The sequence below is a fragment of the Odocoileus virginianus genome, chromosome 23 (genome assembly GCF_023699985.2).
Source record: "Odocoileus virginianus isolate 20LAN1187 ecotype Illinois chromosome 23, Ovbor_1.2, whole genome shotgun sequence".
Lineage (NCBI taxonomy): Eukaryota > Metazoa > Chordata > Mammalia > Artiodactyla > Cervidae > Odocoileus > Odocoileus virginianus.
The window spans coordinates 6,549,684-6,609,395 of NC_069696.1; the positions used below are offsets into that span (position 1 = coordinate 6,549,684).

The 59,712-nt window shown below is 45.7% G+C and overlaps 2 protein-coding genes across 4 annotated transcripts; one reads left to right on the forward strand and one right to left on the reverse strand.

Moving 5' to 3' along the window:
• Window positions 1–623: 623 nt before the first annotated feature.
• On the reverse strand, window positions 624–10,690 carry ANKRD54 (ankyrin repeat domain 54). 2 transcript variants are annotated; one of them, XM_020896494.2, is made up of 8 exons: window positions 10,222–10,690; window positions 8,383–8,430; window positions 3,989–4,087; window positions 3,235–3,306; window positions 2,713–2,760; window positions 2,515–2,639; window positions 2,253–2,360; window positions 624–1,937 (listed from the first exon to the last, which is right to left on the reverse strand). In XM_020896494.2, exons 1-8 carry the CDS (start codon window positions 10,544–10,546, stop codon window positions 1,863–1,865), a joined length of 900 nt encoding a protein of 299 aa, XP_020752153.1. In that variant the 5' UTR covers window positions 10,547–10,690; the 3' UTR covers window positions 624–1,862. The 2 variants fall into 2 exon arrangements, with proteins under 2 accessions (XP_020752153.1, XP_070309409.1); XM_070453308.1 differs by having other exon boundaries at window positions 3,989–4,082; window positions 10,222–10,310.
• A 6,695-nt stretch (window positions 10,691–17,385) lies between these two features.
• On the forward strand, window positions 17,386–37,254 carry EIF3L (eukaryotic translation initiation factor 3 subunit L). Of its 2 annotated transcripts, XM_070453305.1 has the most exons (13): window positions 17,386–17,452; window positions 19,579–19,627; window positions 20,319–20,529; window positions 21,731–21,810; window positions 23,258–23,319; window positions 24,453–24,522; window positions 24,717–24,790; window positions 27,412–27,583; window positions 29,125–29,279; window positions 30,006–30,176; window positions 31,260–31,757; window positions 36,089–36,169; window positions 37,039–37,254. In XM_070453305.1, the coding sequence occupies exons 1-13, from the start codon at window positions 17,420–17,422 to the stop codon at window positions 37,075–37,077; spliced, it is 1,695 nt and encodes a 564-aa protein (XP_070309406.1). In that variant the 5' UTR covers window positions 17,386–17,419; the 3' UTR covers window positions 37,078–37,254. The 2 variants fall into 2 exon arrangements, with proteins under 2 accessions (XP_070309406.1, XP_070309407.1); XM_070453306.1 differs by lacking the exons at window positions 17,386–17,452; window positions 19,579–19,627; window positions 21,731–21,810 and having other exon boundaries at window positions 20,364–20,529.
• The last annotated feature ends 22,458 nt before the right edge of the window (window positions 37,255–59,712 follow it).

A 59,712-nucleotide genomic window follows, 5' to 3' on the forward strand; every position in this document is an offset into this window, starting at 1 on the left:
TTTAGTTCCTCTTCACTTTCTGCCATAAGGGTGGTGTCATCTGCATATCTGAGGTTATTGATATTTCTCCGGGCAATCTTGATTCCAGCTGTGCTTCTTTCAGCCCACTGTTTCTCATGATGTACTCTGCATATAAGTTAAATAAGCAGGGTGACAATATACAGCCTTGACGTACTCCTTTTCCTATGTGGAACCAGTCTTTTGTTCCTTTCTCCTTTAGAGTCTGGGGAAGAGCTAGGTCCCATGAGTTCCATTCAGATCTGATCAAGCTGGGATTTGGGAGACAAACTCCCCACTTCCTGAAAAGCAGCCAGGACTAGAGTCTGGAGAGAGGGAAAGTGGGGCAGAGCCAGAGCAGAACCGGCACTGACAGTTTGGGAAAAGTGTATCTTAACTCCGTAGTCAAAGGTTTTCTGGGAGACAGCTGGGTCTGGCAGGCTTTCCCTTCAGGCTTCCCCGCTGTGGCAAATCCCTGCCAGGAGGGGGCGCCACCTTCTGCATCTCTGAGCCCCAAGGGGAATGTCGGCTTCTGCCAGGGTAGAAGTTGCCGGGTTGTGAGTTTTTGAGCCTTTACTAGCATATTAGTTTCCCTTCACTACTGCGACAAATTACCACAAATCTAGTAGCTTAAAACAACACAAATTTATTCTCTTACAGTTCTGGCAGTCAGAATTTGAAACCTGTCTGAGCTAAAATCAAGATGTCAGCAGGTTGGTTCCTTCTGGAAGTTATGAAGGAAGAATCCATTTCCTTGCCTTATCTTTTTTATTTATTTTTTGGCTGCACTGGGTCTTCATTGCTGTGCTCGGGCTTCAGTGGTTTCGGCACGCAGGCTTAGTTGCCTGGAGGCATGTGGGATTTTCCCAGACTAGGGATCAAACCTGTGTCCCTTGCATTGGCAGGCTGATTCTTAACCACTGGCCCACCAGGGAAGCCCTCCTTGTCTTTTCCAGCTACTGGAGGCTGCCTGCATTCCTTGCCTTGTGACCCCCACCTCGAGGTTATTATGTCCCTTACTTCCTCTCTGAGCTGCTGCTTCCCTCTAATAAGGATCCATGTGATTACAACAGGCTTGCCTGGATAATCCAGGATAATCGCCCTGTCTAAAGACCTTAGCTTAATGACATCTGCAAAGTCCCTTTCATTATATAAGGTGATGTTCATTGGTTCCTGGGATTAGAACATGGCCATCTTGAGGGCCACTCCCTCGCCTACTACAACTAGGCTGCAGAAAGGCTACACCTTCCTGGTGTTTCAGTAACTGGGGAAAAAAGGGCCAGGGATTTTCTGCTTTGGGTCCAGCTAGGTCCTCCCTAACCTTGTATTTCTAAGGTCTAGGCTTCACCAACCCCCTGATCCCTTCCAAACCAAAGAAACTAGCTGCCATGTCTCTTGCAAGTCCAGTGACAAGCCTGACTTAAGTGCTGGTGAGGTGCAGGGCCAGCCAAGGAGCCCCCAGGCCAGAGGGTGCCTGCCCTAAGCCCACCCAGCTGGCTGCAACAAGCCCACGGCCGGGAGGGGACTCAGGGGAGGGTCTGGGGCCTGCCGAGGGCACAGGGAGGCTGTGGGACAAGCGAGGCCTGTGAGGAGAGCACGTGTCAAGTCAGCCAGGGCTGAGGCGTGGCTGCGGTGCTGCGGGAGCCACAGGAAGAAGCTGGGGGCTGTGGTGGCGGCCCACGGACACGACAGAGACCGCGGCTGGGAGCAGCACTGAGGTCAGTGAGAGAACGCCTCTGCCTCCCAGCAGCGGGAATGAGGCCTCAGCAGACCGGGTCCCAGGCACCAGGCCTTTTCTTTGTAACGAGAGGGCAGCGGGTGGGGCAGGGCGGGCAGCAGAGCGGGATGGCAGGGAGCCTCTCTCGCTACCTCTTCTCCATGTTCTGCATCTGCAAACTGAGGGAGGTGAAGCTGGCCAGCAGGTCGGTCACTTCGTCCACCTGCGGGAGGAAACCAAGGCTGTGAGGGGGTGCCCCGGGTCTCCCCCCACAGCACCACAGGCGTGGAGGCAGGCACTGTCTCTCCTCCCAGAGCCTGTGAGGGCTTCACCCCGGACTACGGGACAGCTGTCCAAGGGTGAATCCTTGCTGCCCCAGAGAGAAGGACCCAGGCCGCCTCCAGAGAGGTGGACAGAGGCTCTGAGGCCCACAGAGGACGGCAACCAGCAGCCACGCCTCTCTCTCCAGCCTCAGAGCAGGGACCGGCTGGCCCGGAGGCTCCTGCCAGGCCGGGGTCTGGACCGCAGCTGCGCTCACCTGCTCGCGGGTGCTCGTCATCTGGAGGCGGGTGCAGAGGTCGTCCAGCCGCTCCCGCTGCTCGTGCCGCCCCAGGCGCTCCAGGTACTCCCTCAGCATCTGGATGATCTGAAACCAGAGGGCAGGCTGAGGGTGTGCCGGCAGGCACAGAGCAGCCTGAGGCTGCTGCCCAGGGGCACACTGGACCAGGTGTCAGCTGGGGTCCACATGAACTATGAAGTCACCGCTCAGTGCTGCAGGCTCAGCTGAGCGGGGTGCTCACCTGCTTCACCTCCAACCGCACGGCCTCCAGGCACTGGGAATGGCCTTCCTGCAGGATGTTGAGCTTGGACTTAGCCAGGTGCAGAGGTGTGCGGCCCGCTCGGTCCAGGGCATCCACCCGGGCCCCTAGGGGAAACAGGCAGTGGTGAGCATGCGGAGCGGGGGGAGGAGGAGGGAGGAGGGAGAGGGGAGCACTCACCTCCTCGAAGCAGCGTGGTGATGACAGGGACATGGTTGGTGCAGGCCGCTGAGGAAGGAGAACAGGGACTGAGAGTTCAGGACCATGAGGGGCTTGGTTCTGGGTGCCCGCGGGAGGGAGCAGGACTGTCTCTGAGGGTTCAGGTGCCAGATCACTCCCCAAGACGCATCACCAAGGCAGCAATTGGGGGGATTCAGCGATCAAACCCAACTCCCTCCCTACACAGCTGGGGAAACTGAGGCTGGGAGGCGGGACCCGCCTCACAAGCCATGGTGAGAGTTGGCTGCAGGGCGGGAACCTCCCCTGGCAGAGCTGCTGCTGAGCCAGTTCAGGCTGTGAAATCAGCTCTGCTTGGGGCACAGCCAACCAATAGTGGACGGGGACAGCCATGGACACAGCCCAAGGGGAGTGCGGCCCTGGGGACTCGGACTCTCCCCAGGAGACAGGAGAGCCTGCTGGGGGTCTGCAGGACCCCAGGCTCTCCATCAAGGAGCCTGTCTTGGCAGCTCGCCAGGCACTTACCCAGGTGCAGTGGTGTGTTCCCCAGCCCATCTCGCTGGTTGGGGTCGGCTCCGTGGTCCAGAAGCAGCTGCACTGGAAACAGGAAAGTCCCAGAGGAGCCGCTGGGGGCTTCTACTGGCAGCATCCTAGCCCCCACCCCTCCACGGAACACTGAAAGCCAGTACACTGCCCTGCGCGGTTTCACTCCCTTGCTCCCTCGTGAGGCTTGTGTGCAGGACACTGAGCACCATGAACTAAGGCTTCTGGGAGGGTCCCTGAGCCTCTGCAGGTATTAAGGGACTGAAGTTTTAGGGTTAAAGAAAGTTCTCCCAACAGCTGTGGCTGCTAGTGAAGGCTCTTAAGGGGCATAAGACAGGATGCCAGGCGCTGAAAAGATCCTATATTTTGATCCAGGAGGTGGACACAGCAGTGTAAGGACACAGAGACTTCACTGTTTCCAAGTTATGCCACATCCTAAAAAGACTTCTGGGAAAAAAAAATTGGGTTTGGGGGTGGGCTGTCCCACTGCTGCCCTTAGCACTGAGTAAATGTTGCCTGAATGTCTGGAAGGTGCTGTCCGACCTTGGGGTCGATCTCATTCTTTCCCCAGGTGGGCCCCGCCTTAGTCAGGCAGCGCCAGTTCCACAGGCCAGAAGCGTGGGAGGGTCCGGCCTTCCTCACCTCCAGCAGGCCCCCACCCCCGTGTGCTATCCCCCAGCGCCCCTGAAGGGAGAATGCTCGCCCAGCCCCCCTCCCCCTCCTCCCCAGGACTCACCAATCTGGTCGTTGCCATTGCAGGAGGCAAAGTGCAGGGCAGTGCGGCCCTTGTCGTCAGCTGCACAGGGGTCCGCGCCATCCTCCAGGAGCTGCTGCACTGGCACCGCCAAGACAGAGGGAGCGAGCAGGCAGAGTGGCGGCGTCAGCCACACTGCAGCCCCAGGGGTGGGCAAGGGTGCTGAGGGCCCTTTCCAGCAAGGCATCCATAACATGTGGGAGAGCTAGTCCCTCCGGGATGCGGCCACCTCGAGGATTGCTGTCCCTCGCTCTCCTGAGGGTACAACTGAGCACCATGGGTGCTGGGTGCCCAAGTACGTGTCTTGGGACAGAACATCACAGAAGGATCTCAGCCCTCAGGGTCAGGAATTCTGGAGTCATGGAAATCCCCAGTATTGATTTTGGTCCTGCCCCTCTACCTGAGTCTGGCTACACATCCATCCAGCTGGGACACAGCTGTGGGCTGCTGCTCACTTAGCTCACTTAGCTCCCAGGAGGCAGCCCAGGACAGAGGCTGGGCTCTGCCATGCAGACCAAGTCCCAGACTGAGCTGAGCAAAAAGGAAAGGAGTTCATTGCTAACAGCATGCGGCAGTGGGAAGAGCTGGGCTGGGAGCAGGAAGGCTGAGATTTGGGCCCCCATTCACCAGCAAATGGGAGTAATTTCTGCCCAGCCAACCTCTAGAGCTGCTATGATGAGAATAATGGATATGAAAGTCCTTTTCTGAAAAGTCTGGAGCCACTATAAAATGTGAGGCATTATGTACTGCATGCCCATGTCCAAACTGAAATGCAAAAATTGCTGCCAAACATCATTTTAGAGCAAGCAGTGAAATGCCCTAGCAATCCCCCAGTGAACCTCTCAAGGACCCGAGTCCTTCCAGACGAAGCCCAGATAATCTCCTGCTCCATGAATCTCTCCTGTCTCCTTAAGGTGAATGAGTCCCTCTGACCCCCACATCTCTGTAGTGCCCTGTTAATCCTGCTACTCTCACATTAACAGGCTGAGCTCTTTCAGAGTAATTGCCTATACACCAAGCACCAGACAGGCATCAGCTGCCTGGCTGCCAACACCCTCAAACACTCGGTATGGTACCATGTCCATGCTACAGACTAGGAGACAGACTCCAGCCCAAGCCAACAGGAGGGCTGGGATAGGAACCCAGGTTTCTCCTGCTCAAGAACTTATACCTCTCCAACTAAACACATGACTTCCCTTTCTCTGGGTTTTTTCTTTTTAGAAATGGTGTCACTTTATACTCTTCTTCTCCAGCAATACTGTAGGTTTTTGGTTTGTTTCTTAATATCCTGGACCGAGATATGATTGTCCTGTTCCACAAATGTGGCCAACTGACTGCATAAATGAATGAATGGTTTGGGAATGAATGAATGGGAAAGGTTTATAAGACTGGAGAAGAAGGAAGAGCTTCAGGTCACCTCGGTGTTCATCAGTGCAGTCACCAAAAGAGAGCCAGCATCCCCGAGATAAAGTAAATGGTTCTATTTTTGTGATCTATACAGCTAAGTCTTTATGGAAAGCACTTTAGCGACACCTATCAGAAGCCATCAAGATACATGTATCCTTTGATGTAGAAACCCCATTCCTAGGAAATTATCTTAATAGTGAAAAACCAGTGTGCAAATACGCGACTAACTGAATAACTCTTGCTTTGTCCCTTTGAAGGCATCGTGTGCATCCATTACAAACTGTGGTCATAGCTGGGGAATAGAATTACAAGGTAATTTCTGTTCTTTACAAGCTTTACAAAAATTGCACAGCTATGTATTCATTCTATAAATAAGAAAAATGACACTTCTGTTTTGAAAAAAAAAATGGTTATGAAGACTATGGGAAATGTTTATGATACATAAAGCATTAGGCAGGCTGTAAAATTGTGTATACAGCAGTCTGCAAGCTCATCAAGAAAATTCCTCTGCACAGGAGAAAGGACAGGAAGGACAGTCACCAAAATATTAACAAAGATTAGTTCCTTTCCCGACATTAAAAATGTTTTTCTTGCATATTTTTCTAATTTTTAAAACATTTTAAATGCATATATTATTTTCACATTTAAAATCTTTTCAATGGGCCTTCCCTGGCAGTTCAGTGGCTAAGACTCTGAGCTCCCAACATGGGGTACCCAGGTTCACTCCCTGATCAGGGAACTAGATTTCACATGCTGCAACCAAAAGTTAACATGCCACAACTAAAAGATCCTGCAACTAAAGATCCCCCACGCTGCAACTAAGACCTGGTGCAGCCAAAAAAAAAATCTTTTAAATGATTATGAATTCACAGAAAGGTACTTATAATTTAACAATAGCAGGGTAGAAATTTTACATCCACTATAATTTCCAACCTACACCAAAAGACCCAACAAACGTGGAGCAAGAAAACAAAATGCTAACCATACAGTAAAATGGAGTGAAAAGGCTAAACTATAGCCAGTTTCTCTACCAGAGCCTGCAAGAGCCTGGTAAATCTAAGAGCCATGAGCCAATTAGATTTGAAGATGGGTGTGTCACAGATGTTGAATGGAAAATTACAGCATTTCCACCAAAATAATGAAACCAGCATGTGGATACCTGATTCAAGATAAGCTAGACACTGGCTAATGATTGTGAAAGCTGATAAACATCTTTTACTGTTGTGAAAAAGAAAGATAAGCTAGACATAAACTCACAAGCATAGAGAACAAACCAGTGGTTACCACTGGGAAGAGGGGGCAATATAGGGGCGGGGGAGTAACTATTAGGGGCAAACTATTAGGTATAAAACAAGCTACAAGGATATATTATACAACAGGGGGAATATAGCCAATATTTTGTAACAACTATAAATGAAGTATAACTTGTAAAGATTGTGAATCACTATACTGTACACTTGTAACTTACGTAATATTATACATCAACTATACTTGGATTTAGACAGAAAGTAAACCTATTAAAAAAGATAAACTAGACTTTCTGTGGAAGGGAAGTATAATTAAAATATTCTCTGGTCACACATTAGAGGTATTAAAAAGAGAATACATCATTTTTCCTTGAAAAGCCATATAGGTTACTACCCAAATATTCCACAATATTAAAGTTCATGGAAGAGATGAAATTGGAGAGTGCTGAAAAGCCCTCCAGCTTCTAGGCCTGTTCACTATGCTCTGCCAGCTGGGCCCACTCAAGGCCCAGCTCCCTGAGGGGAACAACCTCCTCTCCATGCCTGCTCTCCTATCCCACGGCCCTTTGTCCACACTTACATTTTATCTGACCACAGCATCCCACTCTCAAAATAGAATGATGGCCACTTGAGGTAGGCGGAATCACAACACCCAAAGGTGCCATTGACAAATAGCCAGAATTTATGGATAGGCCACCTTACTTGGCAAAGGGGACCTTGCAGACAGGATTAAGGTTAGCAACCTCTAGCTAGATTATCCTGGATTTTGCAAGCCCAATCTAACACATGAGTCTTAAACATCAGAGAACCTTTTCCCATTGGTAGAACCAGTGTGCAGACTCAGTCTACTATTGCTGACTCTGAAGATGAAGGGAGAGGACTATGAGCCAAGGAACGTGGGCAGCCTCAGGAGCTGGGAAAGGCAGGGAAACAGATTCCTCCTGGAGCCTCTGGCAAGAAATACAGCCCCGCTGACACTCTGATTTCAGCCTGATGAGACCTAAGCTGGACATCCAACCTTCATAGCTGTATGATGACAAACTGGTGCTGTTTTACACAACTGTATCTGTGGTAATTTGTTACAGCAGTTACAGAGAACCAATATACCACTTTTCCCTGATTCACAGAATGACTTAAGTCAGTGGATAAAATGAAATCTTTTTTTTTTTTCTATAACTTGTCTTGTACCTTTGATGCTGCTACTGCCCTGTCGGCTAGAAAAGGATGAAGAACAACAACAACAACAAACAGAGCGGTGTCCTGCGAGGAGCCCCACCCCTGCCTTTCAGATGTTCTGTCAACTTAAGTTCGAGACCCACGAACCCCACTACCACCAAGCCTCAGGGAGCAGTTGAAGGAAGGGCTCTACGCAGACGGTGCCTCTCCTGGTGGTTCAAGTTGACGATTCATTCCTTTCAGCCAGAAGTTCCCCAAAACTCCTGCTCTGTGGCTGGGTGCCAGGGATACAAAAGCTCCCTCTGTGAGGTGGCTCACAGGGTAATAAACACTCTGACATCAGGAAGGACAGGGTGGCAGGGAAGCATGGGAAGAGTAAGCATCTGAACCAGACTTGTCATCTATAAGATGACAGCAGTTATACAATAGATACAGTGGTCCCAGGGGTGAGCTGGCAGAATTCAGCACTGTCTTCCCAGGTACTGGTTATGTGGACTTTTCCTTCCATGACCAGACCATGGAGCCGGACTCACTCTGCACACTCACCTGTTTCCACATCGTTGGCATTGGCTGAGTCCCTCAGCCTCTTCAGAGCTGTGAAGAGAATAAGAGTGCCAGTTAAAAAAACAGACAGACAAAAAAACCCAGCAATGGCCATGAGAAAGCAGAAAGTGATGGCTTCCTGGAAACTTCCTGGCAGTCCAGTGGTTAAGGACCCATGCACTTCCACCACTGGGGGCACGAGTTTGACCCCTGGGGGAACTAAGATTCTGCGTGTTGCACAGCACTGCCAAATGGAGAAAAAAAACATCTAAAGGGAAAGAGAGGTCCCAGAATACAACCAGGAGAAACCTGAAATGTGACACAGCTAGTGCAAAAGCCACATTTTGTAGCAAATCCTCCAAGGCCTTTGCAGCCAGTTCTTGGCTCTGCCACTTGGTGACCTTGAACAAGTTCGTTAAGCCCCTGGGCTTCAGATCTATCAGGTACAAACAAGGTTGAGCTCTGTCCTGACAGTCCTGAGTTGTTGCAAAAGTCAAATGAGATGATTTACACAAAGCTCTTTGTGAGCTGGTTACATATATAATCTTATACTCTCCTTCAAAACAGGCCACTCCCAAATGGCATATTTAAATTTGATAATTCCCACACAGAAACTTTTTTCTCCACAATGACACTACTTCTATATTAGAGGCTAATAGAAAGCAATACTTTTATGATCAGAGAAATGGACAAAAATTACAATTCAGATATATAATGATTCCTTACATTTATACAGCACTTTCAAATTCTCAATTAATCCTGATAACACCACTAAGTTATGAGTAGGTCCTAGAGGGAATCTAAAAGTCCCCATTCTTAAATCTTTCAGGGTGTTGGTTTCCATGGCATCCATAAAATGTAAAAGACAATATGGAAGAAGTATCAGAGCAGGAGTTCTAATAACAGCACAAACAATTTCTACTGATGTGACTTAGAGCAAGACAATTTCTCAGAGGCTCAGTTTCATCTTCAGTAAACTGGGAACAGTATCTGGATCTTGATGAGTTATTATGAGGATCAAAAACTGTCACAGGGCTTCCCTGGTGGTCTAGTGGTTAAGAATCTGCCTGCCAATATAGAGGACACGGGTTTGATCCCTGGTCCAGGAAGATCCCACATGCCTCTGAGCAACTAAGCTCATGTTCCACAACTATTGAACCTGAGTCCTAGAGCCCAGAAGCTGCAGTTACTGAAGCCCGCGTGCCTAGAGCCCATGCTCTGCAATGAGAAGCCTGCACACCGCAATAAGGAGTAGCCCCCACTCACCAGAACTAGAGAAAGCCTGCGCTCAGAAAAGATGGCCCAGCAGAGCCCAAAATAAATAAATAAATCTTAAAAAGAAAAGAAAATGACCCCATTATCACCAACAGTGTCTGGCACACCTTGAAGGCCAAATGTTGACTATACATTCACCTCGTCAACATTCCCATTCTACAGATAAGAAAACTACAGCTGAAAGGGTCTGCAGTTTGCCTAAGGCCACCGTGAGCTAGAAAAGTCCAACCCAGGTCTGTGCATTTAAAGAAGCTGGTACGACTTTGCTCTGATACGAAACTATTCTCCACTACCCACGTATTATCTACACCTGGGGCTAGGAATCCGTTTCTACTCAGGAACTACCAAATGTGAAAAGCCTCCGGGACTGTTTCTGAGCAGGAAGACTACATTTTTTTTTTTTTTTTTTACACTCATGAATGTTAGCAGTCATACGACTACTATTCCTACTGGAAAGAGTACTCAGGGGTCACTCCAGGTCCGTAGCGCAGACGTCGGAGGACTCCATCCTGAGCGGGCTGGGGAGATCAGCCGAAAGCCAGCCCCGCCTCCCGCCGCGCTCCTCACCGTGCACCTCCTTGCCAGTGGGCCCAAGCCGGCGGTGGGGCCTGGCGGCGCGCCGCAGCCTGCCCGCGGGGATCTTACAGCGCAGCTCATCGCGGGGCTCCGCGTCCTGCTGCCACAGGACGTGCAGGTACCGCAGCGGGGACTGGGCCCCGCTGGACGCCCGGCCCGGGAGGCCCGCGCCGCCGCCCAGCGCAGACCCAAAGTCGGCGAAGGAGAAGAGGCCCTCGGGACCCGTCAGCGGCTCGGGCGCCACAGCGCACTCGCCGTCGGAGCTCGAGCGGCCCGAGCGCGACTCGTCGTCCGCGCCCCCGGCGGCGGCTGCCATGGCAACAGCTCCGCGCCGGCCTGGCCGCCGGAGGAGCCTCGTGCCCGACGGACCAACGGACCCGCTTCCCTCCGCCCTAAATGCTCGCTGTCAGCGGACGAGCTGGCAGGCCGGGCCTGCAACCACGGCAACCGGGTGGGGGGGCGGGTTCGGGGAGGGGCGGGCGCGCGAGCGGGGCCGTTCCGGACCAATGAAAACCCTTTCAGCCGCAATAGACTTGGTTTCCGGCAGCATGACTGATGGGTATAATAACCAATCACAAATTTGAGCTGTCCCCTACCGGAGCCAATAAAATAGCTGAGTTTAGGACACTTTTTTTTTTTCTTATTTCTCCCATCGGATGAAGGGAAAGATAACGGGCAGATGCCCTAGCCAATCACGTTAAGATGATTTGCAGCCAATCACAAAGGAAAGTGAAGAAGCCAGAGGAAAAGGAAAGGAAGAAAATGTTTAAATCAATGAACGTAAAAAGAAAAAAAGAACTTCCTACAAATATACAGTGTTAAGTAGGAAATGAGAATATGTTAAAATGTGGGGCTAGCAACACAAACCGTGTAGTAATAGCTTCTAAAGGCGATAGATTCCGTTCGTTCTCTCCGTTACCCTGGCGTTGATCACTAATTTACAAAGAAACGAATTCTGTAATTCAAGGACTTTCCTGTGGCTCAGACGTTAAAGAATATGCCTGCTATGTAGGAGACCCGGGTTCGATCCCTGGATCGGAAAGATCCCCCGGAGAAGGAAATGGCAACCCACTCCAATATTCTTGCCTGGAAAACCCTATGGACAGAGAAGTCTGGCGGGTTCCAGTCCATAGGGTCACGAAGAGTCGGACACGACTGAGCGATTAACACTGTAACTCAACATCATTACACGAGAGTGATCAACATTTGAGTCCGAGTGCCAGTCACTGAGCCAGCAAATTTTCTGTGCTAAGTCCTGGACACAGAATCAGACTGGGTACGCTCTGAGAGGCTCACGTCGGATGGGAGAAGTCAGAGCCGGAAACAAGGAAGTGTTCCGCAAACGGCTAACGGTGAGCTTAGCAACCCCTCCCAGTTACCCTGCTTTGTAAGACTTTTCACAACCCCGAATCCCGCATACACTTCTGTAAAGTGAGCAAAGAGGACCACCGCTACTTCATAGACGAGGGGCTGAAACCAGAGAGATAACGGACTTGTTCACGGATGCCCAGCTCTCTTGAGAGGAAGACTGTCCTGGCAAAAGTTGTTCCTTGTTATTCAGCACAGTGAAAATGTAATCTTTTTCAGACAGTTGAAAAGCACTTTCAGATTTTGCAGTGTTCTCAGAACACCACTATAAATTTTATCATTGTAACATATGGAGAAAAATGTTTATTATTATTCTTCTCCTCCTCTGCCCCATGCAGGAGAAGGGCATATGACAACTTCATTTGTATCTAGAAAGAAACATTGAATGGGTACCATTTACCGAGTGCTTAATATATATGATGCCATTTAGCTCTCCTTCACAAGAGCCTTAGCAGGTAGATATTATTATACTGACTTAGCAGAATAGGAAACTGTAGTCTTGGAATGTCATATGAATCAACCAGGGGTATGAGACTAGAAAGTTGGACAACTGGGATTTAAACATAGAAAATCCTCTTTCCGTCACACTGCTCTCTCCTATTGGAAACCTGCCTCCAGAGAATATAAGTGACTTCTGGATGTTTATACCTCACTCCTGCCGAGTGTACCCTGAAATAACTTTATTAATCATTCCTCAACTTTTTCCATGTAATAACCTCCAAAATAATCTTCATCCCTCCAGTCTCTCTTTGAAGAATCAAGGTGTACTTGTTGTCTAAAGCACAATTCTCTTCATCTCCTACTAGTGGGTTTGGTCTTCAAGCCATCTTGGTCTCCTAAGAAGTTTGCATGATCTGAAATCTTTTAATTTAAACAGGATCCCTAAACATCTAGAGGTTGCTGTTACTTCTAAATTTTAAGTCAGCTTTGTTGAAGTACATAGCCCAACCCTTTGTGTATTGCAAGAACCACTTGTTATTTGGATTGGAAGAATGGGATGTGGGTTGGATGTGGACCCAGTTAGCCTAACCAGCTGAGATTTGAATGGAACTTGGGACTATGAAATTGTATTCCCTCATAATGCCTGGCTCAGCAACTGGAGCAAGCATATTGTAACTATTTGACTAACTGGTTGAATGAATGAATGCATGAGTAAAGAGAACATGTCCCAATGGTTAAGACCGTCAACGATGGACCATAAATACGTAGTTTTATGGCTCTAAGCAAGTGACTTTCCTTCTCTTGTCATCAATTTCCTTGGCCACAAAATAAAAGTAAGAGTAGTCCCTATATCATGTATGTGCATGCTCAGTCACTCAGTCATGTCCAACTCTTTGGGACCCCATGTACTGTAGCCCACCAGGCTCCTCTGCCCATGAAATTTTCCAGGCAAGAGTACTGGAGTGGGTTGCCATTTCCTGTTTTGATAATCTTCCCAAACCAGTGATCAAAGCCAATGATAGAAGAACCTAGTACAGAGTGTGGTACAGTTATTGCTCAAAGTATGATAGTTGTTCTTATAAAGAAGCTTAGGATGCAGGCTAGGGCCTATGCAAGTCAGTTCAGTTCAGCTGCTCAGTTGTGTCTGACTCTTTGTGAGCCCATGGACTGTAGCACGCCAGACTTCCCTGTCCATCACCAACTCCTGGAGCCTGCTCAAACTCGTGTCCATCAAGTCGATGATGCCAGTGAAAATCCTATGCAATTGTGGGCATATCACACTGGTATGAACTTGATCTAAGGGGGCTGCAAGTGTTCATATGCAAGTCATTATGTTTGGTCTGTTAGCAAATAGAACATGAAGCACTTAATGGGAGACAAAGAAAGTATGTCTAATGTTGCCTTGTGGGAAAAGCTTCTGCTTGGGAATCCAGGGGCTTGTGTTCTAAGACCTACTCTGCCATGACTCACTTCATAATTTGGGGACGAGTGTTTCCTTTCTTTGGGCTTCAGTCTTCACATCAGAAATATTGTTCTAGGTCAGATAATGACACTGGCTCAGGCTGGCTTGGCTTTCCCTTCATTCATTCCTTCATCCTGTTGGCCTACACAGTATTTTAGAGCAATTTGAACTGGTTGCCAACATTAAAAAATTTAGATCTTTCCCACAAAACTTTTTATTTCCAGATTCTTTTAAAAATAAGACAGTATAGCAATACGTGACCAACTCTCCCACCTGGCAATGGTTGGCTAGAGCTGTACAGCAACTTTCCCCTTTAGGCGGGGCATGGTATTCTGGTTTGCCACAGTCCCCAACACTCTCTGTTACCTCCATTTGAGGCCTAAAGGCAGTTGCCATTTGTCCTCATACCTGTGATTTTTTTTTTTTTAATGGAGCTAACAGGAGATTAAAATATCACTTGTCTCCATCAAATGTGGAATAATGAAAATTAGTGTGGAGAAAAATTATTTAGTATGTAAAAGCATGATGTACAGTGATTGTGTGACTTCTTAATGCCATTCTAGAGAATTTCTAATCAACTTACATAAGGAACATCTGACTCTCTGGGGAAATTTAACTTTGACTAACAATTGACTAGGACTCAGTGATTTTTTATAACTCTGTAAAGTTAGAGCTTAGCTTGTAGGAAACTGATAAGGTACAGTGACTTTTGTACAGCCAGTAAAGAACATAACACCAGAGTTATGGTTTTGTTACTCTGGAGTGCAAGACACAGATTTGGATCTAATTTAGCAATCATATTTCTGTTTTTTGGCTGCACAGGATCTTCTTTGTGGCGTGCAAGTTTCTCTAGTTGCAGATGTGGGATCTTAGTTCCCTGACCAGGGATTAAACCCATGTCCTCTGCATTGGAAGGTAGATTGTTAACCACTGGACCACCAAGTAAGTCCCTAGCAATCATATTTCAGCATTTCTTTGCCCATTCTAGTGCATGTGTGCTCAGCTGTGTCTGACACTTTCTTTGCCCATTAACTATTCTCAAATTCTTTTCAGGCCATGTCTGTCATACTGTTGTTTCCTTCATTAACAAATAAATAAGCTCACTCTTTATTGGTATAATTATGTTTTTAACCTCTTAGTGGTATTAATCTTTTACCTACTGTGGAAGTTCCAAAGATTTTTCATTAGTCATTTGTTGTTAATTTTACTTATAATTTTTAAATGAAATTTACTGAGGTTTTAAGTATGTACAAGAAAATTCCCACGTTTTAACACAAGGCCGGTCATTTCTGATAAATGTATACACTCAGGTGACTATCACCTCAATCAAGATATGTAGCATGACAAAGAAATATATATATGAGCATGCAATTATATTTTTAACAATTTGAGAATTGCTATTTTAGATTGTAGAAAGAGGGCACGCCCTTTTCAGAAAAGTAGGTAAATATTTATTTGCAGGCAAGAACAATAGTCTTCAATAGTCTCCATCAAAGAAGGCTACAATTTAACATACATTTGGAAACAGCACGCTACTTTTTGTTTTTTTTTCTAGTGGACTCCTGTACCAGATGATCCCTAAAGATACTTCTACTTCTGATTTATGAAGACTCAGCTACTTGTCTCTCAAGGCCTACATACTACTGCCCCAAAGGGCAGTGAGCAGAGGCTTCTGAGATCATTTCAGGAGAATGAAACAAACAAGATAATACATCAACTACAAACAAACTCAAGATTCTTGGGAAGTGGGGCTTGACATGAACAGAGCTGAAGAGCCCAGGATGACTATTAAATATAACTAATGGCTTTCCTGCGTCAGAATTTCCTGCCTCAAATCCCAAGTGAAAGAAGATCAAGAAAACAGGCTACCTTTTCAACTGCTAAATTCTCTCAGTAACTCTCTCAGGTAAAATTATTCCAGGAGCTTTGGTCTGCTGCCCGTTTCTTTCCCTCTGAAGTACTGGTTTTCCATTAACAAGGGAGCCTTGCAAAATCAAACACTCTGTGATCAAACATTTCATAGTCTACAATGGGGGCCGGGTTACTCTTAGGTCAAAGTTGGATTTCTTTCTTTTCTAAAAAAATTGTCTTCTTGGGTCTTAATTGTGGCATGTGGGATCTTCATTTGGGTGCATGGATTCTAGTTTAGGGGGCATCTGGGCTCCATAAGTTGTGGCACATGGGATCTTAGTTCCCATCAGGGATGGAACCTATGTCCCCTGCATTACAAGGCAGATTCTTCACCTTACACAAAGAATAAAGAACAGAAAATAACAAACCAAAAACGAGAGAGGAAAGAGATTTATTTATTTAGAACGAAGGAGCACAATGAAAATTGTAGGAGAAATCTTGCAATTATAATTTGCAGTTTGTAATTTTAAAAAGCTAACAACACAATCATCATGAAATCCAGAAATGAAGCCATATTTTTCTTAAACACCTCTATTTTTTTCTTTTTAAAGGTTTAATTGACTTTGATCACTTTATATAACAATTTCGTATCATTTCCCACAATTTTAATGGAATGACAATTTAGTTTTTCCTTCAGCATGTCAAACCAAAAATTTTTCCTAATTTAGAAAAGTTCCTTCCGACTTTGCAATTCTTTTTTAGTAACGTCATGAACATTTTGAGAGTTGTCAAAGTTGAGGGCAACCTCTATCAAATTTTTGTCATATACTAACTGTAAGATTTTGGGAAATTTGAAGCTTTCTAGTTGCCCTGATTACCCTTAAATACTTACTTCATTGAGGACCCGCCGTGTAGGTGTACATTACACACGGAGGGTCAACAGTAACTATTCACACAAGAGTATCACATAAACCTATCCTACTAAGCTCAAACGTTTCCAACAGGATTTCCTCTAGCAGAATCCCAAACGCCACTAGACACAAGAGGAAATGTGATGGGAGGAGAAATCGGAATAGAAAGAAGTTCTAACGGACTGCAATAAAAACATTACTCTTTAAAAAAAATTTCAAAACCATATGACTATGTGAGCACGGTGCTGGGTCCCCTCCTTAAGCCAACGAAGGGTCCCGGGGACTCGACGGGCCCTTAAGCTTAAGCTTAGTTCCATGCTGGTATCACCTTTTGGTAACCGACGACGCAAAGCAAGAACGCGGCACAAGGAGTTGGGGCGAGGCACTGCTGTTGTAATGGCTAAACTAAGGCCCTTCACCCACACACCGGTTTGTGTTGGTTTGTTTTGGTTTGTTTTATAACCCTGTCCCTAACTCTAGGGTTTCATCAGGACTCAAACTCATTCAAACGCCCGGTGGTGAACACCCCTCACAGCGTGCAGTGCTGTAGGCGAGGGTGGGTCCTAGGACTGCCTCCTCCCTCCACAGCTGGCTTCATCTTTGCCTGCTCCAATATTAATGTCCAAAGTTGGCGGGGGTGGGGAGCGCCTTTTCTCAATACCTTCGCACTGCATTGGACTAAACTTCCATTTTTAAACTCGATAAGTTTAGACTTTCGAGAGCAGAACATTTGAAGACCGTTTTTTCGCCTCAGGCAAACCTCTAGCACCTAAATCCACATTCAGGCCCCCCATAGCCAAATGACCCATCTCGCGAGACGACGGCCGAGGAAGCTGTCAACCATCCTTTGAGGGGGTTACTTCTGGTTTCTTTTACCTTGCCCATTCTTTATTACCCTAAACTACTTAACATTATTAGTTATAAAATTTTGCAAGTACTGTAGAATCGCCTTCCTTGTAGAGCCTCTATTTGAAGAAGGAAGACTAATGGTGTTTACTTCCGCCCTTCCCAACATGGCTACCTCAGCTTGCCGGCGGCCCCAGAAAACCTTCCGGTTTCCCGGCAGCCTCTTGGGAGGTTGGATTTCCGGCGCCCAGACGGAGGCGAGGCCTCCTTTTTCCGCTCTTTCCAGGCTGGGTTCGCGGCCGCCGTAGCCATGTCGTATCCTGCTGATGATTACGAGTCTGAGGTAACTTGTCCTTGACGTGTGCCGGTCTCCGCCACAGGGGTAGGACTTTTGGGATACTGATCCCTAAGGGGAAGTGGTATCCGCGCCTCTCTGGGAGCCCGCGCCAGCCTCGCCGCGTGCCCGTACTTATGCTGCTGCCACGCACAGCTCCGGACTCCAGATCAGCCGGGTCTCGGCCCGCCCACCTCGTGTGTCCGGTCCCCTCGTCCTCTCCTTTTCAAGCCCGGGGGCCGAGGCTGGATTTAAAGGGTTCTCTGTTTCTGTAACTGAGCTCTGACTTTTTATGATTTGGGCTCAGTTCCGTCAAACCCCGCTGATTCCCACAGCCTCTTGTGCTTTGCTCTTATTGCAGCCGTAACGAGGTATTGTCATTGTCTATTTATTCTCCCTTTTCTCACAGGCGCGTGAGTCGCTCAAAAGCAGGGACTGTGTCTTTTTGTCTTTGTGTTTTTTCAGTTCAGGTCAGTCGCTCAGTCGTGCCCGACTCTGCGACCCCGTGGATTGCAGCACTCCAGGCCTCCCGGAGCTTGCTCAAACTCATGTCCGTCGAGTCCGTGATGCCATCCAACCGTCTCATCCTCCGTCGTCTCATTCTCCTGTCTTCAATCTTTCCCAGCATCCGGATCTTTTCCAATGAGTCAGTTTTTCACATCAGGTGGCCAAATTATTGGAGTTTCAGCTTCAGCGTCAGTCCTTCCTGTGAATTTTCAGGACTGATTGCCTTTAGGATGGACTGGTTTGATCTTGAAGTCCAAGGGACTCTCAAGAGGCTTCTCCAGCACCACAGTTTGAAAGCATCAGTTCTTCTGGGCTCAGCTTTCTTTATAGTCCAACACTCATATCCACACATGACTACTGGAAAAACCATAGCTTTAACTAGATAGACCTTTGTTGGCAAAGTAATGTCTCTGCTTTTTAATATGTTGTCTAGGTTGTCATAACTTTTCTTCCAAGAAGAAGGTTCTTAATTTCATGGCTGCAGTCACCATCTGCAATGATTTTGGAGCTCAAAAAAATAAAAGTCTCTCACAGGTTCCATTGTTTCACTATTTGCCATGAAGTGATAGGACTAGAGGCCATGATCTTTGTTTTCTGAATGTTGAGTTTGAAGCCAGCTTCTTCCATTCTCCTCTTTCCTCAAGAGGCTCTTTAGTTCTTCGCTTTCTGCCATAAGGGTGGTGTCATCTGCATATCTGAGGTTATTGATATTTCTCCCGGCAGTCTTGATTCCAGCTTGTGCCTCATCCAGCCTGGCATTTAACATGATGTACTCTGCATATAAGTTAAATAAGAAGGGTGACAATATACAGCCTTGACTACTCCTTTCCCAATTTGAAACCAGTCTGTTGTTCCATGTTCAGTTCTAACTGTTGCTTCTTGACCTGCATACAGATTTCTCAGGAGGTAGGTAAGGTGGTCTGGTATTCCCATCTCTTTCAGAATTTTCCACAGTTTGTTGTGATCCACAAAGTCAAAGGCTTTGGTGTAGACAATAAAGCAGTAGATGTTTTTCTGGAATTCTCTTGCTTTTTCGATGATCCAGTGGATGTTGGCAATTTGATCTCTGGTTCCTCTGCCTTTTCTAAATCCAGCTTGAACATCTGGAAGTTCATGATTCACGTACTGTTAAAGCCTGGCTTGGAGAATTTTGATCATTACTTTGCTAGCGTGTGAGATGACTGCAGTTCTGTGGTAGTTTGAGCATTCTTTGGCATTGCCTTTCTTTGGGATTGGAGTGAAGACTGACCTTTTCCAGTCCTGTGGCCACTGCTGAGTTTTCCAAATTTTCTGGCATATTGAGTGCAGCACTTTCACAGCATCATCTTTTAGGATCTGAAATAGTTCAACTGGAATTCCATCACCTCCACTAGCTCTGTTCATAGCGATGCTTCTTAAGGCCCACTTGACTTTGCATTCAGGATGTCTGGCTCTAGGTGGGTGATCACACCATCGTGGTTATCTGGGTCATGAAGATCTTTTTTGTATAGTTCTTCTGTGTATTGTTGCCACCTCTTCTTAATATTTTCTTCTTCTGTCTTACTCGTCTTTGTGTCTTTAGGAACCTAGATCGAGCATGTTGGATTCACAGACTGGTGACTGTTTCTCTGTGTCTCTTTTGTTAATAGGCGGCTTACGATCCCTATGCTTATCCCGGCGACTATGATATGCACACAGGTGAGTCTATGGGTTTGGCTAGCTGGGTACTTCTGAGGATTGGCACCTTTTTGAATGTCTCACAGCTGCCCTGAGGGTACCTGTTTAAAACTAGGTGTTGATGATCCAGGTTTGGAGTCAGTTACTAGCTCTCCGCCAAAGGGTGGTACAGAGCCTATTAAATCAGGCTTTTTTCATGGTCCACATCAAAGTCTCACAAAGGAAGGATGGTTGTCCTGGCTGTGGTTTTCCTTTTTTAAACTATTACCTGAAGAACAAAATCTTCTTGTGAAAAATTAAAAGTTTAGTTGCTTGCACCATGTCATATTGATAGAGAATGGCAGTTGGTTATTTATTTAAAAAATGCTAAGTGCCTACTACTTACTCTCTCTTAACCACAGTCTCCACTCCCTTCCCAATAACTGTCCCAAGTTCTGAGGGTAGACCTGGGTGCAAGACAGATAGGGTTCTTGCTGTCATAGACTTTAGATTCTTATGGAAGAGTCAATAAACAAATAAATTACTTTGATAAATAAAGCGAGTAGTGGAAAATGTGAAGAAAGAGGCCAGTGGGGATTGGGAGTGACGTGGAGAGTGTTTAAAAAGGAATTAGACCTAGTTTTATAGACATGAGTTTAGTTTTAAGAGTGGCCTTCCTTTTTTGTTATGTTATACATTCAGATTTGAAGTGTTTATCATATCCAATCTCTAGGAGATCCAAAGCAGGATCTGGCTTATGAACGTCAGTATGAACAGCAGACCTATCAAGTGATCCCTGAAGTGATCAAAAACTTCATCCAGTACTTCCACAAAACTGTCTCAGACTTAATTGACCAGAAGGTGTATGAGCTACAAGCCAGTCGTGTCTCCAGCGATGTCATTGACCAGAAAGTGTATGAGATTCAGGACATTTATGAGAACAGGTATGGGCCATTGGCTGAAATGATCTCCTATTGGGAGACTGGCTGAGTAATGCAGTCTGTAAAGGGGATGATATTTACTCATTACTCTGTAAGTTACTGAGAGTGCCCCAGAGTTTTCTGTGATTCTTTGGGGGCTATAGACATTACTTTGTTGGACTCTATACCAGAACTTGTAATAGGCCTAAAATAATACCATCAGTGTTAATAATTGTAATAGTGATTGCATATATGATCAATATAAATTAGTGTCATGAGTGCTTTTCTTGTATTTACTCATGTACTCTTTACAGTAACCTTGTGAAGTACGTACCATTGTTTTCCTCATGTTATAGGTGAGAAACAAAGCACAGAAGGAATAAGTCACATAGTGGATGTTCTGAGTTTTGAACCTGCACAGTCTGTCACCAGAGCCTAATTTCTAAATTGTGCTGTCCAACTTCTCAGTGCATAGTAGGGTGAACCGAGCTCTTGAGTGGTTGCTTCTGGGTTTTTTGGTCTTAGTTCCCACCCCCACCTTGTTCATGCCATGTGACTTATGGGATCTTAGTTCCCTGACCAGGGATCAAACCCAGGCCACAACAGTGAAAGTGATGAGTCATAACCACTGGACCACCAGGGATTTCTTGATTCTATCCTAGTTTTGAGGGGACTGCCCTTGTGTAATGGACTTTAGAAGTGAGACAGGTCAGTCAGAGCTGGATAGTCAGAAAAGACTTCAGGAGGAAATAGGGTCATGAAGCATCTTGGGCAGCAGTGTTTGGGTTGGATCCTCTAGGGCTGTTGTGGCATCAAACTGCAACAAATAGACAGTGTTGCTGCCATGTTTGGAGAAGAAGAGCACTCTTGGAAGTGGAAAGGGGGGAAACTAAGGGAGGTGTGTGTGGGTGTCTGAAAAGTTCTCAAGTCAGGAAACAGTAAGCAGTGAAATACAACTCCAGAGTTGATGATACAGGGGCAGGAGATGATCTTGAAGAGCTTGGTGGTTGCCTAATTGATGTAAAAGAAATGTTTCACTGTATTAAGAGAGGTTGGGGTGCAGAGTTGGGTTGAGGAAAGTCACAGAGTTGGAGGCTCGCCCTGGTTCTGGTTCTGTGACTTCTTCGCTTTACTGAGCTTGGGTACTTATCTATAAAATGTGACAGATCCCTAAAACAGATCCTTCCTGTTTTGGACTTACAGAGTATTTCTGTTTGGTTTTCAGCTGGACCAAGTTGACTGAAAGATTCTTCAAGAATACACCCTGGCCTGAGGCTGAAACCATCGCTCCGCAGGTTGGCAATGGTAGGTGTCCTGGGTGCTGGATGGGATCCTGTGACTGGAAGTCATTAGAAAGCTCAGAATGGTCTGTGTCTGTTTTGTTCCTCATTTTATTTCCCCAGGGTTTGGTGCATAGTAGATGTAACTTGTTGAATGAGAGCTGAATAAATGAAAAGGGGACAGATTTTTCATATGTGGTAAATGCTGAAAGTGAGATTTTTGTCTTGACTGATTTCCTTTTCCCTGTGTAATTTTTGGGGTTATTACAGTTGCTCCAGAGTGGGCTTTCTGACCTCCTCACAATTCACCTTCTGATGGAGTCTTTTACATATAGTGTAAAGTAGGAAGAGCCAACCTCATTCTTTTGCATGTGGATACCCAGTTTTTCCAGTACCAGTTATTGGAAAGACCTTTTTTTATTGAATTGTCTTGACACCCTTTTTGGAAATTGGTAATCATATAAATGTAGAGGTTTATTTCTGGACTCTCAACTTGACTCCGTTGATCTTTTATGCCTGTACCAGCCACACTGTCTTAATGATTGTAGCTTTGGACAGTTTTGAAATTGGGAAGTATAAGTCCTCCAACTTTGTTGCTTTTCAAAATTGCTTTGGGTCTTCTGTATCCCTTGACTTTCCATATTAATTTTAGGATCAGCTTGTCAATTTTAGGATCAGCTTGGATTTTGATAGAGATTGTGTTGTATTTGAGTATCAGTTTGAGAGAATCTCAGTTTGAGATTCTAACAGTCCTCTCTAGTAGAGTCACATGGATTGTACTTCATTCCTTGAGCAAGGAGTTGTGACATGATGTGTGACAAGTTGTCTACCGTAGCAGCTCATTACAGACTCAACATGTACCGAAATTCCAGACTCCCAAAAGTAAAGCAGGTATTCAGTGTAAAACATGTTGTTTGTACAGACAGTTTAAGGACATCAGACCATCCCCTATCGGGTTGGTGGGAACCCTTCTGAAACCTTCAGATGCCAGTCAAGGAGCAGCTTTACTAGCAGACCTAAGGTTAATAGTCTCAGACCTGTATGTGAACTCTGCACAGCATCAGTATCTGAAGAGCTTCCCCACATCTATCTTTTTCATGGTTGCATCATATCAATAGGATAAATTCCTTAAAATAGGATGTCTGAGTCAAAGATCCCCTTGCACATGCAATTTCAGTAGTTAAATGTCATGTTATCTTCCTTGGAACCGTTATTATGTCCTGGTTAAGCAACTGGATGACAGCAGTAACTAAACAGTGAAGGGATATGGGCCTTAGTGAGGTTAAGATGAATTTGAAAGAGGAAAATGGGAAATGAATTTTCTTGTTGCATGTATTCTTGGAGTGCGAGTGTTAGAAGTTTGATGTTGTTTAATCTCTGAAATCACATTTACCCTGTTACCTCCCACCAGGGGCTAAAACTGACTAGTTGTTCAGTGGATTCCTAAAGCACCCCTCTGCCATCTCTTTCAGATGCTGTCTTCCTGATTTTGTACAAAGAGTTATACTACAGGCACATATATGCCAAAGTCAGTGTGAGTATCTAAATGTTGCTGGCAGTTTTTTAACTCTGTGCCATTTTTGTCCCTGGAACACAATTGCTCGTTTAATTTCTCCACCTCTAATAGTTCTCCTTGACTGGGCTCGGGCAGGTAGTAGTTTCAGTGAAAGAGCGTTTACTGTGTTAGGCACTTTACCTTCATAATCTCATTTTCAGAGAGATTAAATACCTTGTCAGACCCCATGGTTAGTAAGCTGTGGGACTAAGACTCCAAGGTAGTGTTCTTTCTAGTCTATCAAAAGTACACCGTTCATCATGTTGTTCCCCAGCTCAGACATCTTTAGTGGTACTCATTTACCAGCAGATGAAGTCTAGTTCAGGGCTCAGCAGCCTTCTATGCACAGAGCCAGGTAGTAAGTGTTCCGGGCCTCTTTCAGAGTCTGTTCACCTGTGTAGCAGCCATGGACAGTGAGTACACGTGGCTCTGTTCCAGTTGAGCTTTCTATTTACTGAAATAGGTGATGGTGGATTTGCTGAACCCCTGGCTTAATTCTTGTTTGGCCCTAAAAGACCTCTGCATTTCTGGCCTATTGAAGCCCAATGTAGCATTGTCTGCCTTACTCCCCAGGCCTCAAGCACCATACACAGTTTTTATCTCTTTGCCTGTGTTAGTCTTGTTCTTCCTGAAACACCTTCCCTTTGCTCCTCTGCTTTGCCAGATGTGCATGCCTGCTCTCTAAAAGTCAGTTAAGATTTTTGGCATACAATTTGACCCTTAGGGTCAGAGGCTCAGGATTGCTTTGGACTGCTATAGCACTCACTGTCTTCCCTGTCACTGGAGTGCTCTTTTCGTGCTAAGAAGGGGAGAGCAGACATCAGTTCTCATGTATGTTTGACCCCTGAACAACACAAGTTGGAACTATGTGGGTCCACTTACATGCAGATATTTTCAGTAAATATACTACAGAGTTGAGCCTGCAGATACAGAAAAACCATGTGTATGGAGGGCTGACTGTGCGTTATACATAGATTTTTGACCGGGGGGTTGGCACCCCTGACCCGCATGTTTTCAAAGGTCAGCTGTATTTATTCTCCGCTGTCAATGGCAGGCCATGAGTAGAGTGCATTAGGTTAAATGTGTCTTCCTGTCTTCTGCTTTCTTTACAGGGGGGACCCTCCTTGGAGCAGAGGTTTGAATCGTATTACAACTATTGCAATCTCTTCAACTACATTCTTAGTGAGTCTGAGGTTATGATGAGACCTATTTGTCTTCATCTCTTTCTAACAGGATTTTAACATGCAGGTGGGAAGAGCGGAAGTCTTGAGATTCATAGTCCTTTTAAGAGAGAAATTAGAAATTGTGTTCTGCAGCCTTGCTGAATGGGTGTAGTCATTGACTTTAGTTTGACTTTTCTGTGGTCTTCTGCACAGATGCTGATGGTCCTGCTCCCCTTGAACTCCCCAACCAGTGGCTCTGGGACATCATCGATGAGTTCATCTACCAGGTAGCTGGTCAGCTTTGGCTTAATTTGAAATATTCAATAACTGGTCCAAACAAGGAATAGCTGTTAACCATTCATGTTATTAAAAAGATACAGGGCATTCTCCATCCCCCTTCTGATGTCTATGTCAGAAGGTTTTTTGGTCCTTTTACATTTTAATAAAACTCTGCTACACACACACACACAGAAAAAGGTACATAATATAAAACTGTCCCAGTATAGTGAGAAATAACCCTGTCACATTGAACTCCATGTCGTGGTTTTCTGAAGAATTCAGTGAAGTCTGAGAGCTCCATTCTGAACTTGGAAGTCAGGAGAGTTGAGTTCCAGACTTCCAAAACTTTCTTGCCTGACCCTTAGAGGTGGTCTGATGGGAAGAATACAGGTTTCTCAGGCTTTGGAGTCAGCTAGAAGTGGGGTCTTGCTGGAGCGTGGCCAGCTGATAGCTCTGTAGCAGTGACATGTTTTTTCAGCTTTCTGAGCCTCACTTGCATCACCTAAGGTCAGGAAGTTTTTATATATTGATTGTGGTGGTGGTGATATGAATATATTCTGGATCAGAGTAAAACAGGACATTTTTATCAAAGGGGAAATATTACCTAAGAGTGCTGTTACTAAAAAAAGGATGTTGAACTTGGGGAAAATTTTTTTTCTTGTATTTTACTGAGATAGCATAGCTCTTACTGGGTATTTCAGGAAAAATTGGCTTGTTACTAAAGCTCTTATTTGAACTCCATGGATCAAAGAGACTCTAAATACAAAGTGCTGACACGTGTGATCGGAGAGCTGAGGAGACCTTCCTCAGGCCCTTTGAGAAAGAGGCCTCTTGCTCAAGGTAGGCTTCAGTGCCTTTGGGCAGTGAAGGCCACAGAGCATACCGGCCTTATTTGCCTTCTCTGGCTCCTTGGCTTGTTTTGTTATTGTTGTTTGTAATTTATTTATTTGGCTTTACCTGCTGTTAGTTGCAATTCATGGGATCTTCACTGTGTCATGCAAGCTCTTAAGTTGAGGCATGTGGGATCTAGTTCTCTGACCAAGGATCAAATCCAGGCCCCCTGCTTTGGGAGCATGGAGTCTTAGCCACTGGACCACGAGGGAAGTCCGTCCGTGGCTTGTTACTTGGCATAATTTTAGAAGGTTGGCCATCCTGTTGACTCACAGCAAGTCAGAGTCTGTGCTAAGGTTCTTCATCCGACTAAAGATAATCCTAATTCCCTGGGCTTAACTGGTGCTCTGTTAACAGGTTTAAGTGCTCTCACTTCTAACAAAGACTCCCACTATGGACTAGGTGTGATTCCTCCAGCCAGTCTTTGTGAGACGTGAGAGCGCTAAAAGCCGCTTAAGAAATGCCAGCTATATACCTTATGGGGTGAGTAGCTCCTCCCCACCACTCTATTATTTAAAAAAAAATTTTTTATTGTTGTTGTTCCTTTTTTCTTTAAAAAAAAATTTAACAGGAAGTGTTTATTTTTCTCTTTATTCCCCACCACTTTAATTTATTTGTATTGATATAGTAATAACATGAATTTGTTATTACTGAGTTTTTTAACTACAGATAAAGTGAAAGTGTCTTCCTGCCTTGCCTTTGCAGGGATATCAATTAGTATCTGCAAAGATAATCAGCGTATAAAGACCTGCCTTGTTCTTTTGTACCATCCACATGATGTTACCACTCTTCTGGTCTATGTGTTATACACATAAGTCTGTTTCTGGAGATGACTGGAAGTAGAGTTATCGGCCGAAGGATATTTGATTCTTAAGTTGTTTTAAATCAGGTTTATAGAGTCATAAATTGCACGCAATAAAATATACCAATTTTAAGAGTATAGTTGAGATGTGACAAATATATACACAACCACAATCAAGATATAAAACATTTTTGTCACTTCAAATTTTAAAAAATAGTAATTACTGCTCTCTCAAAGGGCTGTGTCAAATTATACTGCTACTATCAGCATTCAAAAGCAAGTTTTCTGTATTGGATGTTATTGGTATAATTTTTGTCAATTTGATAGGAAAGAAATGGTAGTCATTTTAATTTACGTTTCTCTGAAAAGACTGAGCATTTTCTCTACTAATTGACCAGTCCAGTCCTGTTCAAAGTAATTATCAGTATTCTTTGCCTGTTTTTCTGTTGGATGATCTTCCTCTTTTTGGCTTAATGAGAATTCCTTCTACATTCTGGATATTATTCTTTGTTTATTGTAAATTTGGAAACATTTTCTCCTGCTTCTTAGAGGAAGATGATATTTTACAGTTGAAGAGTGATCTTAGGTCATCTAGAACTTAGCTTCTAGGTCACTGGAACCTGTGTTTGGAAACCAGGTTCTAGCGGCCAGCACTGTGCTGCCCAGAGACATTAAGTAACTTTAGGCTGTGTTTGACTCCAAATTGAATGTTTTCTTTTTTCCACAAACTACTTGTCATTTTAGAGATAGTTACTTCGCTGTGGAATAAGTATATAGTAATGAACAGAATTCACAGCTTAATCAAAGCTGGCTTTCAGAGAACCAGTAGTGAGCGCGCAGATTGCTGTGGCAGAAGCCACAGCAGTAGCATTGTGCGCTTGCGCTGTCCCTTTGGGTTTTATGCCCCTGCTGCATCTTTCCCTTCCTCCTCAACAGTTTCAGTCGTTTAGTCAGTACCGCTGTAAGACCGCCAAGAAGTCAGAGGAAGAGATCGACTTCCTTCGCTCCAATCCCAAAATCTGGAATGTTCACAGTGTCCTCAATGTCCTTCACTCCCTAGTGGACAAGTCCAACATCAACCGGCAGCTGGAGGTGTACACGAGCGGAGGTGAGTGCTGAGTGCTGCCCGCCATCTGCTTCTCAGGCATAGTGGCTGTGGGTAGTGCTAAGGAGCCACCGTCTCTCGGGTGATGGGGCTGCTGCTCTGGTGTCGGGGTGAGTAGGAGCTGAGTGCTGATTTGGAGGCTGCTGGGCTTGGCCGTCTGTTGGCTGACAGAATGAACCAGTACTTCGTAAGAGCTGTGTTTGTAAACATTTCGGCTGCCTCTCTGGGGCCTTTGTTGAGATAAGCACTTCTCAAACATTTTGGTGTGAGGACCACTTGACACTCTAAAAGATTAAGAATCCTAAAGTTTATAAGCATTTTGTTCCAGTGAGAAGAGCAGGGGTTTGGAAACCTCTTTAAGTGTGGCTCTGTGGAGGAGCGCTGGAGGAGTCTTCTGCCTCTTCCCTCAGTTTGTGGCAAGACGCTGCTCTGGGTGATGTATCTGAGGGAAATCTGGCCTCACACAGAGATTTAATTGGGACAGGGAAGAGAAACTTTAACAGCCTTTTCGCATAGCCCAGCTCTTCTCTGATTCTATAGCAGAACTTGACCATGGTAGTTTCTTTCTTTCTTTCTTTTTTTTTTTTTTGACTATGGTAGTTTCTATAGGTTAGTTGCAGTGTGGAATCTGAAACCTTATCAGTAAACTTGTACTTTGTTATGTTAAAGTTTACTAGTCTCTCCTGCAGCCTGAGTGAATTTTTTTATCCGTGCGTGATTTTGTAAAATGAGCTAGCAAGATTTTCTGAAAGTTGACACATTTTATTATACAGTTTTTTGAAACCACATCTGTTACTTTGACCATCAACCTCATCGGATAAGTCCTTATTTTGGGAAGCTGTTGTTTATAGTACCAGATAGAAGTTTTATGAAATTCTAATTTTTACTTAAAAGTTGATAAGTAATTGATACTTAAACAGACATTGGAATCTTAACAAGTTCGCTGCACTCATTTTTGAGAAAATGTCTGCTAAATACCCATGTCTGAATAGTCATAGTTTGTATATCAGTTATTCCTTTAAGTAACAATGGGGTTTTGTGAAAAAGAGTGGCTGGTTCTTTCACTGTAGGTGAGTGGTGGTAAAGAATGCCGTGATGACAGTAGAGTCCGGTGCCGCTGTCTGATTGATGCTAAGTTGTCCATAGTTTTACGCACATTGTTTTTGCACCATTGATGCAAATGCCAACTCAGTGAGAAAGGCACGTGGTATCTTAGTGTTATTAGGAAGACAGCTTTGATCTCATGGACATCCTGAAAGGAGGGGCCTTAGTGAGGAGCTCTTATTGATGAGAGGGATCCTTTTGTGTTCTCAGGTGTGTGAGGGGACTGGTACCACCACCAGGTGACTTAACTGGTGAATATAAGATGAGCATAAGGCAGGCATGCTTCTTCTTCCTATTCCTTCAAAGGCAGCGTTATTTCCTTTTGCAGAAAGCTTTAGAGACTGGCAGTAGGTTAAGAGTTTACTGAGTGACATTCAAGGTTCAGGCCTGCCCTTGTTCCCAGCCTCTCCTGAAGTGTACACTGTCTGTCTGTCTCTCAGGTGACCCAGAGAGTGTGGCCGGGGAGTACGGACGGCACTCCCTCTACAAGATGCTCGGCTACTTCAGCCTGGTGGGCCTTTTGCGACTGCACTCCCTGTTGGGGGATTACTACCAGGCCATCAAGGTGCTAGAGAACATCGAACTGAACAAGAAGGTAATTCCCTGTTTCCTCAGGCCCACATTCGCAGGGCCTTAAGAGACTCTCTGATCTTTTAGGACAGATTTCAAGGAGAAAAAATGAAGAATCTTCCCCAGGGAACATGGAGACAAGAATTGGGAAAACTACTGCAGGGAAAACCTGAATCTGGACAGGGTGGTTTCTCTTTGATGCTTAATAACGCCTCAGATATTCACCACTCCTATTGATACTATTTTCAAACCAGAATGATTAGGCAGATGTTTACCTTTCAGCTTTCACCAAAGAATTAACAAAATACTTAAAAAGTTCTAAGGTGGTAGAGATAATGGTATGTTAGCAGTGGTTGTTTGCCTCACCATAGAAACATGATACCTTTTTTGTTTGATGTGTGTATCTTATCTGTCTGTTCCTTTATAGGGCTTATTTGGAAAAGCAAGAAAGAATGTGAAAGTGAGGTGTAGAGGATTTTAGAGGTGAAAGAAATTTTAGGGTTACCTGGTCCAGTCTTTTTCTCTTACAGCCGAGAAAATGGAGTCTTCAGGTCACATAATCAGTTAGTGGTACAGTCTACTTGGAGCCTCCAACTCCAGAGCCAGGGCTTCCTCTGGGTAGTTCAGGGCCTCTGCAGGGATCTCTTGGTGCTTCTGCTTTGGCTGACACTAGGCCCTGCCTATTTTCACACCCTAGCTGGGATGAATTGGTCTTAAGACTCACGGATTCTGCTTCTGCCTCCTTCCACAGAGCATGTATTCCCGTGTGCCCGAGTGCCAGGTTACCACATACTATTATGTCGGTTTTGCATATTTGATGATGCGTCGCTACCAGGATGCCATCCGGGTCTTTGCCAACATCCTCCTCTACATCCAGAGGACCAAGAGCATGTTCCAGAGGACCACGTACAAATATGAGATGGTAAGGAGGCCTCTGACCAGCTGACACGCCGGTGCCAACAGTTTTTGGGTAAACACCTTCCAAAATTTTGCTATTTTGCCTGCTTTTTCAATAGGATAATTTCTTAATGGCTAGCCTATTCCGAATTTATTTTGTTACACGCATTACTTTGGATCATTAACACCTTGATGATCAGGACAGTAGTATCTTTTCTTTTACTTTTATCCTCCAGCAGTACGTAGGGTGTTCACTGGGCTGTGGGTACTTAAAATCAGTTAGATGTGGGTACTGCACTCAAGCAGTTTGCCTGGAGGACAGTGGATCCAGAACATGCCTAGAATTGGAATGATGATGTGAGTGATTGAAACACAGGCGTGTGTACTCAGTCACTCAGTTATGGCCGATTCGAGACCCCATGGACTGTAGCCTGCCAGGCTCCTCTGTCTGGGATTTTCCAGGCAAGAGTACTGGAGTGAGTTGCCATTTCCTTCTCCAGAGGATCTTCCTGATCCAGGGATCAAACCCACGTCGGCAGGCAGATTCTTGACGCTGAGCCACCTGGGAATCCAGAATTGGGGGGAGGTTTCTAAATAAAGCAGAGGTGTTGAGACTTGGAAGTATGATCATGTAGCAGCACAGTAAACCAGTTGGACTGAAAGGCAGACGAATAATCAGACTGGCATGTTAGATTTTGTGACACCCTTTACTAGTCAGCTAAAGTATTTAATCTATATTCTATAGGCGTTAAGTACCATCAAAGATTACTAGATATTATAAGAAACAACTAAAATATTTTTCAAAAAAAAAAACCAGATTTATAGGTGGCTTGATCATAATTGGTGTAGGAGGATTGCCCTGCCAACGGTACACAGGGTGGACTGTGAGACAGAGACAGGGGTAACAGTGAAGAATCCAGGAGACAGGGAGGACCTGGAACCAGGTGGGAAGTTTGGTGGAGCTAGAGGGAGGATTGGGAGAGACATTAGGAAACTTAGCTGCTAGGTGTAAGACAAAGGGAGAAGTCAGGAGGTCTGAACAGAGTGTTTGGGAGGGTACAGGGTCCTTCTCATGGGACCCTGCAGCAGCCTCTCCCCCCACCCCCAGATCAACAAGCAGAATGAGCAGATGCACGCGCTGCTGGCCATCGCCCTCACCATGTACCCCATGCGTATCGATGAGAGCATTCACCTCCAGCTGCGCGAGAAGTACGGGGACAAGATGCTGCGCATGCAGAAAGGCGACCCGCAGGTCTACGAGGAGCTTTTCAGCTACTCCTGCCCCAAGTTCCTGTCACCGGTGGTGCCCAACTATGACAACGTGCACCCCAATTACCACAAGGAGCCCTTCCTGCAGCAGCTGAAGGTGTTCTCTGACGAGGTGCAGCAGCAGGCGCAGCTCTCCACCATCCGCAGCTTCCTCAAGCTGTACACCACCATGCCTGTGGCCAAGCTGGCCGGCTTCCTGGACCTCACTGAGCAGGAGTTCCGAATCCAGCTGCTTGTCTTCAAACACAAGATGAAGAACCTGGTGTGGACCAGTGGCATCTCCGCCCTAGATGGAGAGTTTCAGTCAGCCTCCGAGGTTGACTTCTACATTGATAAGGTATGGCTGGCCCCCTGCCACCCCACCAGGCTAGGGTCTCAGGATGCTCACTGTTCTGTTCACTGGGGACATATCATTGAACAAAATCAACAAAGATTTCTGCCCTTGTGCTGGTATTCTAGTGTTCAAAAAGTAGGTGGTAAACAGTATCATTAAGCAAACCATGTAATAGTTGAGACGTTGCCACTTGCTATGGAGTAAGTCAGGGTGATGGTAGTAGAAGACACAGGTTGCAGTATTAAATAAGATGATCTGGATAGACTTTGTTGGGAAAGTGAACTTGCAGCTGAGACTTGAAGGAGGTGCAGAAATTAGCAAGCAGATACCTGGAGGAAGAGCATTCCAGGCAGAGTGAGCAGTTAGAGCAAAAGCCCACTCGCAGTGTGGTTGGAGTGGCCAGAGAGGAGGCTGTGGTGGGAGAAGAAGGGGGAGTGGTGCTTTGTAGACTTGAAAGTACCTTACCAGAGGGGAAGCCATTGTCCTGACTTGTACCACCCTAGATCGTTGCTACCTGGTTTTGAACTTCTTTTTAGGGAATTACGCAGGATGTGCTCTTTTCTGTCTGACTTCTTTGGCTCGACGTTATATTTGAGAGAGATCACCATCCAGCATTGTCATATGTAGCAGTAGTTTAGTCATGTTTATTATGTGATGGTCTGACATCTACTGCAATTATTGACTGCAGTGTTTCCATTCTTCTGGTAGACGTTTGGGTGGTTTTGGCAGTTGAACGGTACACATATGATTTTATAGAGTGGCTGTCAATCGTCCATTTAAGTTTTTTTTTTTTTTATGATATATATGCTTGAGTGTGCAGAGAGTCATTTCTGGAAAGATGCACAAGCAATATACTTTGTGAGAAAGGCGAGGAACATTGTTAGTGTTTGTTTTTTAATGTTTATTCATTTATTTGGCTACGGCAGGTCTTAGTTGCAGACTAACCTTCCCTGCGTCATACAGGATCTTTTGCTGTGGCTCGTAGGCGTCTTTGTAGCTGTGCTATGGGGCACTCTGGAGCTCACAGGCTCAGTAGTTGAGGTGTGTGGGCCCAGCTACTCTGCAGGTTGTGGGATCTTGGTTCCCAGACCAGGAATCAAACCTGTGTGCCCGGCACTGCAAGGCACATTCTTAACCACTGGACACCAGAGTAGTCCCTTCCTGTTATTACCTTCAAGTTGAACATTTTAATGTACTTGTGAGTTTTTTTTTTTTCCCAAGTTGTTTTGTTTTCTTAAGTGAGTTTTTCCAGACTTAAAATATGCTGAACTTCTCAGATTGTTCTTTGCATGAAATATCACCTTCCCCCTGTCTGTTTGCACCATGTACATAATACTCAAAAATGAAGAAACATTCTTTTTTCCCCTCCTCTTTTCTTTTTGAGCTCTTAGTATCTCAGTTCTCCAACCAGGGATTGAACCTGGGTCATGACAGTGAAAACCCAAAATCCTAACGACTAGGCCACTAGGGAACTCCCAAGGAAACGTATTCAGACATGTTTGGAACCCTAATAAAGACTTAAAGAATCTTTTAAAAATTAGTGGATCAGCATCTTTCATCTCTTCTGGAATATTCTTAGCCAGTAAGTCTTAGGTATTGTTTCTGTTCTGTTCTCCTTCTGGAATTCTTTAATCTATGTTAGACCTCTATCCTTCATGTCTCTTAAACCTTTCTTCATCTTTTTGTCTCCTCTATTCTGGATACTTTTGATTAAAAACATTCTGTACCTGTTCATCTGTCTCTCCAGTTCTGTTTCTTTCTCTTTTAAAAAAGAAAATAATAATAATGGTGCAGTGTTTCCATACGTACTTTTTTTTTTTTTTAACTACATATGGTTCATTGTCCTTGAAAAAATATTTGTTGGTATTTCTTTGAAGCAAAGGATGAACATCTGTTCCTTTGAAGGGAATTTGTTTTTGCCTTCACAAGGTGCCTGGGAATATTCTTGGTCTGGGACCACCGTAGACTGAACTCACTAGACTGAGGTTCCTGGGACCAGCTAGGTGACGAGGCCAGGCGGTAGACTGTCAGAAGAATATGTCTTAGAGAGGAGTCTCTTTTACGCTTCTTCCCCCACCCTTGGCAGAGTTTGCTGGTGTCAGGAGCGGGATGGCAGTTCACTTCTGGATCACTTGTAGTTGAGGATGCAGCTCTTGAGGATCTCAGCGTTACAAGGATGGTCTTCTGTTAGACTGGCCTTCTGCCCAGGTTTTCTAGGATTAGCAAATGCCCTCAGTGCAGAAGGGGAGGCAATTTTAAAAAAAATATCCTACATTTTTGGTTGTTTTCAGAAAGTATGTTTGTCTGCAACACACACATATATGTGCCTCTTAGAAATGCACAACCCCAGACAGACACCTCCTGAGAACTAGGCCGCGCATGTGTGTGTATCCATTGCCGACAACTGCTTTTTGTTTAAACATTCTATTTCAAAAGTGTATTTAAGTATAGTTGATTTCCAATGTTGTGATGTTGTGTTAATCTGTGCTGGACAGCAGATGATTCATTTACACACATGTATATATTGTTTTTCATATTCTTTTCCATTATGGTTTATTGCGGAATGTTGAATATAGTTCCCTGTGCTGTCCAGGAGGACCTTGTTGTTTATCCATCCTGGATGTAATAGTTTACCTCTGCTAATTCCAAACTCCTCATCCATCCCTCCCATACCCCCCTCTCCATCTGTGAATATAACAACTGCTTTTTAAAATTAACTCTTGGACCCATGTTCCAACAAAAATAACCAATCAGCAGAATATACAGAACTTACTTTGAAACTGTCAGATTAAAAAAATAATGTTCAGAAAACTAATGTGTCATTTGATCCACTCACCTTTGTGGATATTTCGATACTCATCCTTACAAAAGGCAGAAAATCAGCTTAGCACAGCTGAGGTGGGGCTTGAGGGGTGAAAAGGGGAAGAAAGTGTGTTGGTCTAAACATACTACTTTTTGCGAGCAGTTTTTAAAGCTAAAATTAATAACAAACTTCACTTTCCTGGGTAATATTCCATGACTAATTAGTATATTCACCGTGTTGGGCAGCCGTCTCTGCTCCAATTCCACAATATTTCTGTCATCCCAAAAAGGAATCTCTGTCCGTTAGCAGCATTCCCAGTTCCCCTGCCCCCACAGCCCCTGGCACATCAGTTAATTCGCTTTCTGTCTCTCTGGATTGGTCTCTTCTTAATATTGTCTGAAAACTAGAATCATGAAATATGTGGGTTTTTGTGCTTAGCTTCTTTTATTGAGCATCTTTCCAAGTTTCATCCGGGTTGTCGTGTGTATCAGTGCTTTATTCCTTTTTATGGCTGAATAGTATCTCACTTTTTGGAAACACCACACTTTGTTTATCCATTCGTTAGTTGGTGGACAGTCCAGCTGTTTTCACATTTTGGTCGTTATGGGTAACACTGCTGTGAATTTTTGTGAACCTGTTCTCTTGGGTTTATGAACCTAATTCTAGAATTGCTTGGACAGTTTGGGTAGTTTGCTTTTGGAAACTTACCTTGCTAAACCAGATCCTCTCATTTTAGACTTCATGGCTTTTGGGAAGGTTGGTGTTCAGCAGAACTTGGCTATCCCTGCCGTGAACAGACTCACCCAAAGTAGAAACGTGTCAGTAGTGAAAGTTTTAAGTTGTGTGGGTTTTGTTTTTTGGTGGTGGTGGTGGGTAGTTTTGGGGGTTTTTTGTTTGTGCTCTTTGCCATGCAACTTGCTGGATCTTAGTTCCCAAGTCATGTTTTTAAAAATCAAAACCGTCTACCCCCTGTGGTATTGCATCAGCTACCTAAAATTCTGTTTGAATTTATTCCCAATGCCTGACTCTTGGGCCGTATCAGTCACCTGCTACGTTCCTTTTAGTGAGCAGCCAAACTAGTCCCAACCATCTCTGGATTGTCTTCTCCCAAGAGTTAGCAAATTCTTTTTTTTTTTTCATTCTTGACTTGAAAAAAATCAAGAAATTCAGGAAGTTCTTGAGTCTTAACCTAGATTATGTAGGAATTTACAAGTAAACAGTGCTCAACAAAATATTTTGAGCTAAAAAATCATTTAAAATCTAAACTAATTTGCCACTTATAAACAGTATATGAGAATAAAGTGCTACGTTTTAAATGTTACTATTGCCAACTGATGCATGTTCATTAAAAAGACCAGAAAATAAATGAGTTAACATGAAGAAAGTAAAAATCAGCATGTATAAAGAGCGGCTCCTAGCTGTTAATGCTCCCCCATGGATAGGGGTTTATCTGGCAGTTAGCACCACTGCTGTCTGCAGAGTCTGTCAGTGACTCCCCCTCACTGCTCCTCTGTGGCTGCTTTTCCCGTAGGACATGATCCACATCGCAGACACCAAGGTCGCCCGGCGCTATGGGGATTTCTTCATTCGGCAGATTCACAAATTTGAAGAGGTGAGAGGTGTGGAGAGTGGTGTGGGGGCTGCAGGTGGGAGTTGGGAATGGAGTGGGGAGTTTTTAAGTGTTTTATTTCTCATTTCTGTTTTCTTTTTTTTTTCTCATTTCTTTTTTCAAGAAAGCCTGAAATTGGCCTTTGAAGTTTCTGAGCTAGACAGGCTGGCTGCTTGGGGTCTGGAGGGTGGGGCTGGGCCTGTAGGAGTTGCTGTGTCAGCCTTCTTTGGAGCATCTCTTCCCAAGATCTCTCTCTGCGGGTGGCCAGCTCTCGCCTCCCTCCCTGTTATTTCCTAATATGGGTGGATTCACTGCCTGCTCCTACCCTTCCCTCCCCATCTGGCAGTTAGTTACTCTTCAACTTAGACAGGTCTGGCCAGTCTCTGCAGGCAGAGACCGTGAAGCTCTGTTTTGACATACGTGGTGCGTTCCACGTCCTGCCCTCGGAGAGGCCTTGTGGGTCACCCTTTGTGCCCATAGCTGGAGCCTCAGCGTCGCGGTGCGTTGAGGCCTCCAGCAGAGGTCACTGCTGCGCTGTGGGCCATGCCGCTGGAGTCCTGCAGGGCAGTGAGACAGGCCCGGCGAGTCCAGCCACCCCGAGGCCCTTTCCTGTCTATAAAAGTATTAGAGCAGCGTACAGTGTGAGTCCAGTGTGAAAGGCAGATAGCATAAGCTGCGTGAAGTGTGTGGCACTGTGAGAGTGCCGGGTGGGGGACCTGACACTCTGATAGTAGATGCTGTGTCAGTAGTGATTCTGTGACGTGTCTGCGTCAGAGGGGTGGCTCGGGAGTGTGGCCTGGTGATCATGCACACCGTAGGAAAAGGTTTGGTGAAAAAGCCATTATCTGACTTGACTTTTCTCTCTCTTCCAGCTTAACCGAACCCTGAAAAAGATGGGACAGAGACCCTGAGTATATTCACACTTGACACTACTCAGGAACTTATTTTGATGTCATTGTAGATGGTGTTCTGCCACCATGAAGCCTTTACCCAGCTCAGCCATTGGCCAGTCACTTGAGTTGAAGTTTTTTGAATCAAGGACTGATATGTTTTAAGTAGTTCTTAATAAAGGATCTTCTTTGGAGTCAGATTTGTCTTCTTATTCTTGTTGGGGAGCGTCTGTGGACAAGAATACTATATGTAATTTCCCATGTGTCATGAGATACATGTGTCCTGATGCATTAGTTATTAATGTTTAAATTGAATTACTTAATTCCTGCATTCATAAAGCATTATACAATATACAGGACAGTTTCTTATTTAGTATCTTATCTGCGTCTCAAAGGAATCCTGTGAGCATTAATGACCTGCCAAAATTTGCATGCATATTTGTGCAAGTGCTGGGTTTTTGGAAGGAACTCCTGAACACATACTGCCAGGACTCTGCTGAGGAATCCAGGTACACTGCCTACACTGGACAGCTCTCGGGTTTGGGAGTAGGGTCCCCATTTTGTCAAAGAGGAAACAGACCTGGGGAGTTAAGTGACTTCATTGAGGTCATGCAATTATATTGGGTTGAGCAAAAAGTTTGTTTGGGTTTTTCTATAAGATGGCTCCAAATTCTGTCTTATGCTGCTCGAGTCTTGTGATTCTTCACACGGAAAACTTATGTTAAAAAAACAAATTTCTGCAGTGGACAGCTTCTCCCACCCTCAGTGAGTTTGAAACTACTGCTTGTCTGCCAGAATGAACGTCACAGCCAGTCACTACAAATCTGTGTCTGCTTTTCACATTCTTTCCCATCCCTCCTGTAAACGACCATGTGGGATCTACCATCTTGGAGACTTCTTTGAGATGACATCTTCACCTCAAAACCTAGCAGCCCACACTATTATCAGAGCCTATTTCTAATCTTTTGTAACAGTTAAAGCACAGGTCATGTAGATGTATGATAACTGAAAACCTCACTGAAGTTGTCTCAGGTAGCTCACCTAACCTACACAACAAAGATCAAGTGTTCCTGGATCTGTAGAAATCTTGTATGCAAGGGTAAGCCCTCAGAATGGTCTGCACACCATTTATGCATTATCTCACTCCAGAGGTGTGGAATCCTGAACTTACTGATGAGGCTCCTCTGTCCATGGGGATTCTCCAGGCAAGAATACTGGTGGGTTCCCATGCCCTCCAGGGACTATTCCCAACCCAGGAATCAAACCCAGGTCTCCTGCACTGCAGGCAGATTCTTTACCGTCTGATCCACCAGGGAAACCCAAGGAAAGTGAGGCTTAATTAAGTAGCTTGTCCAAGTCAAAGATGGTAGGTAGTGAAGACTGGTCTTTCATTTCCCAAACTTGTGTTTTTATCTTAGAAAGTCCTACCCTAAGACTGGTAGCAAGAAGAGCTTACCTGGTGGCTCAGTGGCAGTCTGCCTGCCAATATAGGAGACGCGGGTTTGATCCCTGGTCCAGGAAGATCCCACATGCCACAGAGCAACTAAGGCCTTGCCCCACGACTACTGAGCTTGTGCTGTAAAGCCCGGGGACCACAACTACTGAAGCCCGAGCAACCTGGAGCTCGTGCTCTGCAGCAAGAGAGGCCACCACAAGGAGAAGCTCTTGCATTGCAACTGGAGAACTGCCCCTGCTCACTGCAGCTGGAGAAAAGCCTGTGCAGCCACGAAGACCACCACCCATGAATTAATTATAGAGCATCTTATCCTTAAAAAATAAAGACTGGTAGCAAGAGGTTAAATAGCAGTAGCTATACCATCAAGATCTGCAGGGTCTATATATATCCCCTCCAAAGCAACTTCCTGGAACTGGGGAGCTCCTCCCTGCCACCCAGCGACAAGGTGGTTGTGAATTTTGAAGCCAGGCTTTGGGCTCACTTGGTACATGGCTGGTTCCTTGTAAGTTTTCTGGTTATAAGGAGGCTAGAGAACATGGAAGAGCCACTGTTTTGAAGGCATGACACCTGGATTCAAGTCTGAATTGTGTCACTGATTTACTGTGCAACCTCTGGGCTGGTAGACTTATCCGAAAATTAAGATCTGCCTGCCCTCTGTTGAGAGGGCATCTGCCATCTCTCTGTTGAGAGATGAAATGAGGATGATTGGGCTGTGTTGCTCACTGCTGGGCAGCCCACCTGAGGATCCCTAGAGTCTGCAGCTGGGCAGATCTGGACCTGTTCCATGACCTCGGTGTTGGGACAGCAGTGGCTGGAACTGGTCAGCTGGCTTCCTTATCTGGGATGTCACCTGTCACCCTGGGATGGATACCTGTACGGCTCTTGGGGTGGAAGCTCCTGCTCGAAGGTGAGTTCATCACTGAGCACTGTTCCTTGCTTGTAAATGAGGATGTTGTGTGTTAGTCGCTCAGTCGTGTCTGACTCTTTGCAACCCCATGGCCTGGGGTTGTAGCCCACCAGGCTCCTCTGTCCATGGATTCTCTGAGCAAGAATACTGGAGTGTGCTGCCATTCCCTTCTCCAGGGGATTTTCCTGACCCAGGGATTGAGCCTGAGTCTCCTGCATTGCAGGCAGATACTTTATCATCTGAGTCACCACTGAAGTAAATGAGGATAGAATCTGCTTTAATGGGGAGTCAGGACTAAATGTGGAGAAGGAAATGGCAACCCACTCCAGTGTTCTTGCCTGGAGAATCCCAGGGACGGCGGAGCCTGATGGATTGCCGTCTGTGGGGTCACACAGAGTCGGACACGACTGAAGCGACTTGGCAGCAGCAGCAGCAGAACTAAATGAGATGCTGTTATTCCCCCCCACCCCCAATTTTAATTCATAAACTCTTCTGTGTCCTTGTTTCCTATTGATAGGAATGCTGGTAGTTCATGCGGTAGTTACTGAATGCTGGTCCCCGAAAATGCTGGTCATGGGTTACGCCCATGTCCTAACCCCTGGAACCTATCAGTGTGATGTTTAGAAAAAGGTCTTCACAGATGTGAGCTAAGCATCTCAAGATGATTTATCCTGGATTATCCAAGTGGCTTTAAGTCCAATGACAAGTGTCCTTAAACTCAGAGACACACAGGGAGGAAGGGGGCCACAGAAAGGTAGAAATTAGAGAAAGGCAGCCACAAGTTAAGGGGCATCTGGAGCCACCGGAAGCTGCAAGAGGTGAGGAAGCACTCTCCACTAGAGCTGGTACCTTGATTTTGAATTTTCAGCCTCCAAAACTGTGAGAATAAGTTTCTGTTCTAATCAACTTTGTGGTAATTTGTTACAACAGCTCTAGGAGTCTAACACAATGCCTGCTGTGTATCAGGCCCGTTGCAGGATTTCATGCACAGAAGATTGGATCCTTTTTCCTCCAACTGAGCCAACCAGGTGTTGCTAGGCATGAAGGGAAGGAAGTGGGTAAAAAAGCAAAACCCCTAAAAGACAAATAATTACTTGTAATTAAAAAGAAAAAAACCAAGTCCCTGTCCTTATCTTAAATTCTAATGGGTGGAGGCAGATTATAAACCATTCAGAGCATGCTGGATGGTGATGTATCTTACAGAGAAAAATCAAGGATAGGAGTTACTGTTTTGAACTGGATGGTCATCACCCTAATTGGCATCATTTGGGCAGAGACCCAAGGGGCAGGGAGGCAATGTTGCAGATACCTGGAGAAAGTGTTTGGAAGAGAAAACTTGCAAGTGCAAAGGCCCTGAGGCCAGAGCATGTTTCGTATGTTGAGAGAATGTAGCGAGAAGGTGAGTTGGAGCAGAGCTAGCAAGCGGGGAGGGAGGAAGAGGTTCTGGGTCATATATAGGCCTTGTGGAGACTATTAGGGCTGTGACTGAGTCTGAGCTGGGAGGCCTTTCTCCATCAGGGAAGTTATATGACTTGTCCAAGTTCCAGGAGCTAAAGAGGACCGAGGACAGAATGCAGGTCAGCCCAGTTCGAAAGCCTGTGCTGTCTCTGAGACGCAAGGAAAACCAAAGGCAGGCTCTTTGTTAATATGTAATAAGTCCAAACATTCATAGAGCTCTTGGTAGTTTTCCAAACACTTCATCTGTTAGCTTGCTGGATTCTAACAAGCGGCAGAGTTGGGACCCAGTGCCAGCCAGGCCTCCTTACCACCCCCCTCCCCGGGGTGGTAACCTCCATTCTCTGGTTCCCTGGCCTTCTTAAGGAGGGCTCATGCAACGTCATCTCTCCTGTACCCACCACTCGTCCTGACACTGGGCAGTGGTGGCTCACAGGATACAGACCCACCTGGGCGCCCCTGCATTAACTTGTTTTGAATTCAGCACCAGAGATGCGTAGTTCACGTCGGAGTCTTCCGTCTCCATCACTGAAATTATGCAAGGTCAAGGTGCGCCGTGTCAGCGCTCTTCTTACCAGGAGATGGGCCATTTCAGGAGCCCAAGGTCACACAGAGCCACTGTGTAAGCGCCTGGCTTGGGCCGCTTCCCAGTGTCTTGGCCCACGTCCAGCCGCAGTGCTGGGCAGCCGGCAGGCCTAGTGAGGAGGCAGGCACAGCTGAACTCCGCCTGGTACCGCTTGAGGAATGCAGGGCACCAAGCAGCTGCAGTCAGCTCGCAAGACTTTTATTCCAGCTTGTCTGGAGTGGAAGAAGCAGGCTCAAAATCCTCCCACGTGTAATGGGAGTGAGGATTTTTTTATTTGTTTTTAAGTTTAATTGACTGCACCAGGTCTTAGTTGTAGCACACACAATCTTTTTGCTGTTGTTGTGGGCATGTGGGATCTAGTTCCCCAACCAGGGATTGAACCCTGGCCCCCTGCATTGGGAGCGTGGAGTCTTAGCCACTGGACCACCAGGGAAGTCCTGATGGTCCAGTTATATGGGTTTATGAGCCAGGAATGGGGAGCTCTGGGTGGTGCCAGTTACCAAATCTTCCTGTGCCAGAAACAGAAAGCAGCCCAGCAAAGTGTGCGGGCTCAGGCTTGGTCAGACCTGGGTTTGAATCCCAACTCCACATACTAGCTGTGTAACCGTGGACTAAGTTACTTAGCTTCTCAATACTTTATTTGCTCATCTATAAAACAGGAGATAGTAGCACTTCCCTTAATTAAATTATATGACATACTTAGCACAGCACCTGGCCAGCATGTGCGATGAACGAATGAAGTCCATTGTTATTAGCTGGTTAGCTGGCCATGACCTTGGAATTCAGAGTCATAGATTATGTGGATAAGCAAGGCTGTTTCCTGGTAGAGCTCAGACTCAGAGACTACTGACTCACCCAAGGGCTTTCTCTACTCCCTATTCCTGGGTGGACCCAAGGCAAGTCTGTGCCGAGACAGTGTAGAGGCCAGTTCACAGAGAGGCTGAGGGGCTTGTCTAGAGTAGCCCAGCCATAGAGGAGCTCTTGCAGGGTGGTGGCAGGGGAAGGGAAGGAGATGCCCTGTCCTCTGGCTTTTGCAGCTGGGGAGACAGTAGAACCTCCTTTGAGATGAGGGTGGATGGGGCAGTTTGAAACAGGAAGCATGTGCAAGTGGGTAGAGAACTGGGTTCAGACATGAGCTCAAGGTCCTGTGAGACGTTCAGGTGGACATGCCCAGGGCGTAAGAACTTGGGCAGTGGCCGTGAACAGCTGCGGCCGGAACCCTGATCATCAGATCCCAAGGCTGCATCTGGTTTCTCGCCGCACAGACCAGCCTCAGGTGGCCTCGGCTCCCTGTCCACAGTGTGGACTGGGCTGCAAGCCTGAGATGGGGCTGCTCTTCCCGGAATGGCCTTGGCCTCGGGTGGATGCTGACCATCTCCTCATCTGCAAAGTCAGTGGGACCGGCTGTTGTCCAAAGGCTGCAGCCCTACAGTTTTAGAATTCTGGGTAAGACTGTGGGATCTAATGGGCCAAGACCTCCCCTGAATACCAGAGAAAAGGGGACAGTAGTGGGCTTTGCAGTAAAGAGAAATAGTTGATGAATACACGAGGAAGTGAGTGAATGAGGCTTATCAAATGAAACAACATGAGTGTGTCAATAAGTGATGGAGTGCTTTAAATCCTTTCCAGAAGGCAGAGGCATAGGATGAATAAATGCTGAATGTATTCACTCTCTTCAGCAACTGAGAGTGTGGGTGGGCCTGCGCTGTCTCCTCCTCTCTGTGGCCTTTCCTCCCCACCCCCACCTGCTCTGCACAATGGAGAGGGGCTGGCTTGGGCTGTTGCTTGGAGTCAGGAGCCAGACTTTGGGATGGAGGAAGGGAATCAGGAAGAAGCTGAGAGGGAGGCAGGGGGTGGCCAATTTGAAGATCCTGTCAACTACAAGTTGACACTGGCCAAGAGAAATTGCCAGCAATGGAACAACAATAAGGGCATTTGCCATCTGCCTCTGAGGAGACTGAACCCTGTGTTCCTGTAGCTGAAGGCTTTCAATACCCACTGAGGGAGTTCAGGATGGAGTGAGGCCCTCTGTGTTCCAGGGAATCTGGTGGGACAGGGCTTCAGATAAATATTTTCAGGAACCGATTTCATGATCCCAGTCTTTGCATCTCTTCATATCTATTGTTGTTGTTCAGTCGCTCAGTTATGTCCACTCTTTGCGACCCCATGGCCTGCAGCATCCCAGGCTTCCCTGTTCTTCACCATCTCATGATGGAGTTTGCTCAAACTCATGCCCGCTAAGTTGGTGATGCCATCCAACCATCTCATCCTCTGTTGTCCCCTTCTCCTCCTGCCCTCAATCTTTCCCAACATTAGGATCTGTTCTAATGAGTCATCTCTGTGATCAGGTGGCCAAACTGCTAGAGTTTCAGCTTCAGCATCAGTCATTCCAATGAATTTTCAGGATTGATTTCCTCTAGGATTGACTGGTTTGGTCTCCTTGCTGTCCAAGGGACTCTCAAGAGTCTTCTCCAACACTACAGTTCAAAAGCATCAATTCTTCAAGGCTCAGCCTTCTTTGTGGTCCAAATCTCACATCCATACATGACTACTGGATTATATTGACCTTTGTTGGCAAAGTAACATGTCTGCTTTTTAATGTTGTCTAGGTTTTTCATAGGTTTTTTTCCAAGGAGTAAGCGTGTTTTAATTTCATGCCTGTAGTCACCACCTGCAGTGATTTTGGAGCCCAAGATAATAAAGTCTGTAACAGTTTCCATTGTTTCCCCATCTATTTGCTATGAAGTGATGGGATCAAATGTCATGATCTTCGTTTTTTGAATGTTGAGGTTTTTTTTTCTCCCTTCCCCACCCCTTTTTTTTCTTTTTCTTTTTTTTTGAATGTTGAGTTTTAAGTCAACATTTTCACTCTCCTCTTTCACTTGCATCAAGAGGCTCTTTAGTTCCTCTTTGCTGTCTGCCATAAAGATGGTGTCACCTGCGTATTTGAGGTCACTGATATTTCTCCTGGCAATCTTGATTCCAGCTTGTGCTTCATTCAGCCCAACATTTTGCATGATGTACTCTGCATATAAGTTAAATAAGCAGGGTGACAATATACAGCCTTGACGTACTCCTATCCCAATTTGGAACCAGTCCATTGTTCCATGTCCAGTTCTAACTGTTGCTTCTTGGTCTGCATACAGGTTTCTCAGGAGGCAGGTAAGGTGGTCTGGTATTTCAATTTCTTTAAGAATTTTCCACAGTTTGTTGTGATCCACACAGAAACCACATTTAGAATCAAACCTCTTACCTGCCAGAGACACTCGGAGGGCACAAACAAAGCCTTGTGTGCACCAGGACCCAGGGACCCCCCAAGACACTGAGGCAGACCTGTGTCTGAGTGTCTCCTGTGGAGGTGTGGGTCAGCAGTGGCCTGCTGTGGGGACAGGGGCTCTGGCTGCAGCGGACCTGGGAGACGCGGTGTGTGGCGTAAGTCCTCTTGGAGGAGGTCACCATTAGCCCCACCATAGAGCTGCCGAGCAGACAACCCACAGACTGCAGAACGATTATACCGAAGAAGCTCTCCCACTGTTGCAAAACTTCTAGGGCCCACAGCAGATTTCCCAGCCTGAAGATCCAGCAAAGGGACTGAGAACCTCCAGGGAATTTGACTTTGAAGGCCAGTGGGATTTGATTACAGAATTTCCACAGGACTGGGGAAACAGACTCTTGGAGGGCACAAAATAGAGCCTTGTGTTCACCAGGACCCAAGAGAAAGGAGCAGGGTTCCCACAAAAGGCTGAGCCAGTCGTGCCTGTGAGGGTCCCGGAGTCTCTGGCAGAGGTGTGGGTCAGCAGTGGCCTGCCACAGGGTCAGGGGCACTGAATACAACAGTCCTGGGAGCCCCAGTGTGCTGGCTTAAGTCCTTTTGAAGGAGGTCACCATTACTGCCATTACCCTTACTATAGTTTGGCCTCAGGGAGGGAACTATAGGAGGGAACACAGCCCCAGCCATCAACAGAAAATTGGATAAAGATTTACTGAGCACAGCCCCACCCACCAGAGCAAGACTCAGTCTTCCCCACAGTCCTACCTTTATATCTAGAAAAGCACTAAATCCCGTCATGATATCAGCTCCTGGTGACTAGCAGAAAACCTCTTGTAAAGCAAGTGCTTGATTGCATTGAACTCCCTCTTTACCAAAATCTTATATACTGACTTTTCCCAACTGCCTCTTTGGAGCAGTCTCTCAGAGCCATCTGAGGTGCTGTCTCCTGGGATGCAGTCCTCATTTTGCCCCAAATAAAACTTAAATCGCAACTATCGAGTTGTGCATCTTTTTTGTCAGTTTAGACAGTTATGTGATTGACAAAGTGACCCATGGACTTCCCTCCTTCACCTGAACTCATGAGGAACCAGAGCTTTGATACCAGCAGTGGTGCGCCCATCTGCCTTCTTGGGGAGTGCAGATGAATTTGGGTAAGTCGGTCCTGGTTCTCAGATCTCCTGTATTGGTTGTGATTGTGGGTCTTATTTGGTGGTGGAGCAGGTTACTTGCCCACTCTCAGTTGAAAGATACGATACTAGGGTGGGGGGGGTGATTGAAATAAACTGGGGCATGCTCCACTCACAGACACTGAGTGGGGCTAAGCTGAAAGATAGCAGGGCAACAATACCCACAGATTGGAAAGGTACTGGGTGGGCAGGGCTTGACTGAAAGAAATCCAGGAATACCTAGGGCTTGGCTGAAAGATACTGAGGTTGATCTGTTGTAGGGGACTGAGTGGTCTTGGCTGAGTGGTTAGGTAAGAGCTGATCTGACACTTTCCCTCAATTCTTCATAGAATTTGTCAGGATAAAAGCGAGGCGATTACATGAGAGCATTGCTCCAAAGAAAAGGGATGATTCCTCCCAGTCAGTTATGGTTTTCTCAGGTGACTGAGAAATTTACAGGAGTGGTGGAGGCAAAGTCCTCATAGAGTGCAGTGGTCCCATAGAGAATGCGTGCACGCTAAGCTGCTTAAGTCATGTCCGACTCTTTGTGACCCCATGAACTGTAGCCTGCTAGGCTCCTCTGTCCATGGGATTTTTCCAGGAAAGAATACTGGAGTTGGTTGCCATTTCCTTCTCCACCCATAGGGAAGTTAGTTAAATCACTCAGTCATGTCCGACTCTTTGCGACCCCGTGAACTGTAGCCTACCAGGATCCTCAGTCCATGGGATTTTCCAGGCAAGAGTACTAGAGTGGGTTGCCATTTCCTTCTCCAGGGGATCCTCCCGACCTAGGAATCAAACCCGGGTTTCCCGCCTTGTAGGCAGATGTTTTACCGTCTGAGCCACCAGAGAAGTCCCACTCATTAATTAAAACACTTGCTCGTCTGGGGTCACAATAAGTATTGGCCATTCAGTGACCTGAATAGCCATGGAGGTCTTAGACTGCTGGAGGCAGAATCTGAGACACATAAGAGGAGCTGAAATGACTCTGGGGTGACTCCTGGAGGAGTTAAGCTCACAAACAGCACACAGGCCCATCACACAATGTCACTAGTGATTTTTATCCCTGACAGATTCAGCTTAAAAAGGCAAACATCTCAAAAACAGAAATGAGGGGTGTCAGAAAGCCAACCTCTGACCAACACTCCAGCCAGATTTATGTACAGTCTGTACAGAGTTCATATTTTCAAGTACTTAGCTAATTGGGGAAATTATGCTAAAGAAGATCTTAACAAAAAGTGTCCAAATTGGAGTTCTTTTGATATTCCAAAATTGATATTTTTGCATGCACCATTAGAAAAAGCCAGGTGTAAGATCAAGCAGACTGAATGGAATGCTTACTTTGGTACCTAGAAGTTTCTAAAAGAGGAAGCGATAGGTTAACTTCTTTGCAGGAAGCCAACAAGAAATTGCTTGAAAGTATATCAAAACCAAAAAAGGCTGCTAGCACTGACTCTGCCAGGTTACAGGTCTAGTGGGACTGGGAAGTCACATTTGACATTTTTGCTGTTTGGCTTTTGATTTCTGGGCATCTCTCTGCCTTTTGTTATATTTGGAATGTGACTTCTGGCTTGTGAGATTCTGGTTTGGTTTGAGTGCACAGTTATCTGGTACAAACTGCTCAAGTTAAAATGGGAAGCGCTTCTTCTAAGGTTCCACACCACACCTGGGAATCCCTTGCAACAAATTTTTAAATGATTGGTCAACCTATAGCTATGATCCAATGACAAAGGAAAATGGCCTAAAAATATTAGATCTCTATTGACACAGGATGGGAAAATGAACTGAAGTTCCCTGATGTCTAGGAATTTTCTCCTATAATCAATAGCTTGGGGCTGATCAAACTAAGACCCCCATTGCCCCAGAGGGACAATCCTTGCTGGCACGGATCTGCTCTGGTTATCAGGGCCAATTTGAGCACTCAGTTCAGTTCAGTCCAGTCGCTCAGTCGTGTCCGACTCTTTGCGACCCCATGAACTGCAGCATGCCAGGCCTCCCTGTCCATCACCAACTCCCAGAGTTCACCCAAACTCATGTCCATTGAGTTGGTGTTGCCATCCAACCATCTCATCCTGTCTCCCTCTTCTCCTCCTGCCCGCAATCTTTCCCAGAGTCAGGGTCTTTTCAAAAGAGTCAGCTCTTCGCATCAGGTGACCAAAGTATTAGAGTTTCAGCTTCAACATCAGTCCTTCCAATGAACACCCAGGACTGATCTCCTTGCAGTCCAAGGGACTCTCAAGAGTCTTCTCCAACACCATAGCTCAAAAGCATCAATTCTTGGGCGCTCAGCTTTCTTTATAGTCCAACTCTCATATCCATACATGACTACTGAAAAAACCATAGCCTTGACTAGACAGACCATTGTTGGCAACGTAATGTCTCTGCTTTTTAATATGCTTTCTAGGTTTTTCATAACTTTCCTTTCAAGGAGTAAACGTCTTTTAATTTCACGGCTGCAGTCACCATCTGCAATGATTTTGGAGCCCCAAAACATAAAGTCAGCCACAGTTTCCCCATCTATTTGCCGTGAAATGATGGGACCAGTAGCCGTGATCTTCGTTTTTTGAATGTTGAGCTTTAAGCCAACTTTTTCACTCTTCTCTTTCACTTGCCTCAAGAGGCTCTTTAGTTCTTTTTCACTTTCTGCCATAAGGGTGGTGTTATCTGCATATCTGAGGTTATTGATATTTCTCCCGGCAATCTCGATTCCAGCTTGTGCTTCTTCCAGCCCAGCATTTCTCATGATGTACTCTGCATATAAGTTAAATAAGCAGGGTGACAATATACAGCCTTGATGCACTCCTTTTCCTATTTGGAGCCAGTCTGTTGTTCCATGTCCAGTTCTAACTGTTGCTTCCTGACCTGCATACAGGTTTCTCAAGAGGCAGGTCAGGTGGTCTGGTATTCCCATCTCTTTTCAGAATTTTCCACAGTTTATTGTGATCCACTCAGTCAAAGGCTTTGGCATAGTCAATAAAGCAGGAATAGATGTTTTTCTGGAACTCTCCTGCTTTTTCTATGATACAGCGAATGTTGACAATTTGATCTCTGGTTCCTCTGCCTTTTCTAAATCCAGCTTGAACATCTGGAAGTTCACAGTTCACGTATTGTTGAAGCCTGGCTTGGAGAATTTTGAGCATTACTTTACTAGCGTGTGAGATGAGTGCAATTGTGTGGTAGTTTGAGCATTCTTTGGCATTGCCTTTCTTTGGGATTGGAATGAAAACAGGCCTTTTCCAGTCCTGTGGCCACTGCTGAGTTTTCCAAATTTGCTGCCATATTGAGTGTAGCACTTTCATAGCATCATCTTTTAGGATTTGAAATAGCTCAACAGGAATTCCATCACCTCCATGAGCTTTGTTCGTAGTGATGCTTCCTAAGACCCACTTGACTTCACATTCCAGGATGTCTGGCTCTAGGTGAGTGATCACACCATCGTGATTATCTGGGTCATGAAGATCTATTTTGTATAGTTCTTCTGTGTATTCTTGCCACCTCTTCTTAATATCTTCTGCTTCTGTTAGGTCCCTACCATTTCTGTCCTTTATTGAGCCCATCTTTCATGAAATGTTCCCTTGGTATCTCTAATTTTCTTGAAGAGATCTCTAGTCTTTCCCATTCTATTGTTTTCCTCTATTTCTTCGCATTGATCACTGAGGAAGGCTTTCTTAGCTCTCCTTGCTATTCTTTGGAACTCTGCATTGAGCACTATCTGGTCTAAATTTTGGAAGAACTTATCTCTTTAGAATTCTTGTCCTGTGGGAATAGCTCCTCTTGGAGATATAGCTCTTGCATTGGCCTTGATACCAGAGCTCTCTGAATCACTTATCTAGACTATCTCTAATTTCTGAAACTGAAGGGGGGAGAAAAGGGAAAGAAGCCTTTTTTAAAATTTCTTATTCCAACTGTTACTTGCAATTAGTGAACTTTGTATTGTGAAATCTGATGTGTAACTAAGGTAGGAAAACAAAGCTGCGAGATCTATTTGTTTTTTTATTTTTTTATTTTTTATTTTTTCCATTTATTTTTATTAGTTGGAGGCTAATTACGTTACATCATTGCAGTGGTTCTTGTCATACATTGAAATGAATTAGCCATGGATTTACATGTTCTTGTGTCTATTTGAATACATGTATGTCTCAATATGTGTCTTTGTCTTTGGATAATATTGTTGATTGCTGAGATTAGTTTGTAAATGAGCTCTAATCTAATTGGCCTAAAAAAAAGTTGTTGTTCAGTTGCCCAGTCCTGTCTGACTCTGCTTTCCTGCCAAGAAGCAGTCGTCTTCCAATTTCATGGATGCAGTTGCCATCTGCAGTGATTTTGAAGCCCAAGAAGAGGAAGGAACTCTGTCACTAGAAAGAAAAGTTGCTGCTGCTGCTGCTAAGTCACATCAGTCGTGTCCGACTCTGTGTGACCCCACAGACGGCAGCCCACCAGGCTCCTGAGTCCCTGGGATTCTCTAGGCAAGAATACTGGAGTGGGTTGCCATTTCCTTTGCTTACAAATCAAACAATTCTAAATACAAGAGAAATCTACCTAAATGAATTTCAGGTTCACGAGAACTGGGAAATATTCAGTGGTTAAATACCTAGTGTTAATGTTTGTGATATAATATAGACAAGTCTAAGAGTTATTAACATTAAGGATAATATTTTCATTGTGCCTTGCTTTAATGTAAGTTAAATATTATTATATGTTACAAGTTTGTCAGCAAGGAAAGTAACTCGAGTGAAGAAAATTTTAAGGAAAGAAAATGTAAATGAAGCCTTTAGAAAAACTCTATTACCGACTCTTTGAGACCCCATGGACTTTCGCCCACCAGGCTCCTCCGTCCATGGGATCCTCCAGGCAAGAATACTGGAGTGGGTTGCCATTTCCTTCTCCAGGGGATCTTCCTGGCCCAGGGATCAAACCCAGGTCTCCCGCATTGCAGGCAGACGCTTTTACCTCTGAGCCACCAGAGAAGCCCTGGTTATACTTCAGGAATGTCTAAAATAGTCTCTCCAGATTTTGGTAACCTGAATCTCTAACGTTGTGCTAAACGAAGTGATGAAAGTTTGTTGAATAGCTAGGTCATTTCCAAATAAAATAAGATTCTGAAACACTGATTACTGAAAACTAATTTCCTCTTAAAGAGAAATGAAAGAGATTTTTGACTATTAATGAAAATATTTGGTGCCATCCTGAGATGTTTTCTTTAAGAAAGCAAAGTTTTTTTAGAAATTATCCCTGGTATTTATGCTCACCAATCTATAGAATGCTAATATAAAGTCCAGTACTTCACTGCTTAAGGAAAGCAGGATGTGTGTTTTCAGCAAAGAAGGTATGAGGAATAGAGTTGCATTTTATGAAGGGAAAAGGAAGTAGGTCTGACTTAAGTGGCTGTTTCAGGATGGGAAAACAAAGTAATGGGTACAGAAAGTAATAAGTTTTGCGCAAAGTGGACCCTGCAAAAGGAGTTTTGTGCATGGTTGCTGCTGCTGCTAAGTCACTTCAGTCGTGTGTGACTCTGTGAGACCCCACAGACGGCAGCCCACTAGGTTCCCCCGTCCCTGGAATTCTCCAGGCAAGAACACTGGAGTGGGTTGCGATTTCCTTCTCCAATGCATGAACTCAAGGTCATATATGTAACGAATTAGAGAAAACTCCAGCCAATCTAACTCTGATGTGAGCTTGATGAGTCAAGAGCTTGATTAGAGTTCATCTAATATAACACATTTGATGAACCATATAAAAAATCAGATTTCTGCCTTAAGTGACCCATTCCCTAGTCTTGACGATCTTTAAAAACAAACAAACAAACAAACTGGCTTGGTATGGGAGGCTCATAGCTAAAATATTTACTTATAAGTCCACTAATGTTATTAGCTATACTGTGTGTATTTTGTCTGATTTACAAGATTATTGTTTCCTGTTTTATCAGGTGTATGACTGAGCCTCCCATGAAAATAATGATAAGTAGACTCGAAGCAGCTGATCAAATATGTGATCCATGGTAATAGTGTAACTGTAGATATGGGAAGATGCAATTGAGGGGGAATACTTTCTGAACCATAACTAGAAGACAGGTGTCCAGAGATCTCTGACTATTAAGACCTAGGCCAGTAATAGCACGTTGAGTAGTCTATCGGCAAAATCTTCTCCAGAACTAGGAATAGGCCTTCCCAGCAACATGGGACAAAATAGCCATGAAATGCCTCCTAAAGTATGGTCAGATTTATGACCATGAGGGGGCCCTATCAGCTACAAATTGGCACTGGCCAAGAGAATTTTCCAGCAACTGAACAGCAACAAGAGAATTTGCCATCTGCCTCTGCAGAGACTGAACATTTTGCTGCTGCAGCTGCTGACCTTCAGCATCCCCCGAGGGAGTTCAGGGTGGAGGGAGACACTCTGTGCTCCAGGGAATCTGGTGGAACAGGTCTTTGGATAGATATTTTCAGGAACTGATTTCAGGATCCCAATCCTTACATCTCTTCATAACTGGAAAAGCATTAAATCCCTTCTTGATGACATCAGCAGAATGGTGACTGGGAGAAAACCCCTTGTGAAATAAGCACTTGATTGCATTGAATTCCCCCTTCACCATGGGCTTCCCTGGTGTCTCAGAGGGTAAAGCGTCTGCCTGCAATGCGGGAAACCGGGTTTGATCCCTGGGTCAGGAAGAGCCCCTGAAGAAGGAAATGGCAACCCACTCCGGTACTCTTGCCTGGAAAATCCCATGGATGGAGAAGACTGGTAGGCTTCATGGGGTGTCAAAGAGTTGGACACGACTGAGCAACTTCACTTTCACTTTCCCCCTTCACCAAAATCTTATATATTGACCTTGCTCCACTACCTCTTTGGAGCAGTCTCTCAGAGCTATCTGAGGTGCTGTCTCCTGGGATGCAGTGCTCATTTTGCCCCAAATAAAAAACTTGCAACTGTGAAGTTGTACTTTCTTTTTAGTCAAAAATCCAAAATCTGACCAGCAACTTTCCTGACTTTTCCAGAAGGTGGTGGATAAGGAAAGCAGCAAGTCAGCCGGGTTCCTATGGCTTCACATTCCTGTCAAATCTGCAGCTGAAAAACCCATCTTTCTGTATTTCTGGCCTCGCCCTTGATTAGCGTACCTCCTTTCTGTTCCCACCCCCACTCCTATGTCTCTCCCGGGGCTAATGGACCTAGAGGGTGGACTTCTCTACTCTCTGGTCAGGCAGGGGGCCCAGCTAAACATGTCCCGACACTGCCCTCCTAGCAGCTGGGAGATTTCAGGCAGGTTGCTTAACTTCTCTGGGCCTTTGCTTCCTCATCCATCAGTGGAGAGAATAGTTCTCCCCCACCTGCCTTCCCGGGCCCTCTAAGCCTCAGCATGTGGAGCTGTAGGGAAGGACACCAGTGTTTGCTGTTACTCTTGTCCGTCCCAGCGCTGTTCGTGTGGTGTCTTCTGGAGGTGAGGTGTGCTCTCGCTAACATGTTCTACTTACAGGAAAAACAAGTTGCTCAGAGCTTCTGCAGAAAAGTCTCACTTTCTGTTTCAGGCAGGAAGAGCTGCCTGGCTCACAGTTTGGTATAGACAGTCAGGTAAGCAGGAGACAACCCGTCCTTTCCTAGTGTTTGACAGCCTTGGCAGGGGATCTGACCTTCTGACTGACTGAAATCTCTCCAGCCTGACAGCCTCTTCCTTGTCACTCGGTCCTCAGAGGCCAGATGACCTTCCAGGGTCAGGAAGTCTCAGAAAATTTCCCCCCCTGCCTACTCTTCACTGGCAAAGCTGGCCAGGTTGATTCTCAGGGGTAGCTGAGAGGGCTCCAGCACCCTGAGCTCTACTGTAACCCCCAGTTCCCGTAAAGAGTCCAAACTTAAATGGGGACTGGCTTTGCAGACCCAACTATAAGTCAGGCCCTCTGACCACCCACCCCCTCCTTCCTGACAAATTTCTGTCCCCAAGCTCCACTGCAGAGTCACAGGAGCCCAACTCTTAGGGCCTAGAACATTCCATTTGCATCCAAGCACCAAACTTATTAGCCTTCAGGAAGAACTCCAGTACCAGTCCCGTTTATTGCTGTCAGAAATGAGTTGGAAGAGCTGCTGGGGGCTGTGGACCTGGGGTCCCTGGGAAGGCTCTTGCTCAAAAAGCTCACTGGTACATAACAGTGAATGAACTTTCATTGAAAATAATGTGTGCAGAGGTTATGTGCAGACCTGACACAAGGCAGGCCTCAATCCACCAGCGGCACATCCTTGCGGTGAAAGTTTTTTTTGAAGTCAGAGAGAGACAGACAGAGTCCTGACCACCTTTTGACAGCTGTGTGGCTTCGAACAGGATTTACCTCTCAGAGTCTTACTCATTATAAATGGGGAGCACGTGAAGCTCACAGAGTTGTGAGAAATCAAAGAGGGGATGTACATCAACAAGAAAACACCCCCCCAACAACACACACACACACACACACACACACACACACACACACACAATGTCTAGCATAAGGTTAGTGCTCAATAAATTAGCTATCAATATTCTTAAGGCTCTCACAGCCCAATGGGGAGAGACACATAGACACAAATAAATGCCACACAAATGAGCCACTGTTCAAATGCCACTTTCTCCACACAGCCTTCAGGGATGTATCCTCAACCCCTGGACAGGAGAGGAGAGGCTCCTTGTGGAAGTACTATAGCACTTTGTCCATTTCTATATCACCTCCCTTCTCTTGTCTTTCTGTGACTGTTTATTGTGATTATTTACATTCTGTCTCCCACATTGGCCTGCCAGTCTCTCCAGGGTAGGCCTGTGGAAAGCCCTTTCTGATACTGGCAAGAATATCCCCTTTAGTCTCCATCTAATTCAAGGGTGGGATTCTGTAAGAAGACCTGGAGTTGTGGCTACTATCCGGGTCCATCAGGGAAGGCTTCAGGGAGGAGGTGATATCTAGGTTGGGACTTGATGGCTGTGTAGGATTTGGAAAAGCAGCAACAGACATTTCAGGGGAAGCCAAAAGAGATGAGGGACAGTGTGGCAGGTTGAAACCTCGTAGGCAGTCTGTAGCTTGGAGAGCAAGGTTCAGGGGGGTGGGGTTTAGCCCCAGCCTCTCCTCGATGGCCTCTACCACCTTAGGTGAACACCTTCCCTCCTTGGCTCCAGTCTCCTGTACCCGGAAGGGCTTCGCTAGATCCTACATGGGGGTCCTTTATAGCCTGGGTATTTCAGTGGCTTCTTTGACCTGCCTCCCCTCCTGGGACAGACCCAGAGGGAAAAAGTGTTTCCCAGCTCAGAGAGAACCCTCCCAGTGATGGGCAGTTCTGATTCTTTCTACTCTGGAAGGTTTAGCTGCAGAGTTGCTTCATTTTGGAGTAAGGATGCAAACCTACTTGCGCAATCCCAGACAGATTGTCCAGGACGTGTCTATGTGGGGAGCAGTAGGGCCTGTGGAGAATGGTTTGGAATAGCTGCCTATGCTAGACATTGCTGGGATTCTATAGGACTCAACTCATCCAGGTTGGCTGGGGTGGGGATGCAGGGTGCTGTCCTGACGTGCTCAGGGCATGCCTCTGGCCCAGCGAGGATGAGGAGAGCTACGAAGCGGCTGCCACTCCTGTCTCCTGAGCTTCCCACACGCCTCTCGCTGCCCCCAGGCCTTGGCTTCCAAGGTTCCACAATGCTCCTATTGTCCACAGCTCTGCCAGGCTGCCCCCTGGAGAGCAACTCAGAGCCAAGGGCCTGGGCAGGACCCTGATGCCTGGAGTACAGTCTGGACGGAAAAGCAGAGTGATCAGACCCACATGGATCTTGGAATCAGAGAAGTTTAGAAAAATGAAGTCCTAGAATTGGAAGCTCACAGGTGCCGGGGCTCTGGGCGGCCTAGACTGTAAGAGTAGCCCAGTTCCTAAAGTCCTGCTCCGTCATCTGTTCACTTTTTCATGATGAAGTTATGCTTGTTCTACCTGACTTACCTGGATTTCTTGTCTTCCAGTGATCTGCTGCGGCCCTGGTGCTGTGTGAACAAATTTCCTCTTGCTCATTTGGGGCTGATTTTGTTTTAAAATTGGAGCCCCATTTGTTTCTGGCACCATTAATTAAACTGCAAACAATGTTGTGTTGGTATGGGAAAATTCTTTTGTTTTTTCAAGTGACTGGTTAAGATTATGACCAGAGCAAGAATCTAAAAATTACTCAACAACAAATATTGAATGATTCCATTTACAGGAGGTACCTAGAGGAGTTGAGGGCTTCCCTTGTGGCTCAGCTGCTAAAGAATGCGCCTGCGATGTGGGAGGTGTGGGTTCGATCTCTGTCTTGGGAAGATCCCCTGGAGAAGGGAAAGGCTACCCACTCCAGTGTTCTGGCCTGGAGAGTTCCATGGACTTTATAGTCCATGGGGTCACAAAGAGTCGAACATGACTGAGTGACTTTCACTTTCATTTTCAGAGGACTTGAGGGCTTTCCTGGTGGCTCAGTGGTAAAGAAGCTGCCTGCCAACGCAGGAGATTCGAGTTCAGTTCCTGGATTGGGAAGATCCCTTAGGAAAGGAAATGACAACCTACTCCAGTATTCTTGCCTTGGAAATCCCATGGACAGAAGGAGCCTGGCAGACCCGGAAGTCTATGCTATGGGGTCATAAAAAGAGTTGGACCCAACTTAGCAACTGAACAGCAACAACAAAGAGGAGTTGAATACACAGAAAGTAAATATTGGTTGCCAGGGGCTGGGCAGGGGGGTTGGGGAAAGGGCATTGGGAATCAGTACTAAATGGGTACAGAGTTTTGGGGTGATGAAAATATTCTAAATAAAATAATGATAATGGTTGCACAACTCTGTGAATATACTTAAACTCGCTGAATTGTACAGTTCACAAGAGTAAATTTTATGGTATGCGAATTATCTCTCTAAGCTGTCATTTTAAAGTTATGCCTGCTGTTGTTACAAATTCAAACCATAATGATGTGTAAAAAGTGAGTCTACCACTCCCCTATCTCACTCTCAGAAATGAATCACTGACAGCATTTGGTTAGATTTTTTTCCTTTCTTCTTGATGTTTTAAAATTCCATGTATCTGCACATGTAAATGTTTATATACATAAACATATATGATATATATATATATTATATGGGCTTTCCTGGTGGCTCAGTCGGTAAAGAATCTGCCTCCAATGCCGGAGACCTGGGTTGGGAAGATCCCCTGGAGGAGGGCATGGCAACCCATTCCAGTATTCTTGCCTGGAGAATCCTGGTGGACAAGAGGAGGCTGGTGGGCTAAAGTCCATGGGGTCACAAAGAGTCGGACACGACTGAGTGACTCAGCACACAGCACAAGAGGTTCCCCAGAGGCAATGATATTATTCTTTTCCCCTCAGCCGCTCCAGGTCCCATCTATGGCGGTTCCTCTCCCCTTCATCTTTCTGAAATTTACCTTGAGATTTGCATGTGAAAATAAATGTAAGCTGGGGGCACTTCCCCGGTGAACCTTGTAGCTAAGATTCCGAGTTCCCAATGCAGGGGGGCTGAGTTTGATTCCTTGTCAGGGAATTCGATCCCACATGCCGCAACCAAGAGTTCACCTGCCACAATTAAAGCACCCGCATGCCGCCGGGAAGATCCTGAGTGCCACAACTAAGACTCGGAGCAGCCAAATAAACAAATACATGAAATAAATATATATTTTTTTAAGTGTAATCTATAGGTCCTGATCATGCACTCACTCAGCCATTCCCATCAGTGCTCATTCTACATTAGCTCCCCACCCCTTGGGCTTTTTTCTTTTTCATCCTCCTTTTATACTCCCTCCTTCACAGCCCTCCTGCAAAGCAGGCTGGAAGGAAGAATGGGAAGTAAAAAGCATTGCACCCTTTCCTAGACTAGTCAAGGTCCTCTTTTAGACTGTTCTTTCTTAGGGGTTCCTTTTTCCTTGCCCCTTATGCTGGACAAAGAGTATTCACTAGTCTGTCTCACTCATCACACCAGTCAACGCTTTCCTGCCTAGATCCTGCCTGGCACTGTTACTGGGAATTTTTAGAAGAATTCAAACTACCTGCAGTGACATCGCTCACTGGCTTGCATTTGACTTGCTTTCTTGGGGGATGGATATCACTCAGCTCAAATGTCCCCACCACAAGGAGGACTTGCCTGGCTGCCCGGACTGTTACCACGGTTCTCAGTCACACCGTCTTGCTTTATTTTCTTCCAAGCCCCTTTCACCATCTGAAATGATCTTCACTGATTTACTTGTTCCCTGCCTGCCTGCCTGCCCCACTAGAACATTAGTTCCATGAAGGCAGGGATCCTGTTTTGTTCACGCCCCATCTCCCCTTGAGCTCCCCAGTCAAGGAGCAGGTGCTTAGTCAAAATCTGTAGGATCCATCCAATATAAAAGCATGCACAGAGTCTGGAAGGCTTGGCTTCAAACTGACAACCATGACTACATCATAGGAGGGGACTGGGGTTGAGGGAGTCAGTCAAATAGGAACTCTAGCTTTATTTTTTTTTTAATTTTTGATAAGGAGAATGTACTTACTTAAGTGACAGTTAAAAAAATAAATACACCAGATGAAGGGCCCAAATACCTCAGTCTTAATCCTGAAATTGTGGCAGGATTTGGGCCCATGACCTGACTTGTGTAGCTGTCTGTGGCTTCTGACCTCACCTGTAAGCACAGTCCCACCTCTCACCCGAATCCTGGATTGACAGTCTGCACAGCATTTCTACATTCATTATCTCACCTGATTACCCACAACCCTGGGATGCAGGCAAGGTAAAGATTATTATGTCAATTTTATAGGGTAAGAAATTAGGGTTCAGAGGGGTGAGTTGTCTGGGCTGTGGTCATGCAGGCCCTTACTTCCTATCATGGTGAGCTGACTCAGATAATGAGTTAATAAACCCTACAAAGGCTGATTTGGACCCAGAGTCTGGGCTGGGTGAGCTATTATCATGGCAATAGGATCAAGGTTAGATTTGAAGCTGTCTTCAGGGACCTGAAGGGAGCCCTTTAGGCCGGTGAGGACAGGATATAATGCCTTCTGGATTTTAATGAAGAATATTGGTGGTCTTTGAAGGCCAAGGTGGGTGCTGGTATCAGAGTCCTGAGCTCAAGTCTCTGATTTAGTGAGAACACCTGGAAGCCTCCTTTCGTAGAGTTGCTTTCCCACAGTGACAGGGCCAGAGGTGGCAATGAAGGGGCGGTGAGGGGTCAAGAGGGCTGGCCAGGCAGCCTGGCTCACGGTGGCCCTTTCCTAGGTAACCTGAGAATCTGTGTTCTGGGCCAAGATGGTGGCCTTCCAGTCTTGTTACAGATCCAGGGTGTGAGGTTCCCCTAGGTGGGTAACCTGGGGTGCCCCACCCTGAGTCATAATTGTATTCTGGGCTGGAACTCAGTGAACCTTTGAGGAGGTGGGATTCCCCAAATCAGCCTCTCTCCTCCATAGTTTACTCAAAAAGGTCCAGGGGACACCTGGACAAATGTTTCAATCCATTTTACCCTATTGTTATCAGGCACCAGGTATCAAGCTAGAATTTATGAGTGATGACTAATGGTGAAGCACCTCTTACTCCTCTCGGCCACTGTGTAAAGCAGGAATTACCCCCATTTTTTAAGATATGGAAGCTAAGGTTCATGGAGACACAAAATCACATGGCTGAGCGAGCAGGGAAAGCCAGGATTCAAGCCTGAGTGGATATGACTCCCAAGCCCCTGTTCTCTCCATTCTTCCGAGGGCCGATGGCTGACAGTGATGACTAGGGCCCTTGCTTCTTCCTTTGGGGAGCGGTGTGACAGACTCATCCCGGCTTCAGTGATGTCACCGCCACGGCAGCCTAGTGGAAGCTGATTCATCTCT

What these genes read in the sequence shown, in the direction of transcription:
- EIF3L (XM_070453305.1), top strand. Translation starts at nt 17,420, where the DNA reads ATGTCGTATCCTGCTGATGATTACGAGTCTGAG. An exon ending in GGAGGTGTACACGAGCGGAG is followed by an intron (nt 27,584 to 29,124) that starts GTGAGTGCTGAG and finishes TCTGTCTCTCAG; the next exon opens with GTGACCCAGAGAGTGTGGCC. An exon ending in ACATCGAACTGAACAAGAAG is followed by an intron (nt 29,280 to 30,005) that starts GTAATTCCCTGT and finishes CTCCTTCCACAG; the next exon opens with AGCATGTATTCCCGTGTGCC.
- ANKRD54 (XM_020896494.2), bottom strand. Translation starts at nt 10,546, where the DNA reads ATGGCAGCCGCCGCCGGGGGCGCGGACGACGAGTCGCGCTCGGGCCGC. An exon ending in TGCCAACGATGTGGAAACAG is followed by an intron (nt 4,088 to 8,382) that starts GTGAGTGTGCAG and finishes TGGCGGTGCCAG; the next exon opens with TGCAGCAGCTCCTGGAGGAT. An exon ending in CACCACGCTGCTTCGAGGAG is followed by an intron (nt 2,640 to 2,712) that starts GTGAGTGCTCCC and finishes TGTTTCCCCTAG; the next exon opens with GGGCCCGGGTGGATGCCCTG.